Source organism: Bombina bombina, chromosome 3, assembly GCF_027579735.1.
Source record: "Bombina bombina isolate aBomBom1 chromosome 3, aBomBom1.pri, whole genome shotgun sequence".
NCBI lineage: Eukaryota > Metazoa > Chordata > Amphibia > Anura > Bombinatoridae > Bombina > Bombina bombina.
Window position 1 is genome coordinate 44,076,451 of NC_069501.1, and position 72,089 is coordinate 44,148,539.

A 72,089-nucleotide genomic window follows, 5' to 3' on the forward strand; every position below is an offset into this window, starting at 1 on the left:
TAACTCAAATTTAGAAGCTGGTTTTAAGTTTTCAATGCTGACAATTCTGTCTTTTCCTTGTTTTTCTTCTATAATCAAAGTCCTTAGGTTAATGACATGTTTTACCTTTGTAGGTTTCCATCTTGGCCATAAAGGTTTCGCTGCTTGAACTCTTTCCTGGACAAACTGACCAACCTGTGGTGTCCAAGCTCATAAAAGGTTAGGTGTAAAAGCAGGTTGTGCAAAACAATCACGTATTTCTTGTAAAATAGATAATTGCTCTAATCTCCCTGGTGCAGAAAGGTACTCAGTATTAAACATTGTATTCATAGGTATACCATATAACAATTTATAAGGTGTTTTCCCAGAAATAACAGAAGGTATATTGTTTAAACCTACTTGTACATAAGTTAACAGGGGATACCACTGTTCTTGGGCGGTTAGTTAGTAACTTGGTTAACAATCGTTTTACTTCAGTATTTTTCCTTTCAACAACCCCACTACTTTGGGGATAAGGTGCACTGATTTCCCATTTTATATCAAAAGACTTAGCCCACTCTTGTGCTTGAGTAGATGTTAAAGCTGATCCAGCATCTGAGTGTAGGGCTTTAGGTTTACCAATACTTACTAAGGAATTGAGACTATCAAGCGTGGTACTAGCCGTGGCACTTTTAACAGGGTAAAACCATATGAACCTTGTACAAGCATCAACATATACTAACACATATTTATACCCATGTGAAGTAGGTAAAGGCCCTATGTGATCTAAATAAATCAGATCAAATGGCTTATTATGAATTTCTTTAACAATGTATGGTTGTTTATAGTGATTTGGATTATTAACAAGGAGACATGCTTTACAACTCCCTATAACTCTTATGACCATTTCCTTCATATTAGGCCACCAATATTTTGACTTTAGGGTAAATAAGACTTTATCTAGCCCTAAATGAGGATGTCCAATACTAGAATGGGCCATCTCTGTTATGTTCCATCTGTCTATGACAGGGGGAATAATCAATTGTTAGTCTCCAATCTTAACCATACAATGTTTGTCTTTAAATTCATAAAGATATGTTTTAGGATAACCAGGTGGATTAGGTCTGGTTTTATCCAAGCAAGCATTTAACTCTGTGTTAAGATTACTGGTTGCTGTCATTCGAGTTTTAACTGCAATTACTGCATATTTTTGACTTACACTTTGTGCAAGCGTATCTGCAAATGTATTGCCTTCTGTATGCAAAGAAGAACCTAGCTTTCTATGAGCTGGTTCATGTACTACTTCAATATCAGGCTTTAGATCTAAATAAGCAGCAATTGCTTTCCATTTGACAATATGCTTTAATGGTTTTTCTTTGCAGTTAAAAAACCATTAGATTTCCAGATTCGTAAATCCTGGAATACAGATCTTGCCAGGTATGCAGAATCAGTTACAATCAACACTGGTCCTTTATCTAACAATGCTTCCTTCATAGCAAATGCTAATGCAGAAATTTCTGCAAATTAAGCTGAATGATCCCTTAAAGGGATTTGCCATGAACGCATCAAAGTCAGAGTGGGAGAATATTTTGCAATTCCTGCTCCAGCAGATTTATTTACTTTTTCTTTACTAGAAATTACTGCAGAACCATCAGTATAAAAAAATAGCAGAATAACGATTATTTGGATACGTTTATAAATTCCAACTTGAGGGTTGCTTTGGAGCTGGTAAATCATCTAGAGGTGTCAGATTCTTATCATGAATAAAATGTATCTGTGGGTCTTCCAAAATAGAAAACCATTTTATCCATCTACTCTTTAGTGCTTTCTTGTCTGGTATAGTCTGCTTTTGTAAGTTATCAAGTGAGGCTACTGATGTATGTACATATATATCTTTCCCCTGTGCAATCTGTCTTGACTTTAACAGTGTTATATTAACAGCTACCAAAAGCTTCTCTATCATAGTAAACTTTATCTCTGTTTTTGAAAATACATAAGATAGAAGTGCTATTGGAATTGTCTCATTTACGTTATATAACCTTATATAGCTTGCATTCGGCGATACATTTATGTAAACTAATAGATCCTTAGTACTATCTCTTTGAGCTAAATACTCTGTTCTATTTACTGCCTCTAATAATGCATTTAGTGCATCATCTTCCTGAGTCGTCCACTTAAAAAGTATCCTTGGACTTTTTGTTTTAGATGTGCAATTGCAGAGGTGCAATTAACACAATGAAATCAGGTATGAAAACATTGCATAAGTAAGTAAACCAATTATACTATTTAATTGTTTTAGAGAATGTGGATGCGTTAAAGCTGCTATTATGTCTTTATAATTATAAGATAATCCTCTCCCCCTTTCAGAAATTTCAAATCCCAAGAAAGTAACAGTATGTCCTGCAATTTGAGATTTCTTAAGAGATACTACATAACCTGCAGCATGTAATATAGTCAAAACCTGATCTAACACTGCTATGTGTTACTCCTCACTATCATGTGAAAAATATGTCATCCACATACACCTTCACTTCTGGAAATTTAGACAATAAATTTACTAGATCTGAAGTAAATAACGCACTTGAATCCAAAAATCCCTGAGGTAATCGGGTAAATACCAAAAGTTTGCCTCTCCAAGTAAAACCTGTTATCCAGTAACTATCTGGAGTAATAGGATGACTCCAAAATCCATTTGCCAAGTCTGACTTTGTCTTAAAGGTTTTCCTTTGCAAATTGTGTAAAATAAAAGGTGCATGTGTATTTTGTGTTGTCACCCTTGGTGTAACTCTGTTAGCTTTTCTATAGTCTAATACCATTAACCAAGAACCATCCGGTTTGGGAACAGGGTAGACTGCTGAGTTCATTTGACTGTACTGTTCTTTTAGTACTCCTTGTTTAAGTAAATCATCAATGACTTTCTGTATATAGGGAATGGCTACACTATTGATTTTATACTGTGCCTGTTTCTTAGGAACTACTATGCCTGTAGCAATATGATGACTGATACCTTTACGATGCCCAACCTGATTTTCCCACTTCTGAAATATTTTAACATTTTTCCTTAAGCAAAAAATCTAAGTTTCTAACATCAGATGCTGCAGTATTATCCAATTGCATTTTCATAAATGCTGCTACATCAACTCTAGTAGTGAAAGGAAGTTCATCTTCCAGCTGCAATGAAATAAAATGTGCTACATCCTTATAAGCTATAAGAAAATCAGAATCAAGCTTAGGATGCTGAACTAATTCTAAGTGCACTCTTTTACCATTTATTTTTACCTGTGTATTACATGAGGTATTAGTACCTTCACCTTTTAAAGTCTGTATAGTTATATTTGCTAATACATCTTCTTTTAACATATCTGATTGTACTAAAGATATTTATGCTTGTGTATCTAAATACCCCTCATAAGTCTCTCCCCCATATTCTACTGTTAATTTACTTCATTCACCTTCAGACTCTTCTGGGATGTCTGGTAGTGATTTCTCTATTTGCCCTACTTTTTTAGTATTAGCTGGGGCAACTGAAATTTCACCCCTTTCAGTAGAATGAATCTCACGCTCCTGATATCTATCCTGACCCCTGTACCTTTTCCTCTATATCTTACACTACCATCTCCAAATCCATACCGATCTGGAGCCTTTTTTTTTTTTTTAAATGGTCTCAATGTCCTGCGAGGAAATTCCTCATAAGGCAAATCTGAAGATTTGCTCTAAATAGTAATAAACTGATTTTCATTGGTGTAAGATGGAGGTGCTTGGGAGTAAGGTAGTGGAGGGTTAAATTTAGTTTGTTTCTGTGGATATTGTTCTCTTGCATTCTTTTTTTTTTTTTTTTACAAACTGAGCTCTGTTTTTCCTTTGCTGGAAAATCTTTTCTCCTTTCCTTTTCTCTGCTATTCGAAGTTACTAGTGCATCTCCAGTCAGGTCCTTACCTACAAGTGTATAAGTAAGTCTTAATATATATCAGGCATTTATTTAGGTCTCTCTGCTATAGGTACAGAGAGTATTTGTCTTTCTATATCCAAAATTAAGCCTTGTCCTTTAACATTTGGCTTTAAACAACCATGTCATGATTATTTTAATTGTAAATCTCAGCTCTAATAAATATGCTGCTACAATGCCACTATTTATATTCATCATTCCTAAAATATCAGCAAGTGAAGCCAAAGTATCTTTACCTTGTGTCATTACATGATATACATAAATCACTAAATTCCACTTCCTTGCCTCAAATATAAAAACACACAAACCATAGAATAAAATAGCATTAACTAATGTTCTATTTTGTGAAAGATAATGAGTTGGATAAACTCCAGCTAATGCATGAACTCTGTCATTTAACCACAAAGCTATGTCCTTCGGATTGCGTGGCATCACTCCAATCGTTGTTTTTATATTTCATTTAAGAATTCCTGCAGCTTCATAAAAAAAAACAAAAAAAAACTTGCTCCAGACATTTTCACTATTTAAAACCTGAGCTTACATATAACCTAAACATTGTATCACATTAAAAAGGTTTTCCCTCTCAGCTTGCTCATATTCTGCAGCTGGTATTATTTATTTTCCCTTTACTGGACTATACAAACTAGATCTAGGAGTACCCCACATCTCAATTCAGGCTAAAGCCTTTAGGGCAATGTCTTTGTATTCCTGTAGCAATAACAGGAGGTCTGCCTAAAATCTCTACTATACCATAATAAGAAACATTTGTATTTCTATTTGTTGCTCGATCAAAATCTGCATCTATAGTGTGATATATAGGTTGTTGCAAAACTACTCCAGCAGCATTAGCAAAGTTTAAATGAATTAAACCATAACTGTATCTCCAAAGCAATAACCTCATAATTTCCAATGACTCTACCATTCTGCATTTTAAACACATAATTGAGTTTCAAAAGATTCTGCAAATCCTGATTAGCCATGATACTTTAGCACCTTCCCTCACGTGTGAGGGGACCCAGGTAAAATTATAATAATTATTATAAAACATATATTACCTCTCAAAACACCCAGGGACGCCAATTGTAGTGGTTCACACCTAATTCACTTGTAAGGTCTTAAAGCACAGTTATATTGAAATATAAATTCCAAGCACTGAACTTTAAATGTTATATCAGTGAAACAGGTCTCATTTCTTACAAATAAAGTTTTGAGTACAATAAAGAAATGGTACTTGAGAAGATAACATTGTTTAAAAATAAATTTTTATTATACAGAAAAATCAGCTTACAGAAGTAATATAAAATTAAATTAATTTAAATCCAATATACACACAGAGTTAAAAGATTTTTAGTTTAAACTTGCTTTCAATAACAATTGTTACATACCACTCGAAATGACTTCTTTGCAACCAAATCTTATCCTTAGAGATGCTCTATAATATCCTGTCAGAGTCACCTGCCTCATGTTTACAACAAGGTGTTTTTATAGTTTTTTATTTGGATGACGTCATCATTTATTGTTTTCTTTTTATATGTATTTTTAGCATCATTTTAACATCAACAAAACTTGTCTAGCTTTTTCTATCTTCAACTATGTGGCCTTGATAATCTGTTATACAAGAGTTTAGACATACGCACTTTAAATTGCAAGGAGCATCCATTTTAGAGCTATAAATTCAAGGTTGAATCAACCTCCATTTTAAATCATATAACATCTTATGTTAAGACTAGTTAGTTGGTTAGTATGTTAGCAGACAGATAATAAAAACCTTTTATATTGTAAAAAACTTTTGTTTAAACATATAAAAGGATACAGTTATACATTGTACATATTGTACATCATTTAAACATATATTTGAATATAATCATACATATGTTGCAAAATAAGCATATTAAAGATTATATTTTTCACAATTTATGTGAACAGGCTCTTATAACAAGGTACAGTCTTTATGTATAGAAGCTGCACATGATAGATTTAAAAGAAATCTATCATTTATAGTAAGTTATAAGTGTCTTTCTGAAAGAATGTATTTCTTACTGTTGTCATATTTATCAAGTGAAAAGCAATATTAATTTGCAATCTAACATTACATAGCAGCTTTTATTGAGACAAGCATGCTATAAACAAAGTTTATTTGCAAAGTTATGCATTGTTAACTAAAAATTAAATTTACAAGCACAGGTATATCACAGAGTTAATGAAAGCCTGTTATACTTGTCACTGCCCTGTAAGCGCTGGATCACCTCCGCCAGCTCCCCCTAATGCATGCAAAGTCTCCGGACGTCCTCTATTTGGAGCACCCAGGGCTGCAGGCAGTTTACCCTAAATCCCAGCAAACACACAGCACGCCACACACTACAATACCCCGTGTGCACACAGCTAGGGCTATTAGATTATTGAACGAGTCAGAACGACTTATTTGCAGAGTTGCTACCTGCTGCTCAAATTATCTTTATAAAGCATGAGCGGCATGACTCAAGAAATACCCTATTTACTATTATATTATTTACATTTTCCCCAAGTGTACACATGTACTTTGCAGCACGTATCACATATTTAGATTGCTTATTTCTATTAAGATTATACGTTGAATAAATTAACCTCTGACTTGATGGCTATAAGTTTATACTTATAGCTATCAAGACAGAGGTTAATTTATTCAACGTATAATCTTAATAGAAATAAGCAATCTAAATATGTGATACGTGCTGCAAAGTACATGTGTACACTTGGGGAAAATGTAAATAATATAATAGTAAATAGGGTATTTCTTGAGTCATGCGAACAACCCCAGGCTGGATTGCTAAAGTGCACGGCCACTTTATAAGTTTTTTTACCTGAGTCTGACTCTGACAAGTGCTGCCTAAATTAAATCCAAATCCGTTACACTGTCTCTATCAGTCTGTATCCACAGAGCACTCTCGCCGGCGCCGCTCATAACCCCAGCCCTCCACAGACAGTACTGCACATTTGAGAGTGCACCTGCCCCGCCCATCAGAAAAGTTACCGGGCAAAAAAAAACGTTTTTTTAATGTAAAATAACTAATTGTCTTGTCAAAATTGTAAATTTTTTTTTTTAATAACCCCACATATTTAGTGCAGTAGGGGCCAAGTGCCACCCCACAAAACATGCCGCCCTAGGCACTGGCCTTGTCGGCCTATGCGTTAACACGCCCCTGGATCACACACAATTTTGGGGATTTTTGTTTTTTAGACCTTTATATCGTAATGTAGTATTCTCTGCTTTGCAATCAGAACCTGCACAGAAAGATAAACATCTCTCCAGCTAAACTTTGCCTCATAATATTATCTGAGGGACCTCGCCATATTAATGAGATTTCTTAGGTCATCTCACCTGAATGGAGAGCATTTGATCATTGGGCCCCATAGTATCGCCTGTTGTCTATCCACTAGTATATACTGTGTTCCCCTTTCTGTTATTGCTTTGTGTCTTGCCCCTTGGGCAGGGCAATACCTACAGCGGTATTGAGATCGGGCCCACATGTCTAGTACCCTTCAGTCACTTGTGGCATTCCTACGGGGGGCAGTGGTGCCTGTGCTCCAACTCTATCATGTCTGGTACCTCTATGTGCCCACAGCGCAAAAGAAAGCTCAAAGTATATAGAGAATAAATGAATTTTCCTTTATGTTGGCAGGGTTTTCAAGATGGCTGCCACAGTGGTGGTGTACAGAAAAACCTGTCACCATATTTATACAAGAAGATCCATACTGTGTTTACAAATTAACGTAAACTTGCTGTTGCTCTTTAGAAGGATATTACAACAGCCAACCTTATTATATTTAAAACATTCTGTTTATTATTTTAAAGAAGTAAAAGTATAGACTTTACAAGCAGCTGATCCACTGGCCCCTCAGCAGGGATGGACTGGGACCAACATATGTCTGGGCATTTTAAGTGTAATCTGCACTATCAGAGATAACACACAGACATCTACAGCACCCATAAATATCAACGGACAGGAAATGCTACTTTGTGGCTGTTTTCTGTTCCTCTTAGGACTAGATTACAAATGGCGCACAAGCAGTTGCGCACCAGCGGAAAGGGGTTTATTGCGGCTTTTTGCATGCATCGGAAGTAGCGCACATATTACAGGTTGAAAGTAAACACTTTTGCTCAAGCGCAATTGGATTCAACACGCATCAGGATAGCACAACTTCAGAGCTCTTGCTGTTACACTCAACTAAAAAGTTGCACAAAAACATTAAAAATACATTTAAAAGTAGTTACACTCATAACACTAATACAAAATATTAAAAAATAAAATTGCAATAAAAAGTTATAAGCTCATAGATATGAGGTCTCATGAGTTAGAAAAAAAAAGGTATGCAAAGGGATTTAATTTGTAGATACATACATATACATGTCTAAATATGTGTATGTATATGTTTGTACACATGCATATGTATATTTGTATATATGTATTTACATACATAAACACACAAAAATATATATATATATATGAAAAACTTTTATTCTATATTCAATATATTAATAAAGTGTTTAACTGTGTACTGTAAATATTTCACATTCCAATGTTCTTCACACTGTGGGGGGTATGGTCTAAGTATTTCTAAATAGATCTCCCTATATATAAATATATATAGATATACACACCTATATATAATTTTATTTGTTGTATATATGTGTATATATACAGTATATATATATATATATATATATATATATATATATATATATATATATATATATATAATTTTCAAAATGAGGGCATGCTCAGGAATTACATTTTAACAAAAAAATATTGAATTATCAAAAGTAATCTTCATGTAAACAAGTTGATGTTTCGGCTCTCTATGGAGCCTTTATCAAGACATTACATCCAAGATGAATCTGTTAAAAACACAAATATATACACACATTAACCCCTTTACCCTGTTATGCCGTTATAACAGTGCTGGGCTATGGAACGTACCATATACAACGTCAAGCTTCTCCCTTTGAAGTTGGAAAGGATTGGTCCGGGGGGTGTCTAGCAACGTAGGCAGTCCCCCATGATCCGATCCCAGCTTTGAAATCATGCAATCGATCGCATTTTTACTAATAGTGTTTACGTTGGAACTTTGTTCCGATGTGAACACTATTGCACCACCACAACGGAGTTTAACCTAACCTACACACCAAAAATGTAACCAATGTGCCTCTTCACCTCTGTAGTTTGCATATACCTGTCATAGTTTTCTGGATATTTCCTACAAAGTAAACAGAAAAACACAGAGAAAATCAGATTCTTATCACCAACCTAGGGCGTTTTTCTACTCCTTAGTTTACAGCCACCTATCTAGCAATGTGTGGGGTGAGAACTCTATTATTATCATACAGTATCTCACAAAAGTGAGTACACTCCTCACTTTTTGTAAATATTTTATTATATCTTTTCATGTTACAACACTGAAGAAACTACACTTTGTTACAATGTAAAGTAGTGAGTGTACAGCCTGTATAACGGTGTAAATTTGCTGTCCCCTCAAAATAACTCAACACACAACCATTAATGCAACAGAGAAGAAGGAGACAGCGCACATCCGATTCAAGGTAGAGGTATTTTATTGCAAATGGCACATACTAGTAATAAACTTACTAGAAAATAGAATAAAAACAACAAAAAGCAGCTATAGTATAAATCACTTCACCACAGGAAAGGAATAGCATCAGAATAAACAGGAAGGCGGCCACGTAAAAACAATTTCAAAAGTTCCCGGCAATGAAGACGATAGTATAGCCGTCAGGATACGTCATCAAATGACCTCCCACCTTGTTCTACGGATGCTCAGTACAGCCAAAAAGCCTCAACGCGTTTCCCCGGTGGCACCCCGGCTTTTTCAAGAAAAAGTAGGCAAAGAGCACCACAGCAGAGCTGTATATATAGCTCCTCCCTTCCCTCCAACCCCAGTCATTCTCTTTGCCTGTGTTAGTGATAGGAAGAGGTAAAGTGAGGTGTTAGTTTAGATTCTTCTATCAAGAAGTTTTTTGTTTTAAAATGGTGCCAGTGAGTACTATTTTTCTCAGGGAGAAATCGTCAGTCAATAACTTCCCAAGAGGAGTGGAGACATTTTATTTTCTGCCCTGATTGTTGATGATCTTAGCAAACATTCTTTAAGATCCTGCTGTTTCCCACAGATCGGTTGAAGGTAGTGTAAAGAACATCTTCAGTGTGGGGAACCGTGTCATGCTGCGCTCAGCATTGAGGTATGTTCATTAATTTGCTTCTGGGGAGACTAGATACATCAGAACAGGCTGACATTATCCCCTGTACTGGGGAGGGATAACGGTATGCACTATGTAAAATGAAATGGTGTGCCTGGAATTCCCTTTTTTTTATTAATTATCAAGTGTGTTTGTGCAGTGACTTTATTGTGTTCACTCATGCTGAGTATGCTGTGTGTGGGCTGATGCTGGGAGATGCGGATTGTTCCCCAAGGGCTGTCGTTATCTGTAGTAACTTATAACTGTCTAAGGGAATGTGTGTTTAAGTGGGGCACATTGGCGTTTTTCGTTATTTGGGTTATGTGAAAACCGACATGTTTTTCTTCCCATGCGGGTCTCAATTTGACTCGATTTATGCCCATGGTGGGCGGGGCCTAGTTTCGAGCGCTCAGCCGTGCAGTAGTCATCTGGATCTCCGATCAACAGCAGGTTCCTGGGCTCCGGTGTGGCCTAAGTCAGTTTGTGCATATAAGGGTACAAAGAGACTTGGGAGCGCCGCTCACGGAAGATCAGTGTTTGTCTGGGGGCAGGTAGGCGCCGCAGCAGGGCTGTAGCGAGGTGCAAGTGTCTAGAGTTTTATTAAGATTGATACATAGCTAAACTGAACAAATGGAGCAGTATTTGTTAAGTCTTGTATGGCACTTTTTATCGCTGCAAGATTATTATTACTGCAAGCAGAAAAATTGTTGCGCTTTTATTTTTTAAAGGCACATTAAGGCTTTTTCATTTCAAATATTTTACTATAAAATTTGACTTTCAAGGTTAAATATATCAAGTAAAGAACGACTAATATTGCTATTGCTAGTCTGTTTAACATGGCTGAACTTCAGGAAAGTATCTGTTCTATGTGTTTAGGTGCCAATGTGGAAACCCCTCTTACTTTTTGTCCCTCATGTACTGAAAGGGCCTTACAATGTAAAGAACAGATTTTCTTTAATGCATGTATGTCTAAGGATGCTTCTCAGACTGATGAGAATCAGGGTATGCCGTTACTTTCTCCCCAAGCATCACAACCTTTAACGCCCACCCAAGCGACGCCATGTTCCTCAACCGCGTCCCTTTCATTTACTCTGCAGGATATGGCTGCAGTTATGTCATCCACCCTTACAGAGGTTTTATCCAAGTTGCCAGTGTTGCAGGGCAAACGCAGCAGGACAGAAGCCACCTTGGTTCCTGCGACTTCTGATGCTTTGATGGCTATTTCCGATGTTCCCTCACAGGGATCTGATTTGGGGGGTAGGGAACTTCTATCTGAGGGGGAACTTTCCGACTCGGGAAGTGTGTTACCCCAGACAGACTCGGACGTCATGTCCTTCAGATTTAAGCTTGAACACCTCCGCCTGTTACTTTGGGAGGTTTTAGCGACTCTGGATGACTGTGACTCTATTGTGGTACCACCAGAGAAATTGTGTAAGATGGACAAATACTTAGAGGTTCCTGCTTACTCTGATATTTTTCCGGTTCCTAAGAGGATCTCGGAAATTATTACGCTGGAATGGGAAAGACCGGGTATCCCGTTCTCACCTTCCCCTAATTTTAAGAAAATGTATCCCATAGCTGACACTGTTCGGGATTCTTGGCAAACGGTCCCTAAGGTGGAGGGAGCTATATCTACCCTGGCTAAGCGTACAACTATTCCTATTGAGGACAGTTGTGCTTTGAAAGATCCTATGGATAAAAAGTTGGAGGGTCTTCTGAAAAAGTTATTTATTCATCAGGGTTTTCTCTTGCAACCGACGGCCTGTATTGTATCAGTTACAACTGTGGCGGCCTTTTGGTTTGACGCCTTAGAAGAGTCTATTAAGACTGAGACTCCTTTAGAGGAAATCTTAGAATTAAAGGGACATGAAACACAAATTTTTTATTTCATGATTTAGAAAGAGCATACAATTATAAACAACTTTCTAATTTACTTCTATTATCTATATTGCTTCATTCTCTTGATATTCTTTGCTGAAAAACATATCTAGATATGCTTAGTAGCTGCTGATTGGTAGCTGCACATAGATGCCTCCTGTGATTGGTTCACCTTGTGCATTACTATTTCTTCATTAAAGTATATCTAAAGAATGAAGCAAATTAGGTAATAGAAGTAAATTGGAATATTGTTTAAAGTTGTATTCTCTACCTTAATCATGAATGAAAATGTTTGGGTATAGTGTCCCTTTAAGGCTCTTAAGCTGGCTAATTCTTTTATTACGGATGCCACCTTTCAGATTGCCAAGCTGGCGGCTAAGAATGCGGGATTTGTCATTTTTAGCGCGTAGAGCGTTATGGTTAAAATCTTGGTCGGCTGATGTGTCCTCTAAATCAAAGCTTTTAGCTATTCCTTTCAAAGGAAAGACCCTATTCGGGCCTGACTTGAAAGAAATCATTTCTGACATTACGGGAGGTAAGGGTCATCTCCTACCTCAGGATAAAGCAGCTAAACTGAGGGGTAAACAGAATAATTTTCGTTCCTTTCGGAATTTCAAAAGAGTCCACTCTTCTTCTTCCGCTAAGCAGGAAGGGAATTTTCCACAAGCCAAGTCCCTCTGGAGACCCAACCAGGCTTGGAACAAGGGTAAACAACCCAAGAAGCCCGCTGCTGCTCCCAAATCAGCATGAAGGGGCGGCCCCCGATCCGGGACCGGATCGAGTAGGGGGCAGACTTACTTTCTTTACACAGGCTTGGATAAGAGATGTTCAGGACCCCTGGAAACTGGAAATCGTGTCCCAAGGGTATCAACTGGAATTCAAAAATTCTCTCCCAAGGGGGAGGTTTCTTCTTTCACGATTGTCTGTAGACCAGATGAAAAGAGAGGCGTTCTTACGTTGTGTAAAAGACCTCTCTACTATGGGTGTAATTCGTCCCATTCCAATACAGGAACAGGGGCAGGGGTTTTACTCAAATCTTTTCGTGGTCCCCAAAAAAGAGGGAACTTTTCGACCCATCTTAAATCTCAAAAGTCTAAACAAGTTTCGCAGAGTCCCATCCTTCAAGATGGAGACTATTCGGACAATTCTGACATTGATCCAGGAGGGTCAATATACGACTACCGTGGACTTGAAGGATGCATATCTTCATATTCCTATCCACAGAGATCATCACCAGTTCCTAAGGTTTGCCTTCCTGGACAAACATTTTCAGTTCGTGGCTCTTCCCTTCAGGTTGGCCAAAGCACCCAGGGATCTTCACAAAGGTTCTAGGGTCTCTTCTGGCGGTTCTCAGGCCACGGGGCATTGAAGTGGCGCCTTATCGGGACGATAATCTGATCCGGGCGTCGTCTTATCAACTGACAAAATCTCATACAGACATGGTTCTGTCCTTTCTGAGGACTCACGGGTGGAAGGTGAATCTAGAAGAGTTCAATAATTCCACAGACAAGGGTTCCTTTCTTGGGAACTCTAATAGATTCTATATCCATGAAAATTTTCTTGACGGAAGTCAGAAAGTTAAAGATTCTGAATACATGCCGAGCCCTTCAGTCCAATCCTCGACCATCAGTGGCTCAGTGCATGGAGGTGATTGGATTGATAGTGGCGGCAATGGACATCATTCCGTTTGCTCGCTTTCATCTCAGACCACTACAACTGTGCATGCTCAGGCAGTGGAATGGAGATTATGCAAATTTGTCTCCTCAGATAGATATGGATCAGGAGACAAGAGACTCTCTTCTTTGGTGGTTGTCGCCAGATTATCTGTCCCAAGGGACGTGCTTCCGCAGACCCTCTTGGGCGATAGTGACAACGGATGCCATTCTACTAGGCTGGGGTGCAGTCTGGAATTCCCTGAAGGCTCAGGGGGTGTGGACTCGGTCGGAGTCTCTACTTCCAATCAATATTCTGGAATTGAGAGCAATATTCAATGCGCTTCAGGCTTGGCCTCAGTTGGCTTTGGCCAAATTCATCCGATTTCAGTCGGACAACATCAAAACTGTGGCTTACATCAGTCATCAGGGAGGAACAAGGAGTTCCTTAGCGATGACAGAAGTATCCAAGATAATTCGGTGGGCGGAAGCTCACTCTTGTTATCTGTCGGCAATCTACATACCAGGAGTGGACAACTGGGAAGCTGACTTTTTGAGCAGACAGACGTTTCATCCGGGGGAATGGGAACTCCATCCAGAGGTCTTTGCCACTCTGATCCTCAAATGGGGCTGACAGGAGTTGGATCTTATGGCATCCCGTCAGAATGCCAAACTCCCGAGATACGGATCCAGGTCCAGGGATCCTCAGGCCGAACTGATAGATGCCTTGGGCAGTGCCTTGGTCATTCAATCTAGATTATGTGTTTCGACCGTTTGCTCTCCTTCCCTGGGTGATTGCTCGGATCAAACAGGAGAGGGTTTCAGTGATTCTCATCGCTCCTGCGTGCCCCCTAGATATGGCGTAAATATCTTTATTGGTGCGAATCCAAGGGCTACTCATGGAGTAGAGTTGGGATTCCCAGGATTTTATCTTTTCTCCAAGAAGGATTGGAGAAAGGGTTGTCAGCAAGTTCCTTAAAGGGACAAATTTCTGCTTTGTTGATTTTGCTACACAAGCGTCTGGCAGATATTCCAGATGTTCAGTCTTTTTGTCAGGCTCTGACTAGAATCAAGCCTGTGTTTAGACCAATTGCTCCACCCTGGAGTTTGAATTTAGTTCTTAATGTTCTTCAAGGGGTTCCGTTTGAACCCATGCATTCCATAGATATTAAGTTTTTATCTTGGAAGGTTTTATTTTTGGTTGCTATTTCTTCAGCTCGCAGAGTTTCTGAGCTTTCAGCTTTACAATGTGATTCTCCTTATCTTATTTTTCATTCTGATAAGGTGGTTTTACGTACCAAACCTGGTTTCCTTCCTAAGGTTGTTTCTAATAAGAATATTAATCAGGAAATTGTTGTTCCTTCCATGTGTCTTAATCCTTCATCTAAGAAGGAGCGTCTGTTGCATAACTTGGACGTAGTCCGTGCCCTGAAGTTTTACTTGCAGGCGACTAAAGAATCGTTAATCATCTTCATTATTTGTTGTTTTTTTCTGGAAAACGTAGGGGCCAGAAAGCTACGGCTACCTCTCTTTCTTTTTGGCTGAAGAGTATCATCCATCTGGCATATGAGACTGCTGGACAGCAGCCTCCTGAAAGAATTACAGCTCATTCCACTAGGGCTGTGGCTTCTTCATGGGCATTTAAAAATGATGCTTCTGTTGAACAGATTTGCAAGGCTGCAACTTAGTTGTCTCTTCACACTTTTTCCAAATTTTACAAATTTGATACTTTTGCCTCGTCTGAGGCTGTTTTTAGGAGAAAGGTTCTTCAAGCAGTGGTGCCTTCCGTTTAGGTTCCCGTCTTGTCCCTCCCTTTCATCCGTGTCCTATAGCTTTGGTATTATATCCCATAAGTAAGGATGAAATCCGTGGACTCGTCATATCTTGTAAAAGAAAAGGAAATTTATGCTTACCTGAGAAATGTATTTCTTTTACGATATGACGAGTCCACAGCCCACCCTGTCATTTCTAAGACAGGTATTTACTTATTTTTTGTTAAACTTCAGTCACCTCTGCACCTTTGGCTTTTCCTTTCTCTTCCTAACTTCGGTCAAATGACTGGAGTGGGAGGGAAGGGAGGAGCTATATATACAGCTCTGCTGTGGTGCTCTTTGTCTCTTCCTGCTGACCAGGAGGCGTAATCCCATAAGGATGAAATCCGTGGACTCGTCATATCGTAAAAGAAATAAATTTATCAGGTAAGCATAAATTTCCTTTTCCTGCAATCTATTAGCGATTACAATTAAAGCCCTTATGTGAAAATACATTGTTATAGTATTCTGGTACATATAGTAACCCCAATGAATAAAAAATAAGCTTGAAACAACTTTAAAAAATGAACGATATCCCAGGTAAAATTGATGTTAAAAATCACCAATAACACTGTGGTTGAACCAATGTATTGGTTCTTTTCCATTTTCTATCAACAGCTAGTAGTTTTGTCCACTATATTATATCTTTCATACATGACTACAGTTCCTGGGCATATTTCTATATATCTATGGGACCTACACTAATCTTTCCTAACTCCATTGCTATCACCTTGAACCCCTTAGCATGTAAGCCTATGAGCTCAGCTGTTTGTAGATTACCCTCATAAGAGCCGACTACAACAGTGCAACTCTTCACAGGGCCCTATAAATGTTTCTCTTGTATACCACCTATGTTTATAGCGCTGCAGAATGTGTTGAGGCTCTACAAATACCTGCTAATAATATGGGACTCTAGATAAAAATTAAATGTGATCCTATAGCTTGAGCAATACTTAACCCTTTTGTAGTGGAATAGTCGTGTTCACATCTTAACTAAGTTCTGATGTAAAAACAATTTGTAAAAATGAAATAACGTGATCTTCAATGTGATCACGTGATTTCAAGGCTGGGATCAGATCATGGGAGACTGCCTATGCTGCTAGGCACGCCCCCTAGCTGATCCTTGCCTACTCAAAAGGGGATTCTGAAGTATAGTATAATAGGATAGTATAGTAGGACGTTCCATGCCATCCTTACAGCGTTAAAGCCCATTGCTGTTAGGACGACATGGAATGTGCTAATGGCGTGAAAGAATATTCATTTTATAATCTATTGGGTTGTTATTTTTACTGTTTTTTTTAAGGGTTTTCCCATCTATTCCTGGGGATCTTATATATTCAATGTATTATAGCCTATCCTCAAAGAAGAGACATTTATAGGTGGGGTTTTTCACTAAAAACTTAATCAGTTTAACCTCTGCCATACGTTGGCTACAGTTGTTTATTTTATTGTTTACCTTGGGGAGGATACATTACTTACTCTATATGTATTACTTGTATGTAGGCAAATGTTAGCTTCAATGAACATAGTTTGACAATTATTAAGTAGACACTATGTATTTATGGGCAAAATATATAGCTGGTGTCAACAACTATTATTAATTGACCAACATTACCTGTGCTTATGTTCACATCTGCTCTATGTTTGATGTATACTGGCAAATGTATATCCTATAGACCTAATATAACACTATATGGTGAAGTTTCTGCAATGGCTTCAAAAGATGGCAACCAGGTGCCTGTATGTAGAAAACCAATGGGAGAACCCAAAGTAAAATAATGAAATGTCCAACTGGACATTAAGTCCTTTTGGTGTCAAGGTATCCAATCTGTGAATTCACATGGCTTCCCTCTTCAATAGATCCAAGTTTCTATCCCCACCTCTTCTCGGGGGGGGGGGGGGGGGATGCTATCAACATTGTCCTAATGACCATAGAGTGCTATTCGGGCTGCTCTAAAAGATGGACATGCAAACCAGCCTGTTGCAAGACCGATGTTAATGGAAGGAGAGACCCCTTGTTTAAAGTTGCTGACATTTTTGTGTTGAGATGTTTATGAATATTAATAAATAATAGTTATAAAACGTATTATTAAAGATTAATATTTAATCCCAATTAATAACTAAGTTCTGACAGGTGAAGAATTATGAACAAAGCAAATGATATTTATGCAGTAATGATGACTGTTATGATAAAATATATACAGATTTATTAAACCATTAACAAAATACCAATAAGCAATATGTTATTCATTTATATACAAGAACACTAAAAGTTCCATACCAATAAGCAATGTTATTCATTTATATACAAGAACACTAAAAGTTCCATACCAATAAGCAATATGTTATTCATTTATATACAAGAACACTAAAAGTTCCATACCAATAAGCAATATGTTATTCATTTATATACAAGAACACTAAAAGTTCCATACCAATAAGCAATGTTATTCATTTATATACAAGAACACTAAAAGTTCCATACCAATAAGCAATATGTTATTCATTTATATACAAGAACACTAAAAGTTCCATACCAATAAGCAATGTTATTCATTTATATACAAGAACACTAAAAGTTCCATACCAATAAGCAATATGTTATTCATTTATATACAAGAACACTAAAAGTTCCATACCAATAAGCAATATGTTATTCATTTATATACAAGAACACTAAAAGTTCCATACCAATAAGCAATATGTTATTCATTTATATACAAGAACACTAAAAGTTCCATACCAATAAGCAATATGTTATTCATTTATATACAAGAACACTAAAAGTTCCATACCAATAAGCAATATGTTATTCATTTATATACAAGAACACTAAAAGTTCCATACCAATAAGCAATATTTCTTTCATGTAATTAACAAGAGTCCATGAGCTAGTGACGTATGGGATATACATTCCTACCAGGAGGGGCAAAGTTTCCCAAACCTTAAAATGCCTATAAATACACCCCTCACCACACCCACAAATCAGTTTTACAAACTTTGCCTCCAAGGGAGGTGGTGAAGTAAGTTTGTGCTAGATTCTACGTTGATATGCGCTCCGCAGCAAGTTGGAGCCCGGTTTTCCTCTCAGCGTGCAGTGAATGTCAGAGGGATGTGAGGAGAGTATTGCCTATTGAATGCAGTGATCTCCTTCTACGGGGTCTATTTCATAAGGTTCTCTGTTATCGGTCGTAGAGATTCATCTCTTACCTCCCTTTTCAGATCGACGATATACTCTTATATTTACCATTTCCTCTACTGATTCTCGTTTCAGTACTGGTTTGGCTTTCTACAAACATGTAGATGAGTGTCCTGGGGTAAGTAAGTCTTATTTTCTGTGACACTCTAAGCTATGGTTGGGCACTTTATTTATAAAGTTCTAAATATATGTATTCAAACATTTATTTGCCTTGACTCAGAATGTTCAACTTTCCTTATTTCCAGACAGTCAGTTTCATATTTGGGATTATGCTTTAAATTATCATATTTTTTCTTACCTCAAAAAATTTGACTTTTTTCCCTGTGGGCTGTTAGGCTCGCGGGGGCTGAAAATGCTTCATTTTATTGCGTCATTCTTGGCGCGGACTTTTTTGGCGCAAAAATTCTTTTCCGTTTCCGGCGTCATACGTGTCGCCGGAAGTTGCGTCATTTTTTGACGTTATTTTGCGCCAAAAATGTCGGCGTTCCGGATGTGGCGTCATTTTTGGCGCCAAAAGCATTTAGGCGCCAAATAATGTGGGCGTCTTATTTGGCGCCAAAAAATATGGGCGTCGCTTTTGTCTCCACATTATTTAAGTCTCATTTTTCATTTGCTTCTGGTTGCTAGAAGCTTGATGTTTGGCATTTTTTTCCCATTCCTGAAACTGTCTTATAAGGAATTTGATCTATTTTGCTTTATATGTTGTTTTTTCTCTTACATATTGCAAGATGTCTCACGTTGCATCTGAGCCAGAAGATACTACAGGAAAACCACTGCCTGCTGGATCTACCAAAGCTAAGTGTATCTGCTGTAAACTTTTGGTAGCTATTCCTCCAGCTGTTGTTTGTAATAATTGTCATGACAAACTTGTTAAAGCAGATAATATTTCCTTTAGTGATGTACCATTGCCTGTTGCAGTTCCCTCAACATCTAAGGTGCAGAATGTTCCTGATAACATAAGAGATTTTGTTTCTGAATCCATAAGAAGGCTTTGTCTGTTATTTCTCCTTCTAGTAAACGTAAAAAGTCTTTTAAATCTTCTCTCTCCACAGATGAATTTTTAAATGAACACCATCATTCTGATTCCTTGGACTCTTCTGGTTCAGAGGATTCTATCTCAGAGATTGATGCTGATAAATCTTCATATTTATTTAAGATGGAATTTATTCGCTCTTTACTTAAAGAAGTACTAATTGCTTTAGAAATAGAGGATTCTAGTCCTCTTGATACTAATTCTATACGTTTGGATAAGGTTTTTAAAGCTCCTGCGGTTATTCCAGAAGTCTTTCCTGTTCCTAATGCTATTTCTGCAGTAATTGCTAAGGAATGGGATAAATTGGGTAATTCATTTACTCCTTCTAAACGTTTTAAGCAATTATATCCTGTTCCGCCTGACAGGTTAGAATTTTGGGACAAAATCCCTAAAGTTGATGGGGCTATTTCTACCCTTGCTAAACGTACTACCATTCCTACGTCAGATGGTACCTCGTTTAAGGATCCTTTAGATAGAAAAATTGAATCTTTTCTAAGAAAAGCTTATCTATGTTCAGGTAATCTTCTTAGACCTGCTATATCATTGGCTGATGTTGCTGCAGCTTCAACTTTTTGGTTGGAAACTCTAGCGCAACAAGTATCAAATCGTGATTCTCATGATATTATTATTCTTCTCCAGCATGCTAATAATTTCATCTGTGATGCCATTTTTGATATTATTAGAGTTGATGTTAGATTTATGTCTCTGGCTATCTTAGCCAGAAGAGCTTTATGGCTTAAGACCTGGAATGCTGATATGGCTTCTAAATCAACTCTACTTTCCATTTCTTTCCAGGGAAACAAATTATTTGGTTCTCAGTTGGATTCTATTATTTCAACTGTTACTGGTGGGAAAGGAACTTTTTTACCACAGGATAAAAAGTCTAAAGGTAAAAACAGGGCTAACAATCGTTTTCGTTCCTTTCGTTTCAACAAAGAACAAAAGCCTGATCCTTCGTCCTCAGGAGCAGTTTCAGTTTGGAAACCATCTCCAGTCTGGAATAAATCCAAGCCTGCTAGAAAAGCAAAGCCTGCTTCTAAGTTCACATGAAGGTACGGCCCTCATTCCAGTTCAACTGGTAGGGGGCAGGTTACGTTTTTTCAAAGAAATTTGGATCAATTCTGTTCACAATCTTTGGATTCAGAACATTGTTTCAGAAGGGTACAGAATTGGTTTCAAGATGAGACCTCCTGCAAAGAGATTTTTTCTTTCCCATGTCCCAGTAAATCCAGTAAAAGCTCAAGCATTTCTGAATTGTGTTTCAGATCTAGAGTTGGCTGGAGTAATTATGCCAGTTCCAGTTCCGGAACAGGGGATGGGGTTTTATTCAAATCTCTTCATTGTACCAAAGAAGGAGAATTCCTTCAGACCAGTTCTGGATCTAAAATTATTGAATCGTTATGTAAGGATACCAACGTTCAAGATGGTAACTGTAAGGACTATATTGCCTTTTGTTCAGCAAGGGAATTATATGTCCACAATAGATTTACAGGATGCATATCTGCATATTCCGATTCATCCAGATCATTATCAGTTCCTGAGATTCTCTTTTCTAGACAAGCATTACCAATTTGTGGCTCTACCGTTTGGCCTTGCTACAGCTCCAAGAATTTTCACAAAGATTCTCGGTGCCCTTCTGTCTGTAATCAGAGAACAGGGTATTGTGGTATTTCCTTATTTGGACGATATCTTGGTACTTGCTCCGTCTTTACATTTAGCAGAGTCTCATACGAATCGACTTGTGTTGTTTCTTCAAGATCATGGTTGGAGGATCAATTTACCAAAAAGTTCTTTGATTCCTCAAACAAGGGTAATCTTTCTGGGTTTCCAGATAGATTCAGTGTCCATGACTTTGTCTTTAACAGACAAGAGACGTCTAAAATTGATTACAGCCTGTCGAAACCTTCAGTCTCAATCATTCCTTTCGGTAGCCTTATGCATGGAAATTCTAGGTCTTATGACTGCTGCATCGGACGCGATCCCCTTTGCTCGTTTTCACATGCGACCTCTTCAGCTCTGTATGCTGAACCAATGGTGCAGGGATTACACGAAGATATATCAATTAATATCTTTAAAACCGATTGTTCGGCACTCTCTAACGTGGTGGACAGATCACCATCGTTTAATTCAGGGGGCTTCTTTTGTTCTTCCGACCTGGACTGTAATTTCAACAGATGCAAGTCTCACAGGTTGGGGAGCTGTGTGGGGATCTCTGACGGCACAAGGAGTTTGGGAATCTCAGGAGGTGAGATTACCGATCAATATCTTGGAACTCCGTGCAGTTTTCAGAGCTCTTCAGTTTTGGCCTCTTCTGAAGAGAGAATCGTTCATTTGTTTTCAGACAGACAATGTCACAACTGTGGCATACATCAATCATCAAGGAGGGACTCACAGTCCTCTGGCTATGAAAGAAGTATCTCGAATTTTGGTTTGGGCGGAATCCAGCTCCTGTCTAATCTCTGCGGTTCATATCCCAGGTGTAGACAATTGGGAAGCGGATTATCTCAGTCGCCAAACGTTGCATCCGGGCGAATGGTCTCTTCACCCAGAGGTATTTCTTCAGATTGTTCAATTGTGGGGGCTTCCAGAGATAGATCTGATGGCCTCTCATCTAAACAAGAAACTTCCCAGGTATCTGTCCAGATCCCGGGATCCTCAGGCGGAGGCAGTGGATGCATTATCACTTCCTTGGAAGTATCATCCTGCCTATATCTTTCCGCCTCTAGTTCTTCTTCCAAGAGTAATCTCCAAGATTCTGAGGGAATGCTCGTTTGTTCTGCTAATAGCTCCGGCATGGCCTCACAGGTTTTGGTATGCGGATCTTGTCCGGATGGCATCTTGCCAGCCATGGACTCTTCCGTTAAGACCAGACCTTCTGTCACAAGGTCCTTTTTTCCATCCGGATCTGAAATCCTTAAATTTAAAGGTATGGAGATTGAACGCTTGATTCTTGGTCATAGAGGTTTCTCTGACTCCGTGATTAATACTATGTTACAGGCTCGTAAATCTGTATCTCGAGAGATATATTATAGAGTCTGGAAGACTTATATTTCTTGGTGTCTTTCTCATCATTTTTCTTGGCATTCTTTTAGAATACCGAGAATTTTACAGTTTCTTCAGGATGGTTTAGATAAGGGTTTGTCCGCAAGTTCTTTGAAAGGACAAATCTCCGCTCTTTCTGTTCTTTTTCACAGAAAGATTGCTATTCTTCCTGATATTCATTGTTTTGTACAAGCTTTGGTTCGTATAAAACCTGTCATTAAGTCAATTTCTCCTCCTTGGAGTTTGAATTTGGTTCTGGGAGCTCTTCAAGCTCCTCCGTTTGAACCTATGCATTCATTGGACATTAAATTACTTTCTTGGAAAGTTTTGTTCCTTTTGGCCATCTCTTCTGCTAGAAGAGTTTCTGAATTATCTGCTCTTTCGTGTGAGTCTCCTTTTCTGATTTTTCATCAGGATAAGGCGGTGTTGCGAACTTCTTTTGAATTTTTACCTAAAGTTGTGAATTCCAACAACATTAGTAGAGAAATTGTGGTTCCTTCATTATGTCCTAATCCTAAGAATTCTAAGGAGAAATCATTGCATTCTTTGGATGTTGTTAGAGCTTTGAAATATTATGTTGAAGCTACGAAATCTTTCCGTAAGACTTCTAGTCTATTTGTTATCTTTTCCGGTTCTAGGAAAGGCCAGAAAGCTTCTGCCATTTCTTTGGCATCTTGGTTGAAATCTTTAATTCATCTTGCCTATGTTGAGTCGGGTAAAATTCCGCCTCAAAGAATTACAGCTCATTCTACTAGGTCAGTATCTACTTCCTGGGCGTTTAGGAATGAAGCTTCGGTTGACCAGATCTGCAAAGCAGCAACTTGGTCCTCTTTGCATACTTTTACTAAATTCTACCATTTTGATGTATTTTCTTCTTCTGAAGCAGTTTTTGGTAGAAAAGTTCTTCAGGCAGCGGTTTCAGTTTGAATCTTCTGCTTATGTTTTTTGTTAAACTTTATTTTGGGTGTGGATTATTTTCAGCAGGAATTGGCTGTCTTTATTTTATCCCTCCCTCTCTAGTGACTCTTGTGTGGAAAGATCCACATCTTGGGTAGTCATTATCCCATACGTCACTAGCTCATGGACTCTTGTTAATTACATGAAAGAAAACATAATTTATGTAAGAACTTACCTGATAAATTCATTTCTTTCATATTAACAAGAGTCCATGAGGCCCACCCTTTTTTGTGGTGGTTATGATTTTTTTGTATAAAGCACAATTATTCCAATTCCTTATTTTATATGCTTCGCACTTTTTTTCTTATCACCCCACTTCTTGGCTATTCGTTAAACTGATTTGTGGGTGTGGTGAGGGGTGTATTTATAGGCATTTTAAGGTTTGGGAAACTTTGCCCCTCCTGGTAGGAATGTATATCCCATACGTCACTAGCTCATGGACTCTTGTTAATATGAAAGAAATGAATTTATCAGGTAAGTTCTTACATAAATTATGTTGTTATTCATTTATATATAAGAACACTAAAAGTTCCATACCAATAAGCAATATGTTATTCATTTATATACAAGAACACTAAAAGTTCCATACCAATAAGCAATATGTTATTCATTTATATACAAGAACACTAAAAGTTCCAATTAGATTGCAAAATGTTTACTAAGTGTTTTTACTTTCGAACCGATTCTCTGATACACCGGAAGCTTAAAGTGAAGGTAAACTTTGGTGAATGAAAGCCCGCTTTGTAAAAATACTATTAAAAACAGGGGCACTTTCATTCATCAAAGTTTACAAATCAGTCGTTTTGATTAAAAACGTACCTTTGTTTCTTTTCACAGCTACAGCAGCTTACCCCTCCTGGAAATCCTGTCTTCACACGTCAGCAATGACTAATCCTGCTTCCTCCAATCACAGCTTTCCCCCCCAGGGTGGTTATTGCCTGAGGCCATGCTTTGATTGGAGGAAGCCGGATTAGTCATTGCTGAGGTGTGAAGAGAAGATTTCCAGGAGGGGTAAACTGCTGTAGCTGTGAAAAGAAACAAAGGTAAATTTTTAATCAAAACGGCTGCTTTGTAAACTTTGATGAATGAAAGTGCCCCTGTTTTTAATAATATTTCTTTCATGTAATTGGCAAGAGTCCATGAGCTAGTGACGTATGGGATATACATTCCTACCCGGAGGGGCAAAGTTTCCCAAACCTCAAAATGCCTATAAATACACCCCTCACCACACCCACAATTCAGTTTTTACAAACTTTGCCTCCCGTGGAGGTGGTGAAGTAAGTTTGTGCTAGATTCTATGTTGATATGCGCTTCGCAGCAGGCTGGAGCCCGGTTTTCCTCTCAGAGTGCAGTTAATGTCAGAGGGATGTGAAGAGAGTATTGCCTATTTGAATACCATGGTCTTCCTCTAGGGGATCTATTTCATAGGTTCTCTGTTATCGGTCGTAGAGATTTCTTCTACCTCCCTTTTCAGATCGACGATATACTCTTATATACCATTACCTCTACTGATTCTCGTTTCAGTACTGGTTTGGCTGTCTACTATATGTAGATGAGTGTCTTAGGGTAAGTAAATCTTATTTCTATTTATGACACTCTAAAACTTAAACTTATATTTGCCATGATTCAGGATAATCAGTATTCCTTCTTTCAGACTGTCAGTTTAATTTTTTTGGAAAAATGCATATGAACTAAATATTTTTTTTCTTACCTTTAAAATTTTCACTTTTTTTCTAAATTGCGGGCTGTTAGGCTCGTGGGTGCAGAAAATGCTACAATTTATTGCGTCATTTTTGGCCCAAGACTTTTTTGGCGCGAGAATATCGTCATTTCCGGCGTCATAGTTGGCGCCGGATGTTTTCACGTAGTTGCATCATTTTTGACGCATGTTTGTTGCAGACGTTTTTTTGGCGCCAAAAAATGTGGGCGTCATTCTTGGCGCCAGTTTTTTTCACATTATTTCAGTCTCACTTTTTAGTTGCTTCTGGTTTCTAGAGGCTTGTTTTGCATTTTTTCCCATTCCTGAAACTGTCATTTAAGGAATTTGATAATTTTGCTTTATATGTTGTTTTTTCTATTACATATTGCAAGATGTCACTACCTGACCCTGGATCAGAATCTACTTCTGGAAAGACGCTGCCTGATGTTGGTTCTACCAAAGCTAAGTGCATTTGTTGTAAACTTTTGGTAACTGTTCCTCCAGCTGTAGTTTGTGTTAGTTGTCATGATAAACTATCTAACGCGGATAATATTTCCATTAGTAATAATCCATTACCTGTTGTTGTTCCTTCAACATCTAATGTTCAGGATGTTCCTGTTAATTTTAAAGAATTTGTTTCTAATTCTATTCGGAAGGCTCTGTCTGTTATTCCTCCTTCTTGTAAACGTAAAAGGTCTTTTAAAACTTCTCATATTTCAGATGAAATTTTAAATGACCGCCATCATTCTGACTTATCTATCTCTGATGAGGATCTATCTGGTTCAGAAGATTCTGCCTCAGATATTGACACTGATAAATCTTCATATTTGTTTAAGATGGAGTTTATTCGTTCTTTACTTAAAGAAGTGTTGATTGCATTAGATATGGAGGAGTCTAGTCCTCTTGATATTAAAACTAATAAGCGTTTAAATTCAGTTTTTAAACCTCATGTAGTTATTCCAGAAGTTTTTCCAGTTCCTGATGAAGTAATTTCTAGGGAATGGAATAGTCTGGGTACTTCATTACTCCTTCTTCAAGGTTTAAGAAATTGTACCCTTTGCCATCTGATAGATTAGAGTTTTGGGAAAAAATCCCCAAAGTTGATGGGGCTATTTCTACTCTTGCTAAACAAACTACTATTCCTACGGCAGATAGTACTTCTTTTAAGGATCCTTTAGTTAGGAATCTTGAATCCTTTCTAAGGAAGGCTTATTTATGTTCAGGTAATCTTCTTAGACCTGCTATTTCTTTGGCTGATGTTGCTGCAGCTTCCACCTTCTGGTTGGAGGCTTTAGCGCAACAAGTGTCAGACCATAATGCTTATAGCATTGTTAAACTTCTTCAACATGCTAATAACTTTGTTTGTGATGCCATTTTTGATATCATTAGGATTGATGTCAGGTATATGTCTTTAGCTATTTTAGCTAGAAGAGCTTTATGGCTTAAATCTTGGAATGCAGATATGACTTCTAAGTCAACGTTGCTTTCTCTTTCTTTCCAAGGTAATAAATTATTTGGTTCTCAGTTGGATTCAATAATTTCAACTGTTACTGGGGGGAAGGGAGCTTTTTTGCCTCAGGACAAAAAAAATCTAAAAGGTAAATATAGGGCTGCTAATCATTTTCGCTCCTTTCGTCAGAATAAGGAACAGAAGCCTGACCCTTCCCCTAAAGGAACAGTTTCCGTTTGGAAACCTTCTCCAGTCTGGAATAAATCCAAGCCTTTTAGAAAATCAAAACCAGCTCCCAAATCCGCATGAAGTTGCGGCCCTCATTCCAGTACAGCTGGTAGGGGGCAGGTTACGATTTTTCAAAGATGTTTGGATCAATTCGACTCAAAATCTTTGGATTCAGAACATTGTTTCTCAAGGGTACAGAATAGGTTTCAAGGTAAGACTGCCTGTGAGAAGATTTTTCCTCTCACGCATTCCAGTAAACCCAGTAAAGGCTCAGGCGTTTCTGAAATGTGTTTCAGACCTGGAGTCGGCTGGGGTAATTGTGCCAGTTCCAGATCTGGAACGGGGTCTGGGGTTTTATTCAAATCTGTTCATTGTACCAAAGAAGGAGAATTCTTTCAGACCAGTTCTGGATCTAAAAATATTGAATTGTTATGTAAGGATTACCAACATTCAAAATGGTGACTATAAGGACTATTCTTCCTTTTGTTCAGCAAGGGCATTATATGTCTACAATAGATTTACAGGATGCATATCTTCATATTCCAATTCAACCAGACCACTATCAGTTCCTGAGATTCTCTTTTCTAGACAAGCATTACCAGTTTGTTGCTCTTCCTTTTGGCCTAGCAACAGCTCCAAGGATCTTTTCAAAGGTTCTCGGTGCCCTTCTCTCTGTAATCAGAGAACAGGATATTGCAGTATTTCCTTATTTGGACAATATCTTGGTACTTGCTCAGTCTTTACATTCTGCAGAATCTCATACGAATCAACTTGTGTTGTTTCTTCAAAGACATGGTTGGAGGATAAATTTACCAAAGAGTTCCTTGATTCCTCAGACAAGGGTAACCTTTTTGGGTTTCCAACAGTCTTAATTTCGTCGTCTAAAACTTGACTAAAATGAGCATAAAACTAAAGAAATTCTGATGACTAAAATACGAATAAAACTAAAATGGCATTTTAGTCAAAAAACTATGACTAAAACTAAATCAAAATGGCATTTTAGTCAAAAGACTATGACTAAAACTAAATCAAAATTTGCTGTCAAAATTAACAGTTTCTAAATCTGTGTCTATACTGCATGTTTAAACCTTAATACAATTAATAATAATAGGTGTTATGTTTACTCCTGGAGTATATAATGAGTTTGAAAATTATAGAGAAATGCTTAAATAATACATTACTAAACCCCTTAGATTTTAGTGAACTAAAATCTACTGGAGATTTAGTCGACTAATATCAACTGAAGAGTTAGTCGACTAAAACTAGACTAAAACTAAAACAATTCAGATAACTAAAATACGACTAAAACGGCATTTTAGTCAAAAGACTAAAACTAAGACTAAATTGAAATTTGCCATCAAAATTAACACTGGTTTCCAAATAGATTCAGTGTCCATGACTTTGTCTCTAACAGAAAAGAGACGTCTGAAATTGATTTCAGCCTGTCGAAACCTTCAGTCTCAATCATTCCCTTCGGTAGCTTTGTGCATAGAAATTCTAGGTCTCATAACTGCTGCATCGGACGCGATCCCCTTTGCTCATTTTCACATGAGACCTCTCCAGCTTTGTATGCTGAACCAATGGTGCAGGGATTATACAAAGATATCAGAATTAATATCCTTAAATCCCAATGTTCGATCTTCTCTGACTTGGTGGTTGGATCACCATTGTTTAATTCATGGGGCCTCTTTTGTTCGTCCAACCTGGACTGTGATCTCAACAGATGCGAGTCTTTCAGGTTGGGGAGCTGTATGGGGATCTCTGACAGTGCAGGGGTTTTGGGAATCTCAGGAGGCGAGATTACCAATCAACATTTTGGAATTCCGTGCGATTTTCTGGCCTCTTCTGAAGAGAGAATCGTTCATTTGTTTTCAGAGAGACAATGTCACAACCGTGGCGTATGTCAATCATCAAGGTGGAACTCACAGTCCTCAGGCTATGAAAGAAGTATCTCGGATACTTGTATGAGCGGAATCCAGCTCCTGTCTAATCTCTGCGGTTCACATCCCAGGTATAGACAATTGGGAAGTGGATTATCTCAGTCGCCAGACGTTACGTCCGGGCGAATGGTCTCTTCACCCAGAGGTATTTTTTCAGATTGTTCAAGTCTGGGGACTTCCAGAAATAGATCTGATGGCTTCTCATCTAAACAAGAAACTTCCCAGGTATCTGTCCAGATCCAGGGATCCTCAGGCGGAAGCGGTGGACGCGTTGTCACTTCCCTGGAATTATCAACCTGCTTATATCTTTCCGCCTCTAGTTCTTCTTCCAAAAGTGATTTCCAAAATCCTAATGGAGCGTTCGTTTGTACTGCTGGTGGCTCCAGCATGGCCACACAGGTTTTTGTTATGCGGATCTCGTTCGGATGGCCAGTTGCCAACCTTGGACACTTCCGTTAAGGCCAGACCTTCTATCTATAGGCCCATTTTTTCCATCAGGATCTCAAATCATTAAATTTGAAGGTATGGAGATTGAACGCTTGATACTTAGTCATAGAGGTTTCTCTGACTCGGTGATTAATACTATGTTACAGGCTCGTAAATCTGTGTCTAGAAAGATTTATTACCGAGTTTGGAAGACTTACATTTCTTGGTGTTCTTCTCATAAATTCTCTTGGCATTCTTTTAGAATTCCTAGAATTTTACAGTTTCTTCAGGATGGTTTGGATAAGGGTTTTTCTGCAAGTTCCTTGAAAGGACAAATCTCTGCTCTTTCTGTTCTGTTTCACAGAAAAATTGCTAATCTTCCTGACATTCGTTGTTTTGTACAGGCTTTGGTTCATATCAAGCCTGTCATTAAGTCAATCTCTCCTCCTTGGAGTCTTAATTTGGTTTTGAGAGCTTTACAGGCTCCTCCGTTTGAGCCTATGCATTCTCTGGATATTAAGTTACTTTCTTGGAAAGTATTGTTTCTTTTGGCTATCTCTTCTGCTAGAAGAGTTTCTGAATTATCTGCTCTTTCTTGTGAGTCTCCTTTTCTGATTTTTCATCAGGATAAGGCGGTTTTGCGGACTACATTTGTATTTTTACCTAAGGTTGTGAATTCCAACAACATTAGTTAGAGAAATTGTTGTCCCTTCGTTGTGTCCTAATCCTAAGAATTCTTTGGAAAAATCTTTGCATTCTTTGGATGTGGTTAGAGCTTTGAAATATTATGTTGAAACTACTAAAGATTTCAGAAAGACTTCTAGTCTATTTGTTATCGTTTCTGGTCCTAAGAAAGGTCAGAAAGCTTCTACTATTTCTTTGGCTTCTTGGTTAAAACGTTTGATTCATCATGCTTATGTAGAGTCGGGTAAATCCCCGCCTCAGAGGATTATGGCTCATTCTACTAGGTCGGTATCTACTTCCTGGGCTTTTAGGAATGAAGCTTCTGTTGATCAGATTTGCAAAGCAACAACTTGCTCTTCTTTGCATACTTTTACTAAATTCTACCATTTTGATGTTTTTTCTCCTTCAGAAGCAGTTTTTGGTAGAAAAGTACTTCAGGCAGCTGTTTCAGTTTGATTCTTCTGCTTATAGTTTCAGTTTTTTTCATTATAAGATTAAAACTTTGATTTGGGTTGTGGATTATTTTTTTCAGCGGAATTGGCTGTCTTTATTTTATCCCTCCCTCTCTAGTGACTCTTGCGTGGAAGTTCCACATCTTGGGTATCTGCTATCCCATACGTCACTAGCTCATGGACTCTTGCCAATTACATGAAAGAAAACATAATTTATATAAGAACTTACCTGATAAATTCATTTCTTTCATATTGGCAAGAGTCCATGAGGCCCACCCTTTTTGTATAAAGCACAATTATTCCAATTCCTTATTTTTGTTTTTGTTTGAATTTTGGGTGTGGTGAGGGGTGTATTTATAGGCATTTTGAGGTTTGGGAGACTTTGCCCCTCTTGGTAGGAATGTATATCCCATACGTCACTAGCTCATGGACTCTTGCCAATATGAAAGAAATTAATTTATCAGGTAAGTTCTTACATAAATTATGTTTTTTTAAAACGGCTTTCATTCACCCAAGTTTACCTTCACTTTAAATTATTATATTACCCTTGAAAACAAAGCTTTAACCCAATGGATAGAAATCTAATCTCTCAATTTAGGGGTACTGGAACAATACAAAATAAACCATCATTAACCAATTATGCAATATGCCTTACTTAGCAAAGTTTAGCTAGTATATATAGCAGATAAAAGCTTTATAACAATTCAACAAATCCCAGCAATAATTAAAGAATGCAATATAACTAAAATGAAATATGACACCCAAAAATAGTTTTATAATAAATTAAAATTAATTCAACAGTATTTATGAAATAACACACTATATCTCACTAGATGAATCAAGTTTCTAAATAATATATTAAATAACACAGATATTAGAGCAGCCACATATAATGTATATCACTCTTTAAAACACATTTTTAAGCAGAAACCTTAGAACACTTAAGGAAAATTAAATTCTCTCCCAGTACACAAATACTTATATTAAATTTAAAGGGACACTGAACCCACATTTTTTCTTTCATGATTCAGATAGAGCATGTAATTTTAAGCAATTTCTAATTTACTTTTATTATCAATTTTTCTTATTTCTCTTGCTATTTTTATTTGAAAAAAAGGCATCTCAGCTAACCCAGGTTGTTCACCAAAAATGGGCCACTATCTAAACTTTCTTGATTTTCAAATAAACATACCAAGAAAATGAAGACAATTTGATAATAGGAGTAAATTAGAAAGTTGCTTAAAACTGCATGCTCTATCTGAATCATGAAATATTTTTTTTTGGTTCAGTGTCCCTTTAAGATTCTCCAGTACACATATAACTAAAATACAGGATTGGCTAGTTTATAGAATCCTATTCTAAGGGATAAAGATTAAAGTAGCAGGAATCCAGTGCTATAGTTTAAAGGTCCATATGCTTTATTAATCCTGTAAGGAATTTCGTTTTCCTCACACTGTGCCTTTAAGCAGACTGTCTGACAGAGCAGGAGCGAGCTGCACTTAAGTGTTATGGCGCGGTCAGGCCGGGCTGTGACTATACAGCTGGCCTGATGCGCTGTGTGAAAAAAACAGACCCGCTCAGAAGAGCACAGAGAGCAAGTCTGTAAAACAGCCGTTTTTTAAAAAAATTAAAAGGGAATATTATGTTTTACAAAGTTTGGCTAATATAATGTTATATAATTCTGCACTATGTGCAGAATTATAGAACATTATTTTTGAGGTTTACTGTCCCTTTAAATTGATTCTCACCTATAAACAAACATTTAATGTCTTCTACAAAAGGAATTAAGAAGTTACCAGGTCTCCCCATTAGGCCTTGCAAGTAATACCTTTTCTTTAGCCGATTAAATAGCTTTTATACTGAACAGTAAATCGTTGCTTCCAGCCCTTAAGTATCCGTCTGTGTTTCTGTGTGAGTGATCTGTGTTCCTGGTCTCTCTCTCTGGAGTGTGAGTGATCTCAGGAAGTGTCTTTCAGCAGAGAGTTCTTTCCTTTATACGTGTTAGCCAAAAGACTCCTTAGTATGTGTGTGAGTGATCTTTTGTGATGAAGTTTAACCCCCACCCTATTGTCCACCATCCACTCAGACTGTGGTTCGAGGGTGTGGTATACCTTCCATTGGGTGACTATTAATTAGCTAGTAATTAGTCATTTCTTTCATGTAAGTGGCAAGAGTCCATGAGCTAGTGACGTATGGGATATACATTCCTACCAGGAGGGGGCAAAGTTTCCCAAACCTCAAAATGCCTATAAATACACCTCCCACCTCACTTTCATACCTTAGTTTTACAAACTTTGCCTCCTTGTGGAGGTGGTGAAGCAAGCTCAGTGTTCCACTCAATGCAGTAGGATTGCATAATTAACAAGTACATAATAAAAAGACAATGATTTAACACCTACTCCTACTTTCAAATAAGCAGATTTGTTTCTGACAAATTTATTTTTCTCATTTTCCGGCCTCCTGTATCACGTGACAGACATTAACCAATCATAGACTAGTATACATATAACCTGCTATCTTGGGCACATGCTCAGGATTTTGTTCTCTAGAAAGTGTGTATATAAAAAGACTGTGCAAAATTTGATTATAGAAGTAATTTGGAAAGCTTCTTAAAACTGCTGCTCTATCTGAATCATAAATGTTTATTTCTTTCATGTAATTAGCAAGAGTCCATGAGCTAGTGACGTATGGGATATACATTCCTACCAGGAGGGGCAAAGTTTCCCAAACCTTAAAATGCCTATAAATACACCCCTCACCACACCCACAATTCAGTTTTACAAACTTTGCCTCCGATGGAGGTGGTGAAGTAAGTTTGTGCTAGATTCTACGTTGATATGCGCTCCGCAGCAAGTTGGAGCCCGGTTTTCCTCTCAGCGTGCAGTGAATGTCAGAGGGATGTGAGAAGAGTATTGCCTATTTGAATGCAGTGATCTCCTTCTAAGGGGTCTATTTCATAGGTTCTCTGTTATCGGTCGTAGAGATTCATCTCTTACCTCCCTTTTCAGATCGACGATATACTCTTATATATACCATTACCTCTGCTGATTCTCGTTTCAGTACTGGTTTGGCTATCTGCTATATGTAGATGAGTGTCCTGGGGTAAGTAAGTCTTATTTTCTGTGACACTCCTAGCTATGGTTGGGCACTTTGTTTATAAAGTTCTAAATATATGCATTCAAACATTTATTTGCCTTGACTCAGAATGTTCAACTTTCCTTATTTTTCAGACAGTCAGTTTCATATTTGGGATAATGCATTTTAATTTAACATTTTTTACCTTAAAATTTGACTTTTTCCCTGTGGGCTGTTAGGCTCGCGGGGGCTGAAAATGCTTCATTTTATTGCGTCATTCTTGGCGCGGACTTTTTTGGCGCAAAAATTCTATTTCCGTTTCCGGCGTCATACGTGTCGCCGGAAGTTGCGTCATTCTTTGACGTTATTTTGCGCCAAAAATGTCGGCGTTCCGGATGTGGCGTCATTTTTGGCGCCAAAAAGCATTTAGGCGCCAAATAATGTGGGCGTCTTATTTGGCGCGAAAAAATATGGGCGTCACTTTTGTCTCCACATTATTTAAGTCTCATTTTTTATTGCTTCTGGTTGCTAGAAGCTTGTTCTTTGGCATTTTTTCCCATTCCTGAAACTGTCATTTAAGGAATTTGATCAATTTTGCTTTATATGTTGTTTTTTTCTTTTACATATTGCAAGATGTTCCACGTTGCAACTGAGTCAGAAGATACTTCAGGAAAATCACTGCACAATGCTGGAGCTACCAAGCTAAGTGTATCTGCTATAAACTTTTGGTATCTGTTTCTCCAGCTCTTATTTGTATTGCATGTCATGTCAAACTTATTAATGCAGATAAAATTTCCTTTAGTACTGTTACATTACCTGTTGCTGTTCCGTCAACATCTAATTTTCAGAGTGTTCCTGATAACATAAGAGATTTTATTTTTTAAATCCATTAAGAAGGCTATGTCTGTTATTTTTCCTTCTAGTATACATAAAAGTCTTTTAAAACTTCTCTTTTTTTCAGATGAATTTTTAAATGAACATCATCATTCTGATACTGATAATGGTTCTTCTGGTTCTGAGGTTTCTGTCTCAGAGGTTGATGCTGATAAATCTTTGTATTTGTTCAAGATGGAATTTATTCGTTCTTTACTTAAAGAAGTGTTATTTGCATTAGAAATAGAGGATTCTGGTCCTCTTGATACTAAATGTAAACGTTTAAATAAGGTTTTTAAATCTCCTGTAGTTATTCCAGAAGTGTTTTATCTCCCTGATGCTATTTCTGAAGTAATTTCCAGGGAATGGAATAATTTGGGTAATTTATTTACTCCTTCTAGACGTTTAAGCAAATTATATCCTGTGCCATCTGACAGATTAGAGTTTTTTGGGACAAAAATCCCTAAGGTTATGGGGCTGTCTCTACTCCTGCTAATGTACTACTATTCCTACGGCAGATAGTACTTCATTTAAGGATCCTTTAGATAGGAAAATTGATTCCTTTCTAAGAAAAGCTTACTTATGTTCAGGTAATTTTCTTAGACCTGCTATATTTTTAGCGGATGTTGCTGCAGCTTCAACTTTTTGGTTAGAAGCTTTAGCGCAACAAGTAACAGATCATAATTTTATAGCATTATTTTTATTCTATAACATGCTAATAATTTTATTGGTGATACCATCTTTTGATATCATTAGAGTTGATGTCAGGTATATGTCTCTAGCTATTTTAGCTAGAATAGCTTTATGGATTAAACTTGGAATGCTGACATGTCTTCTAAGTCAACTTTGCTTTCCCTTTCTTTCCAGGGTAAATAATCATTTTCGTTCCTTTCCTCACAAGGAACAAAAGCCTGATCCTTCATCCTCAGGAGCGGTATCAGTTTGGAAACTATTTCCAGTTTGGAATATATCCAAGCCTTATAGAAACCTATAGCCAGCTCCTAAGTACCTATGAAGGTGCGGCCCTTATTCCAGCTCAGCTGGTATGGGGCAGATTACGTTTTCTTCAAAGAAATTTGGATCAATTCCGTTCTTAATCTCTGGTTTCAGAAACATTGTTTCAGAAAGGTACAGAATTGGCTTCAAGTTAAGGCCTCCTGCTAAGAGATTCTTTTCTTTCCCGTGTCCCAGTTAACACAGCAAAGGCTCAGCATTTCTGAAATGTGTTTCAGATCTAGAGTTGGCTGGAGTATTTATGCCAGTTCCAGTTCTGGAACAGGGGCTGGGGTCTTATTTTATCTCTTCATTGTACCAAAGAAGGTCAATTCCTTCAGACCAGTTCCGGATCTATCATTATTGAATCATTATGTTAGGATACCAACATTCAAGATGGTTACTGTAGGACTATCCTGCCTTTTGTTTAGCAAGGGCATTATATGTCTACAATAGATTTACAGGATGTGTATCTGCATATTCCGATTCATCCAGATCACTTTTAGTGTCTGAGATTCTCTTTTTAGACAAGCATTACCAGTTTTGTGGCTCTACCGTTTGGCTTAGCCTCAGTTCCAAGAATTTTTTTCAAAGGTTCTCGGTGCCCTTCTTTCTGTAATCAGAGAATATGGTTTTGGTATTTCCTTATTTGGACGATATCTTGGTATTTGCTCAGTCTTCTCATTTTCGAAGAATCTCATATGAATCGACTTGTGTTGTTTCTTCAAGTTCATGGTTGGAGGATCAATTTACCAATCAGTTCATTGATTCCTCAGACAAGGGTAACCTTTTTAGGTTTCTAGATAAATTCAGTGTCTATGACTCTGTCCTTGTCAGACAAGAGAAGTTTAACATTGATATCAGCTTGTCAAAACCTTCAGTCACAATCATTCCCTTTGGTAGCCTTATGCATGGAAATGTTGGGTCTTAGGACTGCCGCATCAGATGCGATCTCCTTTGCTCGTTTTCACATGCGACCTCTTCAGCTCTGTATGCTGAACCAATGGTGCAGGGATTACTCAAAGATATCTCAATTAATATCTTTAAACCGATTTTACAACACTCTCTGACATGGTGGACAGATCACCATCGTTTAGTTCAGGGGGCTTCTTTGTTCTTCCGACCTGGACTATAATCTCAACAGATGCAAGTCTTACAGGTTGGGGAGCTGTGTGGGGGTATCTGACGGCACAAGGGGTTTGGGAATCTCAGGAGGTGAGATTTCCGATCAATATTTTGGAACTCCGTGCAATTTTCAGAGCTCTTCAGTCTTGGCCTCTTCTGAAGAGAGAGTTGTTCATTTGTTTTCAGATAGACAATGTCACAACTGTGGCATACATCAATCATCAAGGAGGGACTCACAGTCCTCTGGCTATGAAAGAAGTATCTCGAATTTTGGTTTGGGCGGAATCCAGCTCCTGTCTAATCTCTGCGGTTCATATCCCAGGTATGGACAATTGGAAAGCGGATTATCTCAGTCGTCAAACGTTGCATCCGGGCGAATGGTCTCTTCACCCAGAGGTATTTCTTCAGATTGTTCAAATGTAGGAACTTCCAGAAATAGATCTGATGGCTTCTCATCTAAACAAGAAACTTCCCAGGTATCTGTCCAGATCCCGGGATCCTCAGGCGGAGGCAGTGGATGCATTATCACTTCCTTGGAAGTATCATCCTCCCTATATCTTTCCGCCTCTAGTTCTTCTTCCAAGAGTAACCTCCAAGATTCTGAAGGAATGCTCGTTTGTTCTGCTGGTAGCTCCGGCATGGCCTTACAGGTTTTGGTATGCGGATCTTGTCCGGATGGCCTCTTGCCAACCGTGGACTCTTCCGTTAAGACCAGACCTTTTGTCTCAAGGTCCTTTTTTTCCATCAGGATCTGAAATCCTTAAATTTAAAGGTATGGCGATTGAACGCTTGATTCTTGGTCAAAGAGGTTTCTCTGACTCTGTGATTAATACTATGTTACAGGCTCGTACATCTGTATCCAGAGAGATATATTATAGAGTCTGGAAGACTTATATTTCTTGGTGTCTTTCTCATCATTTTTCTTGGCATTCTTTTAGAATACCGAGAATATTACAGTATTCTTCAGGATGGTTTAGATAAGGGTTTGTCCGCAAGTTCCTTGAAAGGTCAAATCTCTGCTCTTTCTGTTCTTTTTCACAGAAAGATTGCTATTCTTCCTGATATTCATTGTTTTGTACAAGCTTTGGTTCGTATAAAGCCTGTCATTAAGTCAATTTCTCCTCCTTGGAGTTTGAATTTGGTTCTGGGGGCTCTTCAAGCTCCTCCATTTGAACCTATGCATTCATTGGATATTAAATTACTTTCTTGGAAAGTTTTTTGTTCCTTTTGGCCATCTCTTCTGCCAGAAGAGTTTCTGAATTATCTGCTCTTTCTTGTGAGTCTCCTTTTCTGATTTTTCATCAGGATAAGGCGGTGTTGCGAACTTCTTTTGAATTTTTACCTATAGTTGTGAATTCCAACAACATTAGTAGAGAAATTGTGGTTCCTTCATTATGTCCTAATCCTAAGAATTCTAAGGAGAAATCGTTGCATTCTTTGGATGTTGTTAGAGCTTTGAAATATTATGTTGAAGCTACGAAATCTTTTCGTAAGACTTCTAGTCTATTTGTTATTTTTTCCGGTTCTAGAAAAGGCCAGAAAGCTTCTGCCATTTCTTTGGCATCTTGGTTGAAATCTTTAATTCATCTTGCCTATGTTGAGTCGGGTAAAACTCCGCCTCAGAGAATTACAGCTCATTCTACTAGGTCAGTTTCTACTTCCTGGGCGTTTAGGAATGAAGCTTCGGTTGACCAGATCTGCAAAGCAGCGACTTGGTCCTCTTTGCATACTTTTACTAAATTCTACCATTTTGATGTATTTTCTTCTTCTGAAGCAGTTTTTGGTAGAAAAGTACTTCAGGCAGCGGTTTCAGTTTGAATCTTCTGCTTATGTTTTTCATTAAACTTTATTTTGGGTGTGGATTATTTTCAGCAGGAATTGGCTGTCTTTATTTTATCCCTCCCTCTCTAGTGACTCTTGTGTGGAAAGATCCACTTCTTGGGTAGTCATTATCCCATACGTCACTAGCTCATGGACTCTTGCTAATTACATGAAAGAAAACATAATTTATGTAAGAACTTACCTGATAAATTCATTTCTTTCATATTAGCAAGAGTCCATGAGGCCCGCCCTTTTTTTGTGGTGGTTATGATTTTGTATAAAGCACAATTATTCCTTATTTTATATGCTGTCGCACTTTTTTCTTATCACCCCTCTTCTTGGCTATTCGTTAAACTGAATTGTGGGTGTGGTGAGGGGTGTATTTATAGGCATTTTAAGGTTTGGGAAACTTTGCCCCTCCTGGTAGGAATGTATATCCCATACGTCACTAGCTCATGGACTCTTGCTAATATGAAAGAAATGAATTTATCAGGTAAGTTCTTACATAAATTATGTTTTCTTTCATGTAATTAGCAAGAGTCCATGAGCTAGTGACGTATGGGATATACATTCCTACCAGGAGGGGCAAAGTTTCCCAAACCTTAAAATGCCTATAAATACACCCCTCACCACACCCACAAATCAGTTTTACAAACTTTGCCTCCTATGGAGGTGGTGAAGTAAGTTTGTGCTAGATTCTACGTTGATATGCGCTCCGCAGCAAGTTGGAGCCCGGTTTTCCTCTCAGCGTGCAGTGAATGTCAGAGGGATGTGAGGAGAGTATTGCCTATTTGAATGCAGTGATCTCCTTCTACGGGGTCTATTTCATAGGTTCTCTGTTATCGGTCGTAGAGATTCATCTCTTACCTCCCTTTTCAGATCGACGATATACTCTTATATATACCATTACCTCTGCTGATTCTCGTTTCAGTACTGGTTTGGCTTTCTACAAACATGTAGATGAGTGTCCTGGGGTAAGTAAATCTTATTTTCTGTGACACTCTAAGCTATGGTTGGGCACTTTGTTTATAAAGTTCTAAATATATGTATTCAAACATTTATTTTCCTTGACTCAGAATGTTCAACTTTCCTTATTTTCAGACAGTCAGTTTCATATTTGGGATAATGCATTTGAATTAATCATTTTTTTCTTACCTTCAAAAATTTGACTCTGTTTTTCCTGTGGGCTGTTAGGCTCGCGGGGGCTGAAAATGCTTCATTTTATTGCGTCATTCTTGGCGCGGACTTTTTTGGCGCAAAAATTCTTTTCCGTTTCCGGCGTCATACGTGTCGCCGGAAGTTGCGTCATTTTTTGACGTTATTTTGCGCCAAAAATGTCGGCGTTCCGGATGTGGCGTCATTTTTGGCGCCAAAAGCATTTAGGCGCCAAATAATGTGGGCGTCTTATTTGGCGCTAAAAAATAAGGGCGTCGCTTTTGTCTCCACATTATTTAAGTCTTATTTTTTCAGTGCTTCTGGTTGCTAGAAGCTTGTTCTTTGGCATTTTTTCCCATTCCTGAAACTGTCATTTAAGGAATTTGATCAATTTTTCTTTATATGTTGTTTTTTCTCTTACATATTGCAAGATGACTCTCTGAGTCAGAAGATACTACAGGAAAATCGCTGTCTACTGCTGGAGCTACCAAGCTAAGTGTATCTGCTATAATTTTTGGTATCTGTTTCTCCAGCTGTTGTTTGTATTGCATGTCATGACAAACTTATTAATGCAGATAAAATTTCCTTTAGTACTGTTACATTACCTGTTACCTGTTGCTGTTCCGTCAACATCTAATTTTCAGAGTGTTCTTGATAAACATAAGAGATTTTATTTTTTAAATCCATTAAGAAGGCTATGTCTGTTATTTCTCCTTCTAGTTTACATAAAAGTCTTTTAAAACTTCTCTTTTTTCAGATGAATTTTTAAATGAACATCATCATTCTGATACTGATAATGGTTCTTCTGGTTCAGAGGTTTCTGTCTCAGAGGTTGATGCTGATAAATCTTTGTATTTGTTCAAGATGGAATTTATTCGTTCTTTATTTAAAGAATTATTAATTGCATTAGAAATAGAGGATTCTGGTCCTCTTGATTCTAAATCTAAACGTTTAAATAAGGTTTTTAAATCTCCTGTAGTTATTCCAGAAGTGTTTAATCTCCCTGATGCTATTTCTGAAGTAATTTCCAGGGAATGGAATAATTTGGGTAATTCTTTAACTCCTTCTAAACGTTTAAGCAATTATATCCTGTGCCATCTGACAGATTAGAGTTTTTTTTGGGACAAAATCCCTAAGGTTATGGGGCTGTCTCTACTCCTGCTAAATGTGCTACAATTCCTACGGCAGATAGTAATTCATTTAGGGATCCTTTAGATAGGAAAAATTGAATCCTTTCTAAGAAAAGCTTACTTATGTTCAGGTAATCTTCTTAGACTTGCTATATTTTTAGCGGATGTTGCTGCAGCTTCAACTTTTTGGTTAGAAGCTTTAGCGCAACAAGTAACAGATCATAATTTTATAGCATTATTATTATTCTATAACATGCTAATAATTTTATTGGTGATACCATCTTTTGATATCATTAGAGTTGATGTCAGGTATATGTCTCTAGCTATTTTAGCTAGAACAGCTTTATGGATTAAACTTGGAATACTGATATGTCTTCTAAGTCAACTTTGCTTTCCCTTTCTTTTCAGGGTAATAAATTATTATTTCAACTGTTTCTGGAAGGAAGGGAACTTTTTTACCAAAGGATAAAAAATCTAAGGTAAATTTAGGTCTAATGATCATTTCGTTCCTTTCCTCACAATAAGGAACAATAGCCTGATCCTTCATTCGCAGGAGCGGTATCAGTTTGGAAACTATTTCCAGTTTGGAATATATCCAAGCCTTTTAGAAAACCTATAGCCAGCTCCTAAGTACCCATGAAGGTGCGGACCTTATTCCAGCTCAGCTGGTATGAGGCAGATTACGTTTTCTTCAAAGAAATTTTGATCAATTCCGTTCTCAATTTCTGGTTTCAGAACATTGTTTCAGAAAGGTACAGAATTGGCTTCAGTTAAGGCCTCCTGCTAAGAGATTTTTTTCTTTCCCGTGTCCCAGTTAACACAGCAAAGGCTCAGCATTTCTGAAATATGTTTCAGATTTAGAGTTGGCTGGAGTAATTATGCCAGTTCCAGTTCTGGAACAGGGTCTGGGGTTTTATTTTATCTCTTCATTGTACTAAAGAAGGTCAATTCCTTCAGACCAGTTTCGGATCTATCATTATTGAATCGTTATGTAAGGATACCAACATTCAAGAAGGTTACTGTAGGACTGTCCTGCCTTTTGTTTAGCAAGGGCATTATATGTCTACAATAGATTTACAGGATGTGTATCTACATATTCCGATTCATCCAGATCACTTTTTGTGTCTGAGATTCTCTTTTTAGACAAGCATTACCAGTTTTGTGGCTCTACCGTTTGGCCTAGCCTCAGTTCCAAGAATTTCTTTCAAAGGTTCTCGGTGCCCTTCTTTCTGTAATCAGAGAACAGGGTTTTTTGGTATTTCCTTATTGGACAATATCTGGGTACTTGCTCAGTCTTCTCATTTTCGAAGAATCTCATACGAATCGACTTGTGTTGTTTCTTCAAGTTCATGGTTGGAGGATCAATTTACCAATCAGTTCATTGATTCCTCAGACAAGTGTAACCTTTTTAGGTTTCTAGAATAGATTCAGTGTCTATGACTCTGTCCTTGTCAGACAAGAGAAGTTTAACATTGATATCAGCTTGTCAAAACCTTCAGTCACAATCATTCCCTTTGGTAGCCTTATGCATGGAAATTTTAGGTCTTAGGACTGCCGCATCAAATGCGATCTCCTTTGCTCGTTTTCACATGCGACCTCTTCAGCTCTGTATGCTGAACCAATGGTGCAGGGATTACTCAAAGATATCTCAATTAATATCTTTAAACCGATTATACGACACTCTCTGACATGGTGGGCAGATCACCATCGTTTAGTTCAGGGGGCTTCTTTGTTCTTCCGACCTGGACTATAATCTCAACAGATGCAAGTCTTACAGGTTGGGGAGCTGTGTGGGGGTATCTGACGGCACAAGGGGTTTGGGAATCTCAGGAGGTGAGATTTCCGATCTATATTTGGAACTCCGTGCAATTTCAGAGCTCTTCAGTCTTGGCCTCTTCTGAAGAGAGAGTTGTTCATTTGTTTTCAGATAAGACAATGTCACAACTGTGGCATACATCAATCATCAAGGAGGGACTCACAGTCCTCTGGCTATGAAAGAAGTATCTCGAATTTTGGTTTGGGCGGAATCCAGCTCCTGTCTAATCTCTGCGGTTCATATCCCAGGTATGGACAATTTGAAAGCGGATTATCTCAGTCGCCAAACGTTGCACCTGGGCGAATGGTCTTCACCCAGAGGTATTTCCTCAGATTGTTCAAATGTGGGAACTCTCAGAAATAGATCTGATGGTTTCTCATCTAAACAAGAAACTTCCCTGGTATCTGTCCGGATCCAGGGATCCTCGGGCGGAGGCAGTGGATGCATTATCTCTTCCTTACAAGTGTCATCCTGCCTATATCTTTCCGCCTCTAGTTCTTCTTCCAAGGGTATTCTTAATATTCTAAAGGAATGCTCGTTTGTCCTGCTGGTAGCTCCAGCATGGCCTCACAGGTTTTGGTATGCGGATCTTGTCCGGATGGCCTCTTGCCAGCTGTGGACTCTTCCGTTAAGATCAGTCTTTCTGTCTCAAGGTTCTTTTTTCCATCAGGATCTCAAAACCTTAATTTTAAGGTGTGGAGTTTGAACGCTTGATTCTTGGTCAAAGAGGTTTCTCTGACTCTGTGATTGATACTATGTGACAGGCTCGTAAATCTGTATCTAGAGAGATATATTATAGAGTCTGGAAGACTTATATTTCTTCAGGATGGTTTAGATAAAGGTTTGTCCGCAAGTTTTTTGAAAGACAAATCTCTGCTCTTTCTGTTCTTTTTCATAGAAGGATTGCTAATCTTCCTGATATTCATTGTTTTGTACAAGCTTTGGTTTGTATAAAACCTGTCATTAAGTCAATTTCTCCTCTTTGGAGTTTGAATTTGGTTCTGGGGGCTCTTCAAGCTTCTCCTTTTGAACCCATGCATTCTTTGGTCGTTATATTACTTTCTTGGAAAGTTTTGTTTCTTTTGGCCATCTCTTCTGCCAGAAGAATCTCTGAATTATCTACTCTTTTTTGTGAGTCTCCTTTTCTGATTTTGCATCAGGATAAGGCGGTGCTGCGAACTTCTTTTGAATTTTTTACCTAAGGTTGTGAATTCTAACAACATTAGTAGAGAAATTGTGGTTCCTTCATTATGTCCTAATCCTATGAATTCTAAGGAGAAATCATTGCATTCTTTGGATGCTGTTAGAGCTTTGTATTATTATGTTGAAGCTACTAAGTCTTTCCGAAAGACTTCTAGTCTATTTGTCATCTTTTCCGGTTCTAGAAAAGACCAGAAAGCTTCTGCCATTTCTTTGGCATCTTGGTTGAAATCTTTATTTCATCATGCCTATGTTGAGTCGGGTAACACTCCGCCTCAAAGGATTACAGCTCATTCTACTAGGTCAGTTTCTACTTCCTGGGCGTTTAAGAATGAACCTTCGGTTGATCAGATTTGCAAAACAGCAACTTGGTCCTCTTTGCATACTTTTACTAAATTCTACCATTTTGATGTGTTTTCTTCTTCTGAAGCAGTTTTTGGTAGAAACGTACTTCAGGCAGTGGTTTCAGTTTGAATCTTCTGCTTATGTTTTTTCATTAAAATTTTATTCTGGGTGTGGATTATTTTCAGCAGGAATTGGCTGTCTTTATTTTATCCCTCCCTCTCTAATGACTCTTGTGTGGAAAGATCCACATCTTGGGTAATCATTATTCCATACGTCACTAGCTCATGGACTCTTGCTAATTACATGAAAGAAAACATAATTTATGTAAGAACTTACCTGATAAATTCATTTCTTTCATATTAGCAAGAGTCCATGAGGCCCGCCCTTTTTTGTGGTGGTTTTGATTTTTTTGTATAAAGCACAATTATTCCAATTCCTTATTTTATATGCTTTCGCACTTTTTTCTTATCACCCCACTTCTTGGCTATTTGTTAAACTGAATTGTGGGTGTGGTGAGGGGTGTATTTATAGGCATTTTAAGGTTTGGGAAACTTTGCCCCTCCTGGTAGGAATGTATATCCCATACGTCACTAGCTCATGGACTCTTGCTAATATGAAAGAAATGAATTTATCAGGTAAGTTCTTACATAAATTATGTTTTTGAGTTGAGTGTCCCTTTAAAGGGACACTGAATCCAAATTTTTTATTTCGTGATTCAGATAGAGCTGGCAATTTTAAACAACTTTCTAATTTACTCCTATTATCAATTTTTCTTCGTTCTCTTGCTTTCTTTATTTGAAAAAGAAGGCATCTAAGCTATTTTTGGTTCAGACCATGGAAAGCACTTGTTTATTGGTAGGTGAATTTAACAACCAATCAGCAAGAACAACACAGTGTGTTCACCAAAAATGGGCTGGCATCTAAACTTACATTTTTGCATTTCAAATAAAAATACCAAGAGAAGGAAAAGAATTTGATAATAGGAGTAAATTAGAAAGTTGCTTAAAGGGACAGTACACTGTAAAATTGTTTTTCCATAAATGTATTTTAAATGACTTGTTATACCAACTGCAGAGTATAAAATATTTGAGAAATTGCATTTTCGGGTTTATTTGTGTATCTGAAGTAGCTGGTTTTGTGCTTTGAAACCACAGCCTATTACAATGGGTTGAGCTTCAGGTAATATCAGATCTCATTATGTTATCACTTTCATGTACACAGATTTGCTTCCTTATCTTATATTTGTCTGGAACACCAAAGCTCAATACATTGAGACAATGGAAAATTATCATTTTAGTACTTAACTATCATGCCCCCCACTGAGGGTGTAATCTCTTCTGCTGGCTGTGTTTACTTAGGCTTGTCAATAGCGTATACACCAGTATCAAAACTTTCAGTATAGGTTGGGAAACCACAAGCTAAATCAGCTATTTCAAATGCTGAAATAGGAGTAAAGGAGCCACTTGCAACCAATTTAATACACTCTAGCAGGTAAAAGGGATCATTGGGAACAATTTAAAGGGGAGAAAGTTTTTGGGTGAACTGTCCCTTTAAAATTGCATGCTCTATCTGAATCACGATAGAATTTTTTTTGGGTTCAGTGTCCCTTTAAGTATATCTGGTTGTATTCTGTTAAGTGACCACAAGATGGTGAGCCTGAGTTTCAGGATAGTGCATTTATATATATATATATATATATATATATATATATATATATATATATATATATATATATATATAATTTGTAGAAGCGGGCCATGATTAGTAATTTCCATGCGATTCATTTGATACATAGAAGTATATCTTTGTTTAGATATGGTTAGGTACTCAAATAGATATTCATATCTTAAGGGGTTATTATTCAGGTAATAGGTTGGACATATAGTCACCCCTATGACCATATTTAAAATAGCTATACATAGACATTACATTCATATCTAATTATATACCTAAATCTTCATATACTTTCCTATTTATGTTGTATCCAGCATTATGGTGCTTATGGGGTACATTACATTAATGGCTGGTATTTATGGAACTAATCATGGAAAGGTTATATAAAATTAATAGTATTAACCAGGAAATTTTAATGTTATTTGAATGTTGCAAAACATTTACCCATCCCTTATTCTCTGCAATATGAGTACTGTCATTTTGCTGCCCTTATTTCTTTAACCAGCGAAGGTCTACTCTGTCACTTTAATGCATAGTAGAGATGAGTACAGCAAGAGTATTTGAAACAGATATGGGATAAAAAGCGTGGAGACGGGGGGCATTTCCGAGCAGTGTTCTGGATTGGACACAGTTTCTGTAGGCTCCAGCTGAATCTTTAGTAATCCGCTGGTTATTATCTCTTAACAGCAAGAATAGGAACACATAATACAAAAATCCCACAGTCTCTTTTTCTGGCTGTTTTTATGACACTGGGGGCTCAGATCGGAGCATAAAGGCCTAAGGCGGTGGCCTACTACCTCTAGGCAATCACCTCCCCCCTGGAAAGAGCCGGGTTATCAGTGCTGTCAGAGCAACCTGACTTACTGAGCCTCTTCAACTCACATCACTAAATGGATAAAGAGCTGATAAACTATCTAGCACCACTTTACAGCAACATGCCCTCTGGAAGGTAGAAGGAACAACTTATGGTGGGAGAGGACTTCCCTGCAAAACTTGCATCCCTCATGTACAGGCTTATAGAGACCGCTCCATATGATTATCCGCTAAATCGATTTCAACTGCCTAGTACAGAATACACACTTGAATTCTTTGTCACAATTCATTTTATGCAACATTGTTGGGTCACATTCAAAACTGTCCTGGGCCGCTGGTTGGACAAGCTTGGTCTACAGAATACTATAACACAGGTGCCCAGGGGACCCTGTACATTTAGTTTTAAAACTCAAGTAAACCATTTATAGCCATTCCTATTTGGCTTCAGCAGAAAAAGTAACCTAAGTTACAATATGGCGGCGCCCACTGCTTTATGGACATTGAAGGGGATATGAAACTCAATTCTTCAAATTTTAAGAAACTTTATAATTTACTCCAATTATCATTTTTTCTTTGTTCTCTTGGTATCTTTATTTGAAAAAGCAGGAATGTAAACTTAGGAGCTGGGCCATTTTTGGTTCAGACACTGGGTAGCACTTGCTGATTGGTGGCTATATTTAGCTTAATGAAAAATGGGCTGGCTCCTAAGGTTACAGTCCTGCTTTTCAAATAAAGAGTCCAAGAGAAAGAAGAAACATTAATAATATGAGTGTCATGAGATGCAGGACATATGCAGGACACAGCAATGATGGTACAACTCTATTTTATTACAGAGCATGGAAACATACATCAAGTCAGGTTGATTTCACTAACTAACTGCCACACAGACTACCGGACCTAAGCCCCGCCCCCAAACTAGTGACATCACTTCCTGCTCTCATCACATCTTCCCCCTTTTCAATGAGCGAAGCATACATTTAAATATAAAATAACAGGGTATACCAAGAGCATACAACAACATTTTTAAACAGTATATAGCAAACTGATAACAGAAAAATAGACAACATTAATTACATCCTGACTTGGACATCGGGGTAGACTACCCTAGTCCACAGTGACCATGGGATTATTCTGCCCATACTTCCGGTCACTGTCCTAGCTAAAGTCAGTCCCTATATCGGGCTGGAAGTTTCACCACTCTTCCGCTTGATGTAACTTTGCATGAACTGTCCTCTGATACAGAAGGAGGTGAATAAGAGTCCTCTGGAGGCAAAGACATATCCCCGCTGTGATCTTGCTGAGGGGAAGGCACCTCTCTTAGAACAGGGGATCCCACCGGCGGTGGTACTGAGGCATCCAGTTCGAGACTCTCTGGTACAGGCTGAAGATGTCTTCGGTTACGGCGTGTAACCGTCCCTCCATCAGTAAGGACTGCATAAGACCTTGGTTCTGGAGAGCGTCCAATTACCGTAGCAGGCGTCTTCCATTTCTTCTCATCATCCAGTTTAATTCTGACACTTTGCCCCGCATTTAGTTCCTGTAAGGGCCTGACAGAATGTCTCCTGTCGTAGAAGAAACAATAGCCCTTTTTGGCCTCTTCATCCCTCCTAAGGACTTCGTCCCGAGGAACAGAGCCAGTCAGCTTGAAGACACCCACTGAAGGTAAAGTGGTGTGAATCTGGGGTCCTAGCATCAGCTGCGCTGGGCTAAACCCAGTGGCTATATGACAAGAGGGCTAGGTACGGCTCAGATTGCTTTAAAATGAACTTTGTTGTTTGAACTGCCCTTTCAGCCATTCTGTTGGCCTGCGGGTAATGTGGACTTGACGTGGAATGTACAAAGTCATATTCTCTGCTGAAAGCACTGAACTCTGTAGAAGCGAACTGCATGCCATTATCACTCACCAGCTCCATCGGAATGCCCCACCGGGCGAACAAGCTCTTCAGACAAATGATAATGGCTTGACTTGTGATATCATTCAAGGGTGCAATTTCCAAATACCTGGAATAGTAGTCGATCACAACAAGGAACTTTCTTTCATGTAATTAGCAAGAGTCCATGAGCTAGTGACGTATGGGATATACATTCCTACCAGGAGGGGCAAAGTTTCCCAAACCTTAAAATGCCTATAAATACACCCCTCACCACACCCACAATTCAGTTTTACAAACTTTGCCTCCGATGGAGGTGGTGAAGTAAGTTTGTGCTAGATTCTACGTTGATATGCGCTCCGCAGCAAGTTGGAGCCCGGTTTTCCTCTCAGCGTGCAGTGAATGTCAGAGGGATGTGAGGAGAGTATTGCCTATTTAAATGCAGTGATCTCCTTCTACGGGGTCTATTTCATAGGTTCTCTGTTATCGGTCGTAGAGATTCATCTCTTACCTCCCTTTTCAGATCGACGATATACTCTTATATATACCATTACCTCTGCTGATTCTCGTTTCAGTACTGGTTTGGCTTTCTACAAACATGTAGATGAGTGTCCTGGGGTAAGTAAATCTTATTTTCTGTGACACTCTAAGCTATGGTTGGGCACTTTGTTTATAAAGTTCTAAATATATGTATTCAAACATTTATTTGCCTTGACTCAGAATGTTCAACTTTCCTTATTTTCAGACAGTCAGTTTCATATTTGGGATAATGCATTTGAATTAATCATTTTTTCTTACCTTTCAAAAATTTGACTCTTTTTTCCCTGTGGGCTGTTAGGCTCGCGGAGGCTGAAAATGCTTCATTTTATTGCGTCATTCTTGGCGCTGATTTTTTTGGCGCAAAAATTCTTTTCCGTTTCCGGCGTCATACGTGTCGCCGGAAGTTGCGTCATTTTTTTGACGTTATTTTGCGCCAGAAATGTCGGCGTTCTGGATGTGGCGTCATTTTTGGCGCCAAAAGCATTTAGGCGCCAAATAATGTGGGCGTCTTGTTTGGCGCTAAAAAATATGGGCGTCGCTTTTGTCTCCACATTATTTAAGTCTCATTATTTATTGCTTCTGGTTGCTAGAAGCTTGTTCACTGGCATTTTTTTCCCATTCCTGAAACTGTCATTTAAGGATTTTGTTCAATTTTGCTTTATATGTTGTTTTTTCTATTACATATTGCAAGATGTTCCACGTTGCAACTGAGTCAGAAGATACTTTAGGAAAATCACTGCCGGGGCTGGAGCTACCAAGCTAAGTGTATCTGCTATAAATTTTTGGTATCTGTTTCTCCAGCTGTTGTTTGTATTGCATGTCATGACAAACTTATTAATGCAGATAAAATTTCCTTTAGTACTGTTATATTAACTGTTGCTGTTCCGTCAACATCTAAATTTCAGAGTGTTCCTGATAAACATAAGAGATTTTATTTTTTAAATCCATTTAGAAGGCTGTGTCTGTTATTTCTCCTTCTAGTTTACATAAAAGTCCTTTAAAACTTCTCTTTTTTTCAGATGAATTTTTAAATGAACATCATCATTCTGATACTGATAATGGTTCTTCTGGTTCAGAGGTTTCTGTTTCAGAGGTTGATGCTGATAAATCTTTATATTTGTTCAAGATGGAATTTATTCGTTCTTTATTTTAAAGAAGTATTAATTGCTTTAGATATAGAGGATTCTGGTCCTCTTGATACTGAATCCAAACGTTTAAATAGGGTTTTTAAATCTCCTGTAGTTATTCCAGAAGTGTTTAATCTCCCTGTTTTTTCTGAAGTAATTTCCAGGGAATGGAATAATTTGGGTAATTCTTTTACTCCTTCTAAACGTTTAAGCAATTATATCCTGTGCCATCTGACAGATTAGAGTTTTTTGGGACAAAATCCCTAAGGTTTGGGGCTGTCTCTATTCCTGCTAAAATGTACTACTATTTCTACGGCAGATAGTACTAAATTTAAGGATCCTTTAGATAAGAAAATTGAATCCTTTCTAAGAAAAGTTTACTTATGTTCAGGTAATCTTCTTAGACCTGCTATATTTTTACCGGATGTTGCTGCAGCTTCAACTTTTTGGTTAGAAGTTTTAGCACAACAAGTAACAGATCATAATTTTATAGCATTATTATTATTCTATAACATGCTAATAATTTTATTGGTGATACCATCTTTTGATATCATTAGTGTTGATGTCAGGTATATGTCTCTAGCTATTTTAACTAGAAAAGCTTTATGGATTAAACTTGGAATGCTGATATGTCTTCTAAGTCAACTTTGTTTTCCCTTTCTGTCCAGGGTAATAATCATTTTTTCGTTCTTTTTTTCATAATAAGGAACAAAAGCCTGATCCTTCATCCTCAGGAGCGGTATCAGTTTGGAAACGTTTTCCAGTTTGGAATATATCCAAGCCTTATAGAAACCTATAGTCAGCTCCTAAGTACCCATGAAGGTGCGGCCCTTTTTTCCAGTTCAGCTGGTATGGGGCAGATTACGTTTTCTTCAAAGGAATTTGGATCAATTCCGTTCTCAATCTCTGGTTTCAGAACATTGTTTCAGAAAGGTACAGAATTGGCTTCAAGTTAAGGCCTCCTGCTAAGAGATTTTTTTCTTTCCCGTGTCCCAGTTAACACAGCAAGGCTCAGCATTTCTGAAATGTGTTTCAGATCTAGAGTTGGCTGGAGTAATTATGCCAGTTCCAGTTCTGGAACAGGGACTAGGGTTTTATTTTATCTCTTCATTGTACCAAAGAAGGTCAATTCCTTCAGACCAGTTTCGGATCTATCAATATTGAATCGTTATGTAAGGATACCAACATTCAAGATGGTTACTGTAGGACTATTCTGCCTTTTGTTTAGTAAGGGCATTATATGTCTACAGTAGATTTACAGGATGTGTATCTGCATATTCCGATTCATCCAGATCATTTTTAGTGTCTGAGATTCTCTTTTTAGACAAGCATTACCAGTTTTGTGGCTCTACCGTTTGGCCTAGCCTCAGTTCCAAGAATTTTTTTCAAAGATTCTCGGTGCCCTTCTTTCTGTATTCAGAGAACGGGGTTTTGGTATTTCCTTATTTGGACGATTATCTTGGTATTTGCTCAGTCTTCTCATTCGAAGAGATTTGTGTTGTTTCTTCAAGATCATGGTTGGAGGATCAATTTACCAAAAAGTTAATTGATTCCTCAGTCAAGGGTAACCTTCTGGGTTTCCAGATAGATTCAGTGTCCATGACTCTGTCTTTAACAGACAAAAGACGTCTAAAATTGATTTCAGCTTGTCGAAACCTTCAGTCACAATCATTCCCTTCAGTTACCTTATGCATGGAAATTCTAGGTCTTATGACTGCTGCAATCGGACGCGATCCCCTTTGCTCGTTTTCACATGCAACCTCTTCAGCTCTGTATGCTGAATCACTGGTGCAAGGATTACACAAAGATATCTCAATTTATATCTTTAAAAACCGATTGTTCGACACTCTCTAACGTGGTGGACAGATCACCATCGTTTAATTTAGGGGGCTTCTTTTTGTGCTTCTGACCTGGACTGTAATTTCAACAGATACAAGTCTCACAGGTTGGGGAGCTGTGTGGGGATCTCTGACGGCACAAGGAGTTTGGGAATCTCAGGAGGTGAGATTACCGATCAATATTTTGGAACTCCGTGCAATTTTCAGAGCTCTTCAGTTTTGGCCTCTTCTGTAGAGAGAATCGTTCATTTGTTTTCAGACAGACAATGTCACAACTGTGGCATACATCAATCATCAAGGAGGGACTCACAGTCCTCTGGCTATGAAAGAAGTATCTCGAATTTTTTTGGTTTGGGTGGAATCCAGCTCCTGTCTAATCTCTGCGGTTTATATCCCAGGTGTAGACAATTGGGAAGCGGATTATCTCAGCCGCCAAATGTTCCATCCGGGCGAATGGTCTCTTCACCCAGAGGTATTTCTTCAGATTGTTCAAATGTGGGAACTTCCAGAAATAGATCTGATGGCGTCTCATCTAAACAAGAAACTTCCCAGATATCTGTCCAGATCCCGGGATCCTCAGGCGGAGGCAGTGGATGCATTTTCACTTCCTTGGAAGTATCATCCTGCCTATATCTTTCCGCCTCTAGTTCTTCTTCCAAGAGTAATCTCCAAGATACTGAAGGAATGCTCGTTTGTTCTGCTGGTAGCTCCGGCATGGCCTCACAGGTTTGGTATGCGGATCTTGTCCGGATGGCCTCTTGCCAACCATGGACTCTTCCGTTAGACCAGACTTTCTGTCGCAAGGTCCTTTTTTCCATCAGGATCTGAAATCCTTAAATTTATAGGTATGGAGATTGAACGCTTGATTTTTGGTCAAAGAGATTTCTCTGACTCTGTGATTAATACTATGTTACAGGCTCGTAAATCTGTATCTAGAGAGATATATTATAGAGTCTGGAAGACTTATATTTTTTGGTGTCTTTCTCATCATTTTTCTTGGCATTCTTTTAGAATGCCGAGAATTTGTTTCAGTTTCTTCAGGATGGTTTAGATAAGGGTTTGTCTGCAAGTTCCTTGAAAGGACAAATCTCTGCTCTTTCTGTTCTTTTTCACAGAAAGATTGCTATTCTTCCTGATATTCATTGTTTTGTACAAGCTTTGGTTCGTATAAAACCTGTCATTAAGTCAATTTCTCCTCCTTGGAGTTTGATTTTGGTTCTGGGAGCTCTTCAAGCTCCTCCCTTTGAACCTATGCATTCATTGGTCATTAAATTACTTTCTTGGGAAGTTTTGTTCCTTTTGGCCATCTCTTCTGCCAGAAGAGTTTCTGAATTATCTGCTCTTTTCTTGTGAGTCTCCTTTTCTGATTTTTCATCAGGATAAGGCGGTGTTGCGAACTTCTTTTGAATTTTTACCTAAAGTTGTGATTTCCAACAACATTAGTAGAGAAATTGTGGTTCCTTCATTATGTCCTAATCTTAAGAATTCTAAGGAGAAAGCATTGCATTCTTTGCATGTTGTTAGAGCTTTGAAATATTTTGTTGAAGCTACTAAGTCTTTCCGAAAGACTTCTAGTCTATTTGTTATCTTTTCCGGTTCTAGAAAAGGCCAGAAAGCTTCTGCCATTTCTTTGGCATCTTGGTTGAAATCTTTAATTCATCTTGCCTATGTTGAGTCGGGTAAAACTCCGCCTCAGAGGATTACAGCTCATTCTACCAGGTCAGTTTCTACTTCCTGGGCGTTTAGGAATGAAGCTTCGGTTGATCAGATTTGCAAAGCAGCAACTTGGTCCTCTTTGCATACTTTTTCAATTCTACCTTTTTGATGTATTTTCTTCTTCTGAAGCAATTTTTGGTAGAAAAGTACTTCAGGCAGCGGTTTCAGTCTGAATCTTCTGCTTATGTTTTTTATTAAACTTTATTTTGGGTGTGGATTATTTTCAGCAGGAATTGGCTGTCTTTATTTTATCCCTCCCTCTCTAGTGACTCTTGTGTGGAAAGATCCACATCTTGGGTAATCATTATCCCATACGTCACTAGCTCATGGACTCTTGCTAATTACATGAAAGAAAACATAATTTATGTAAGAACTTACCTGATAAATTCATTTCTTTCATATTAGCAAGAGTCCATGAGGCCCACCCTTTTTGTGGTGGTTATGATTTTTTTGTATAAAGCACAATTATTCCAATTCCTTATTTTATATGCTTTCGCACTTTTTTTTATCACCCCACTTCTTGGCTATTCGTTAAACTGAATTGTGGGTGTGGTGAGGGGTGTATTTATAGGCATTTTAAGGTTTGGGAAACTTTGCCCCTCCTGGTAGGAATGTATATCCCATACGTCACTAGCTCATGGACTCTTGCTAATATGAAAGAAATGAATTTATCAGGTAAGTTCTTACATAAATTATGTTTTTTCCCGTGCAGTTCACACAAATCAGCAGCTATTTTCTGCCACGGCCCCACAGGCAGCGGAGTAGAAATCAAGGGCTCCCTTCTCTGAGTAGGCTGGCATTCCCGGCAAAAGGCACATTTAGACACGTGATCTGCAACGTCTGAGCTGATCCCAGGCCACCACACAGCTGTAGCTGCCCTTTCTCTGCACTTTGTAATGCCTAAGTGGCCATCGTGAATCCTGTTTAACATCTCCTTCCTCATGCTGACAGGAATAACGATGCGGTCTTGGAACAGCACCAACCCCTCCAGCTCTGTGAGCTGCGACCTCTCTGACTGGTAAGAACTTAGACATCCAGGCTGCCCGGCTCTCGGGCCAGCCTTCTTTTATGTACTTTATAACCTCTTGCAGATCTGTGTCCAAATATGTCTCTTTCTTTATTTCTTCCAGTTTCCTTGAAGAAATGGACTTTGAGGCCAGAACCGAATCAACATACACTTTCACATCAGATTTGGTTGAGGATTCTTCAGCAGCAGGCAGCGGGAGCCTGGATAGTGTATCTGCCACAACCAGTTGTTTCCCCGGCACATGCACTGCCTGAACATTGAACCTGAGTAGTCTCATTAAAAGTCTCTGGCATCTTAAGGGTGTTTTGTCGATATCATAAGAGTTGATTAGAGGGACTAGCGGTTTATGGTCAGTCTCCAGACTAAATTTCTCTAAACCCACTAGATAACGCTGAAAGTGCTCACAGGCCCAAACTGCAGCCAGGCACTCTTTCTCAATTTGAGCGTATTTTGACTCAGCAGCCGTCAGTGTGCGGGAACAGTAGGCGATGGGCTGTAGTTTATTTCCATTTAACTGCAGGAGAGCAGCCCCCAACCCATAACTGCTTGCATCAGCACTAACCACAGTCTTTTTAGAAGGGTCGTAGAACCCCACAGGGACTTGGCCTGCATAAAAGATTTTTCTTGTGAAGGTCCCCAAACCCAGGCAATGTCTTTCTTTAGCAACTCTGTGATATGGTGTAGAACTGTTGATAAATCTGGAAGAAACTTGCCCACATAATTTACAAGGCCCAATATCTGTCTCAGCTCATGTACATCAGAAGGACTTTTCATCTGTTCAATAGCACAAATTTTCTCGGGGTCTGGTTTGATGCCATCCCCGTTGATGATATGCCCAAAGTAACAAAATTCAGTTACTAAAATTACATTTTTCTTTATTTAACTTCAGCCCAGACTCTTTGATAGCCTGCAGCACACAACTTAAACGCTGATCATGCTCCTCCACTGTAGACCCATACACTAGAATGTCGTCCATGACGACTGCCGTGCCCACGTGGTCACTCAGGAGAGAACTCATTTCCCTTTGAAAGATTTCAGGAGCAGAGGATATCCCAAAGGGGAGTCTGCAGAAGCAAAACCGACCTACTGGTGTGATAAAGGTAGTCAGTTTGCGGCACTTTGGATCTAAGGGGATCTGCCAAAAGGCGCTAGAAGCTTCCAATGTAGAAAAGAACTTCACCCAGCCAACTTTGGAGCTATATCTTCTAATGTCGGCAGCACAAATCTCTCTCTCTTCACTGCCTCATTCAACCTTTTCAGGTCCACACAGATGCGCACCTTTCCGTTTTTCTTTGCAACAGGAACAATGGGGGCACACCAATCAGTCGCTTCAACAACCTCTTCAATAACCCCCATAGACTTCATGCGCATAAGCTCCTTCTCCACTTGAGGCATGAGCGGGAACGGAATTCTACGGGGAGTAGAAATATTGTATGGGACTGCGTCACTTTTAAGTGCTATACGGACTGGCTTGCAATTCAGTAGGCCCAATTCGCCAAACATATCTTCGGAGATCTCATTCACTCTGGCCATGAGGTCCAAGTCACAGGCTGCTTTTCTGCTCAATAAATTGCTAACACACTGACCTCGAATCACATTCACCCACATGGTGAATTTCCTTTGCTTGCTGGCAAGAAATTTCCCCGCATAATCAATGCGGCCACCAGGACTATGGACATTTGTAGTAACCTTCGCCAGCTGGGGCTGTCGAGGCAGTTTCATAAATGCAGCGAGAGACATTACAGTGATATCTGCTCCTGTGTCAATCTTAAAATCAACTTTGGCTCCCATTACAGTAAAAGTAACCTTCCAATCTTCCTCTGAGCTTGGCCGTTCCAAAACAGACCCCACAAAAGACACTTCGTGACCCTCCTGGTCACTGTCCACCTGCATCTCCTTAATGTATTCAGTTTTACACACCACTTCAAAATGGCCCATTCTGTTACATTTTCTGCATCTTTTATCTCTGGCCGGGCATATAACACTCTGATCATGAGCCCGGTAGCACCGTGTGCATCGGGCATGCTGCGCCCATCCACTTCTAGGTCTATCCATTATTTTAGATCTACCGCTCACACTGTGCCTTTCACTAGCAGTTTTCCTAGACTGTTGCACTTCATCTACAATACTCTCAGACCTCAGATCAGCACTCTGCTTTTTCACCAGTTCATTCTGGCGGGCCATCCTAATAGCCCCATCTAAAGTTAAATCAAGCTCTAACTGCAGCTTCAGTGAGACTTCAGCATCTGCAATCCCAATAACTATTCTGTCTCTGATTAGCTCTTCTTTAGCAACACCAAACTCACAGAATTCAGCTAGTTCATACAGGCTGCGCACAAATGACTCCACAGATTCTCCCACACGCTGATTACGTTTGTGAAAACAAGCTCTCTCATGAATCACATTTCTTTTGGGCACAAAGTGGGCACTGAGTTTATCCATAACTATATCAAAGTTAACTTCTTCCCCTTCTTGGAAAGTAAAAGCATTGAACACTGGCTCCACATCTTTCCCCATAGAGTATAAAAGAGAATTAACTTGTACTTCACCACTCTCAGCTACAGGCTGAGAAAAGTCAAAAGGCTCAGGTGGGGTAAACTTTGACATCGTCATCGATCAGGAACAGAAGCGCAGGCAAGAACTTCTGACACCATGTCATGAGATGCAGGACACAGCAATGATGGTACAACTCTATTTCTTTCATGTAATTAGCAAGAGTCCATGAGCTAGTGACGTATGGGATATACATTCCTACCAGGAGGGGCAAAGTTTCCCAAACCTCAAAATGCCTACAAATACACCCCTCACCACACCCACAAATCAGTTTTACAAACTTTGTCTCCTATGGAGGTGGTGAAGTAAGTTTGTGCTAGATTCTACGTTGATATGCGCTCCGCAGCAGGTTGGAGCCCGGTTTTCCTCTCAGCGTGCAGTGAATGTCAGAGGGATGAGAGGAGAGTATTGCCTGTTTGAATTCAATGATCTCCTTCTACGGGGTCTATTTCATAGGTTCTCTGTTATCGGTCGTAGAGATTCATCTCTTACCTCCCTTTTCAGATCGACAATATACTCTTATATATATATACCATTTCCTCTGCTGATTTTCGTTTCAGTACTGGTTTGGCTTTCTACAAACATGTAGATGAGTGTCCTGGGGTAAGTAAGTCTTATTTTCTGTGACACTCTAAGCTATGGTTGGGCACTTTATTTATAAAGTTCTAAATATATGTATTCAAACATTTATTTGCCTTGACTCAGAATGTTCAACATTCCTTATTTTCAGACAGTCAGTTTCATATTTGGGATAATGCATTTGAATCAATCATTTTTCTTACCTTAAAAATTTGACTTTTTTTCCCTGTGGGCTGTTAGGCTCACGGGGGCTGAAAATGCTTCATTTTATTGCGTCATTCTTGGCGCGGACTTTTTTGGCGCAAAATTTTTTTTCTGTTTCCGGCGTCATACGTGTCGCCGGAAGTTGCGTCATTTTTTACGTTCTTTTGTGCCAAAAATGTCGGCGTTCCGGACGTGGCGTCATTTTTGGCGCCAAATAATGTGGGCGTCTTATTTGGCGCTAAAAAAATATGGGCGTCGCTTTTGTCTCCACATTATTTAAGTCTCATTTTTCTTTGCTTCTGGTTGCTAGAAGCTTGTTCCTTGGCATTTTTTCCCATTCCTGAAACTGTCATTTAAGGAATTTGATCAATTTTGCTTTATATGTTGTTTTTTCTCTTACATATTGCAAGATGTCTCACGTTGCATCTGAGTCAGAAGATACTTCAGGAAAATCGCTGTCTGGTGCTGGAACTACCAAAGCTAAGTGTATCTGCTGTAAACTTTTGGTAGCTGTTCCTCCAGCTGTTGTTTGTATTAATTGTCATGACAAACTTGTTAATGCAGATAATATTTCCTTTAGTAATGTACCATTACCTGTTGCAGTTCCATCAACATCTAATGTTCAGAGTGTTCCTGATAACATAAGAGATTTTGTTTCTGAATCCATCAAGAAGGCTATGTCTGTTATTCCTCCTTCTAGTAAACATAAAAAATCTTTTAAAACTTCCCTTTATACAGATGAATTTTTAAATGAACATCATCATTCTGATTCTAATGACTCTTCTGGTTCAGAGGATTCTGTCTCAGAGGTTGATGCTGATAAATCTTCATATTTATTTAAAATTGAATTTATTCGTTCTTTACTTAAAGAAGTACTAATTGCTTTAGAAATTGAGGATTCTGGTCCTCTTGATACTAAATCTAAACGTTTAGATAAGGTCTTTAAATCTCCTGTGGTTATTCCAGAAGTTTTTCCTGTTCCTGGTGCTATTTCTGAAGTAATTTCCAGAGAATGGAATAATTTGGGTAATTAATTTACTCCTTCTAAACGTTTTAAGCAATTATATCCTGTGCCGTCTGACAGATTAGAATTTTGGGACAAAATCCCTAAAGTTGATGGGGCTATTTCTACCCTTGCTAAACGTACTACTATTCCTACGTCAGATGGTACTTCGTTTAAGGATCCTTTAGATAGGAAAATTGAGTCCTTTCTAAGAAAAGCTTATCTGTGTTCAGGTAATCTTCTTAGACCTGCTATATCATTGGCTGATGTTGCTGCAGCTTCAACTTTTTGGTTGGAAACTTTAGCGCAACAAGTAACAGATCATGATTCTCATAATATTATTATTCTTCTTCAACATGCTAATAATTTTATCTGTGATGCCATTTTTGATATTATCAGAGTTGATGTCAGGTTTATGTCTCTAGCTATTTTAGCTAGAAGAGCTTTATGGCTTAAAACTTGGAATGCTGATATGTCTTCTAAATAGACTCTACTTTCCATTTCTTTCCAGGGTAACAAATTATTTGGTTCTCAGTTGGATTCTATTATCTCAACTGTTACTGGTGGGAAAGGAACTTTTTTACCACAGGATAAAAAATCTAAGGGTAAAAACAGGGCTAATAATCGTTTTCGTTCCTTTCGTTTCAACAAAGAACAAAAGCCTGATCCTTCATCCTCAGGAGCAGTTTCAGTTTGGAAACCATCTCCAGTCTGGAATAAATCCAAGCCTTCTAGAAAAGCAAAGCCAGCTTCTAAGTCCACATGAAGGTACGGCCCTCATTCCAGCTCAGCTGGTAGGGGACAGGTTATGTTTTTTCAAAGAAATTTGGATCAATTCTGTTCACAATCTTTGGATTCAGAACATTGTTTCAGAAGGGTACAGAATTGGTTTCAAGATAAGACCTCCTGCAAAGAGATTTTTTCTTTCCCGTGTCCCAGTAAATCCAGTGAAAGCTCAAGCATTTCTGAAATGTGTTTCAGATCTAGAGTTGGCTGGAGTAATTATGCCAGTTCCAGTTCTGGAACAGGGGCTGGGGTTTTATTCGAATCTCTTCATTGTACCAAAGAAGGAGAATTCCTTCAGACCAGTTCTGGATCTAAAAATATTGAATCGTTATGTAAGGATACCAACGTTCAAAATGGTAACTGTAAGGACTATCTTGCCTTTTGTTCAGCAAGGGCATTATATGTCCACAATAGATTTACAGGATGCATATCTGCATATTCCGATTCATCCAGATCATTATCAGTTCCTGAGATTCTCTTTCCTGGACAAGCATTACCAGTTTGTGGCTCTGCCGTTTGGCCTAGCTACAGCTCCAAGAATTTTTACAAAGGTTCTCGGTGCCCTTCTGTCTGTAATCAGAGAACAGGGTATTGTGGTATTTCCTTATTTGGACGATATCTTGGTACTTGCTCAGTCTTCACATTTAGCAGAATCTCATACAAATCGACTTGTGTTGTTTCTTCAAGATCATGGTTGGAGGATCAATTCACTAAAAAGTTCATTGATTCCTCAGACAAGGGTAACCTTTCTGGGTTTCCAGATAGATTCAGTGTCCATGACTCTGTCTTTGACAGACAAGAGACGTCTAAAATTGATTTCAGCTTGTCGAAACCTTCAGTCACAATCATTCCCTTCTGTAGCCTTATGCATGGAAATTCTAGGTCTTATGACTGCTGCATCGGACGCGATCCCCTTTGCTCGTTTTCACATGCGACCTCTTCATCTCTGTATGCTGAATCAATGGTGCAGGGATTACACAAAGATATCTCAATTAATATCTTTAAAACCGATTGTACGACACTCTCTAACGTGGTGGACAGATCACCATCGTTTAATTCAGGGGGCTTCTTTTGTTCTTCTGACCTGGACTGTAATTTCAACAGATGCAAGTCTTACAGGTTGGGGAGCTGTGTGGGGATCTCTGACGGCACAAGGAGTTTAAGAATCTCAGGAGGTGAGATTACTGATCAATATTTTGGAACTCCGTGCAATTTTCAGAGCTCTTCAGTCTTGGCCTCTTCTGAAGAGAGAATCATTCATTTGTTTTCAGACAGACAATGTCACAACTGTGGCATACATCAATCATCAAGGAGGGACTCACAGTCCTCTGGCTATGAAAGAATTATCTCAAATTCTGGTTTGGGCGGAATCCAGCTCCTGTCTAATCTCTGCGGTTCATATCCCAGGTATAGACAATTAGGAAGCGGATTATCTCAGTCGCCAAACGTTGCATCCGGGCGAATGGTCTCTTCACCCAGAGGTATTTCTTCAGATTGTTCAAATGTGGGAACTTCCAGAAATAGATCTGATGGCGTCTCATCTAAACAAGAAACTTCCCAGGTATCTGTCCAGATCCCGGGATCCTCAGGCGGAGGCAGTGGATGCATTATCACTTCCTTGGAGGAATGCTCGTTTGTTCTGCTGGTAGCTCCGGCATGGCCTCTCAGGTTTTGGTATGCGGATCTTGTCCGGATGGCCTCTTGCCATCCGTGGACTCTTCCGTTAAGACCAGACCTTCTGTCGCAAGGTCCTTTTTTCCATCAGGATCTCAAATCCTTAAATTTAAAGGTATGGAGATTGAACGCTTGATTCTTGGTCAAAGAGGTTTCTCTGACTCTGTGATTAATACTATGTTACAGGCTCGTAAATCTGTATCTAGAGAGATATATTATAGAGTCTGGAAGACTTATATTTCTTGGTGTCTTTCTCATCATTTTTCTTGGCATTCTTTTAGAATTCCGAGAATTTTACAGTTTCTTCAGGATGGTTTAGATAAAGGTTTGTCCGCAAGTTCTTTGAAAGGACAAATCTCTGCTCTTTCTGTTCTTTTTCACAGAAAGATTGCTAATCTTCCTGATATTCATTGTTTTGTACAAGCTTTGGTTCGTATAAAACCTGTCATTAAGTCAATTTCTCCTCCTTGGAGTTTGAATTTGGTTCTGGGGGCTCTTCAAGCTCCTCCTTTTGAACCCATGCATTCATTGGACATTAAATTACTTTCTTGGAAAGTTTTGTTCCTTTTGGCGATCTCTTCTGCCAGAAGAGTCTCTGAATTATCTGCTCTTTCTTGTGAGCCTCCTTTTCTGATTTTTCATCAGGATAAGTGTTGCAAACTTCTTTTGAATTTTTACCTAAGGTTGTGAATTCCAACAACATTAGTAGAGAAATTGTGGTTCCCTCATTATGTCCTAATTCTAAGGAGAAATCGTTGCATTCTTTGGATGTTGTTAGAGCTTTGAAATATTATGTTGAAGCTACTAAGTCTTTCCGAAAGACTTCTAGTCTATTTGTTATCTTTTCCGGTTCTAGAAAAGGCCAGAGAGCTTCTGCCATTTCTTTGGCATCTTGGTTGAAATCTTTAATTCATCTTGCCTATGTCGATTCGGGTAAAACTCTGCCTCAAAGGATTACAGCTCATTCTACTAGGTCAGTTTCTACTTCCTGGGCGTTTAGGAATGAAGCTTCGGTTGATCAGATTTGCAAAGCAGCAACTTGGTCCTCTTTGCATACTTTTACTAAATTCTACCATTTTGATGTATTTTCTTCTTCTGAAGCAGTTTTTGGTAGAAAAGTACTTCAGGCAGCGGTTTCAGTTTGAATCTTCTGTTTATGTTTTTCATTAAACTTTATTTTGGGTGTGCATTATTTTCAGCAGGAATTGGCTGTCTTTATTTTATCCCTCCCTCTCTAGTGACTCTTGCGTGGAAGATCCACATCTTGGGTAGTCATTATCCCATACGTCACTAGCTCATGGACTCTTGCTAATTACATGAAAGAAAACATAATTTATGCAAGAACTTACCTGATAAATTCATTTCTTTCATATTAGCAAGAGTCCATGAGGCCCACCCTTTTTTGTGGTGGTTATGATTTTTTTGTATAAAGCACAATTATTCCAATTCCTTATTTTATATGCTTTCGCACTTTTTTCTTATCACCCCACTTCTTGGCTATTCGTTAAACTGATTTGTGGGTGTGGTGAGGGGTGTATTTGTAGGCATTTTGAGGTTTGGGAAACTTTGCCCCTCCTGGTAGGAATGTATATCCCATACGTCACTAGCTCATGGACTCTTGCTAATATGAAAGAAATGAATTTATCAGGTAAGTTCTTACATAAATTATGTTTTTATTACAGAGCATGGAAACATACATCTAGTCAGGTTGATTTCACTAACTAACTGCCACACAGACTACCGGACCTAAGCCCCGCCCCCAAACTAGTGACATCACTTCCTGCTCTCATCACAATGAGTAAATTAGAAAGTTGTTTAAAATTGCTGCTCTATCTGAATCATGAAAGAAAAGAATTGGGTTTCATATCCCTTTAACTTTACTTTTATATTTTCAATATTTAAACAACTAATATCATTTTTAAAAATACATGTACAAATTATTCTCAGGCTAATCTTTGCTCTGAATACATCATTCAAGATTTATTTAGTATTTAATGTCCCTTTATGGGGGAGAAAATTGTACAATGTATCCTTAAAGGGACATTAAACACTAAACAAAAGCTAGATAGAAGAAAAGATTAGTCTGAGAATAACATGTAGATGTATTTTTAAAGTTTCATTAGCTGTTTAAATATTTACAAAATAAGTGTAAAGCTTAGTGTCTGTAAAACAATGGGAGCTGCTATGTTGTAACTTAGGTTACCTTATCTGCTGTGGCCAATTAGGGAAAGTTATAAATAGGTCACTAGAATGTAGCCAATGGCTGTGTGCTCTGAACTTCCATCTCTAACAGGAACTGAAAAGATCACTATTTCAGAATGGGATTACAGGAAAAAGGGACAAAATAAATAATGAAAGTATATTGCAGACTTGTATGTATGTATATATATATATATATATATATATATATATGTATATGTGTGTGTGTGATTTATCATTTTATATTACCATTTTAAAGTGTTTAATGTCCCTTTTAGAATGAAGATACATCACACAACTCGTGCTCACTTCAGATACTTACACAAGGATCCTAGTTGTCTCATGGGAACTATTCTTGAACACATCAAACAAAAACATAGAGGAGGAGATATATTATTACATTTAAGAAAAAGAGTGGTCTTCACATGCTTAGAAATGAGCATATGAGCCTACCTAGGTTTAGCCTTCAACAAAGAATATCAAGAGAACAAAGGACATTTTATGATAAAAGTAAATTGGAAAGTTGTTTAAAATTGCATTCCCTATCTGAATCATGAAAGTTTAATGTTGACTAGACTGTCCCTTTAAGTGTAGCTGAGCTTCACTTGGATATATTCTCTGAAACGTCACCCTAATAAACTACTTATGATTTTCAGAATTTGTGTAGAGATGTGTGTGTACCACTAGATGGCGGCAGTAGTATTCTATAGAAGTGAAGGACCAAGGTGAACAAATAATGAATGTGGTTTATATATTGCTATCTCTGTGATGTTGTGTGGTTCATAACGATGGTTTAAAGCAAAGGAAAACACAGCAAGTAATTATATATAATTATATAAATATTGCACACAAGTCTGCAGCAATAGAAATGAACACTCAGTCTACACCAAAATTGTTACTGTTTTAAAAAGATAGATAATGCATTTACTGCCCATTCCCCAGCTTTGCACAACCAACATTGTTATATTAATATACTTTATAACCTTTAACCCTCTAAATGTATTCCTGTTTCTAAGCCATTAAAGACGGCCTCTTATCACATGCTTTTTTAATATACTTTTCACAACAGGAGACTGCTAGTTCATGTGAGCTATATAGATAACATTGTGCTATCTCCTGTGGAGTTGTGGCTAACACTGCAGTAATTTGCTAAAATGCAAGTCAATAGATAATAAATAAAAAGTCATGTGATCAAGGGGCTGTCAGAAGAGGCTTAGACACAAGGTAATCACAGAGGTAAAAAGTATATTAATATAATGGTATTGGTTATGGAAAACTGGGAAATGGGTAATAAAGGGATTATCTGTCTTTTTAAACATTAACATTAATATTTTTGAAACTGACTGTTTTCAAAAAGTTGCATTTCCAGTGACGTGTTATACCAGCTGCAGAGTATTCAATGCAAGGGAAATTGCTAAATTAGGTTTATTTTTGAGGTCTATTTATTTAGCCACCAATCAGCAGGTGCTACCCAGGTTCTGAATCAAAACTAGGCCGGCTCTTAAGCTTACATTCCTGCTTTTTCAAATAAAGATAGCAAGAGAACGAAGAAAAAATGATAATAGAAGTAAATTAGAAAGTTGCTTAAAATCGCATGCTCTATCTCAATCATGAAAGAAAAAAAATGTGGGTTTAGTATCCCTTTAACTATGCTTTATAAAGGGCCAAACCCAGTGAGTATCTCCTGCAAGAAGTGGTGAGTTAGCCCTGCACAAACTATAGTTAATGCTGTGTATAATTCACCTAAAGCAGAAGAATCACAGGTGAATTGTATGCAGCATTAACTATGCAACCGTGAATTGCTAACTCAACTCTTCTTGCAGAAGATACTCACTGGGTTTACCTCTGATAATGCATAGTTAATGAAAGATTTGAAATTACCTGCAAGTTGAAACCACAACACAATTAAATGGGCTGAGCTTGCAGGGAAAGGATTTTTTTATATTTGTAAATTTACACAATATCTTATGTTACCTATCACTATATAAATCTGTGATGGTCTATTCTAACAAACTACTGTTGTGTGTGATGTCAGCAAGAAATATGACATTATTAAAGAATGTGTCAAGATAGCTCAGAAGATAGAACACCGCATCCCTGTGTTGGTATTCACAGTTTAACACTCCAGGAAATATTTTATTTTCTCCATTTTTTTTTTTTAAATCCATAAGGAAATACAGACAACCATTCTCTACTTCACTGAGCTGTACCGGCCTTGCTATTGAGCAAATAGAGTATGCGCTTCAGTGTCCAAGTGCAAAGAAGATGGATTTTTTTTTTCAAACGGAGAAATATTTTTTTTTTTTATAGCTTTATTGAAGATCATATAAAAGTTACAAACTGTTTAATGTTTTATGCTTACATGTGATTTTCAGGATGTTGGCACCCAGTGCCGTATACAATAAACTTTTCTTTAAAACTACAAATTGTCCAAGCATGGTTATTCCGGATTAACGTCGGAAGTCAGTGTCCATATTAGTAGACCGGACCATTCAACGCTATAAACAAAAGTGAAATAAATAAGTGCAAGGAGATATGAAGAAAATACAAATTCAAAAGTGATTCTTGTTACATTTTAAGATAGTATAGTCCTCTCAACCTGTTGTGTATTCCATAAGAAGATCTATGGCACTTAGCCTCTACCCTATTAAGCTGGTTAGTCCCCCCAATACTCCCTGTCCTGAGTGGGATTTGCATTCAGCCCATTGTTCTAGCATCAGTTTGTGTATGTCTGTTGTTCCTTGCTGTATGCGGTTGTACCTTTCTAGTGGCTAGATTACGAGTTTTGCATTATGAGTCTAACGCTGCTTTTTCCCTACCGCCGGTATTACGAGTCTTGTAGGTACAGCTGTACCGCACACTTTTTTGGCCATCACGCAACGTAACTACCGCACTTTTTAAAAAGTCCTTTTTCAATGGGACTTCCATATCGCCGGTATTATGAGTTTGCCTGGCAGGCCAAAACGTGAGCGGTACAGCCCATAACTACAGGATCTGTACCATCAACTGAAAGTCAGTAGTTATGAGTTTTACGTTACAAAGCTGTACCATAAAACTCATAACTAAAGTGTTAAAAAGTACAGTAACACCCATAAACTACTTATTAACCCCTAAACTGAGGCACTCCCGCATCACAAACACTAAAATAAAATTATTAACCGCTAATCTGCTGCTCCAGACATCGCCGCCACTATAATAAACATATTAACCCCTAAACCGCTGCACTCCCGCATCGTAAACACTAGTTAAATATTAACCCCTAATCTGCTGCCCCCAATGTCGTCGCCACCTACATACACTTATTAACCCCTAATCTGCTGTCCCTAACATCGCCGCAACCTACATTACTGTTATTAACCCGTGATCTCCTGCCCCCAAAATCGCTGCCACCTAACTACACTTATTAACCCATAATCTCCTGCCCCCAATAACGCCGCCACTATACTAAAGTTATTAACCCTTAAACCTAACCTTAAGTCTAACCCTAACCCTAACACCCACTAACTTTAACATAATTAAAATAATTCCAAATAAAAATTACAATTAATACCTAAATTATTCCTTTTTAAAACAAAATAAATACTTACCTGTAAAATAAAATCTAAGCTAGCTACAATATAACTAAGTTATATTGTATCTTGCTTATGTTTTATTTTTATTTCACAGGTAAGTTTGTATTTATTTTATCTAGGTAGACTAGTTAGTAAATAGTTATTAACTATTTACTAACTACCTAGTTAAAATAAATACAAAGTTACCTGTAAAATAAAACCTAACCTGTCTTACACTAAAACCTACCATTACACTAAAATTAAATAAATAAAAAAAAAAACATTTATCTAAATTACAGAAAATAATAAACACTAAATTACACAAAATAAAAATGAAATTATCAAATATTTAAACTAATTACACCTATTCTAATAGCCCTATCAAAATAAAAATGCCTCCCCAAAATAAAAAAACCCTAGCCTACACTAAACTTCCAATCAGCCAATAGAATGCGAGCTCAATCCTATTGGATCAGCCAATAGGATTGAAGATCAATTCTACTGGCTAATTGCATCAGCCAATAGGATTTTTTACCCTTTAATTCCGATTGGCTGATAGAATTCTATCAGCCAATCGGAATTCAAGAGGCGCCATCTTGGATGAAGTCATTTAAAAAAACTTCATTCTTCAATATCCTGCGAAAGAAGACGATGCTCCGCGCCGGATGTCTTGAAGATGGAGCCGCTCCGCGTCGTAAGAATGAAGATAGAAGATGCGGTCTGGATGAAAACTTCTGCCCGCCTGGAGGACGACTTCTTGCCGCTTGGATGAAGACTTCTCCCGGCTGGATGAGGATGGATGTCCGGTCTTCAAAAACTGTAATTGATTCTTCGGGGGTTAGTGTTAGGTTTTTTTAAGGGTTTATTGGGTGGGTTTTATTTTTAGATTAGGGATTTAGGGCACCGTAAAAGAGCTAAATGCCCTTTTAAGGGCAATGCCCATCCAAATGCCCGTTTCAGGACAATGGGGAGCTTAGCTTTTTTAGGTAGGTTTTTATTTGGGGGGGTTGGTTGGGTGGGTGGTGGGTGTTACTGTTGGGGGTTGTTTGTATTTTTTTTTACAGGTAAAAGAGCTGATTTCTTTGGGGCAATACCCCGCAAAGGCCCTTTTAAGGGCCATTGGCAGTTTAGTTTAGGCTAGATTTTTGTTTATTTTGGTGGGCTTTTTTATTTTGATAGAGCTATTAGATAAGGTGTAATTAGTTTAAATATTTGATAATTTCTTTTTTATTTTGTGTAATTTAGTGTTTATTATTTTTTGTAATTTAGATAAATGTTTTTTTGTAATTTAATTTATTTTATTTTATTTGTAATGTTAGGTTTTAGTGTAACTTTGTATTTATTTTAACTAGGTAGCTAATAAATAGTTAATAACTATTTATTAGCTAGTCTACCTAGTTAAAATAAATACAAACTTAGCTGTGAAATAAAAATAAAACCTAAGATAGATACAATGTAACTATTAGTTATATTGTAGCTAGCTTAGGGTTTATTTTACAGGTATTTAGTCTTAAATAGGAATTAGTTAGGTAATAATAGTATTTGTATTTAGATTTATTTTAATTATATTAAAGTTAGGAGGGTTAGGGTTAGACTTAGGTTTAGGGGGTTAATATATTTATTTAGTGTTAGTGATGTGGGAGTCCAGAGGTTTAGGGGTTTCTAACTTCAGTATAGTGCCGGCGGCGAGGTTGGGGGCGGAAGATTAGGGGTTAATAAGTGAAGGTAGGTGGCGGTGACATTGGGGGCGCCAGATTAGGGGTTAATAAGTGTAGGTAGGTGGCGGCGACATTGGGGGTGGCAGATTAGGGGTTAATAAGTGTGATGTTGGGGGCGGAAGATTAGGGGTGTTTAGACTCGGGGTTTATGTTAGGGTGTTAGGTTTAAACATACATTTTCTCCATAGGAATCAATGGGGCTGCGTTACGGAGCTTTACGCTCCATTATCCTAGGTGTTAGGCTTTTTTTTAACCGGCTCTTCTCATTGATGTCTATGGGGAAATCGTGCACAAGCATGTAAAAGCAGCTCAAAGCAGCGCTGGTATTTGTGTGCGGTATGGAGCTCAACGCTGCCATATTGCCCACAAATGCCGGTTTTTGGAAAACCTGTAATAGCAGCGCTATTAAAGGTGAGCGGTGGAAATAACTTGCAAGTTAGTACCGAGCCAGCCATAACGCAAAACTCGTAATCTGGCCGTAGATGTATTAGAGTATCTACCTGACGTTGCCATTCCCCAACTGTTGGGATATCCTGGGATTTCCAGTGTTTCGGGATTAGCATCTTGGCACTGTTTAACATGATCAGCCTCAAGGCTCTACTTGCTTTGCTCTCGAGCTTAGGCAGTAAAAGGTTTAAGAGTGTCTTGGGGCTGTTCTATAGTGGTTTCCCTGTTGCTGTTTCAATAGGTTTCAAAATCTTCATTCAATATGTGTCCAGTCTAGGGCAGTCCCACCAAATGTGTATGGGAGTATGCAATCTCTCCAGCACTTCCACAAGGTTGTTTTTATATATGCGTTGCAGCCTACTAGGGGTAAGATACCACCTGGAAAAAAATTGTAACTGGACTCCTGCACTCTAGTTGAAATTGATGATTGTTTTGTGATCTGGAATGCTATCTGCCAGTCTTGAAAATCAATGTCTATTTGTAATTCCTTTTCCCAGGCTTTTGTGTACGAGGGGAGCAGATGTGTGTCCTCTACTAGTAGGAGTCTATACAGGAGTGATATCACGTGTGCTGTTTCACGTAGACAGGCACTTTCAAACTGAGTCATTTGTCTCATGAGATTGTGTTTATGTTTGTGTGTCACTAAGAAATGGTTAAGCTGGGAGTGTGAAAGCCAATTCATGTTGATTTCGGGCATAGCATCTTTAATTTCTGTAATGGGTTTAAGCTTGTTCCCTGCCGTCAATGCTGAAATTTTCCACTCTCTAAAGGATGTGTTTTGATCTGGTCTTTTCTCTTTGTGGTTCCATGAAACTACAGGTTTGATAGATAGGTGTCAGTGGAGAGGAACGCAAGGCTATGTTTGTTGAGGTATTTAGGATCCTGTCCCAATTGGTGTAAAAGTCTGAAAGGAGTGGATGTTACTGTTGGTCTGTCTTTCCCTGACAGCCAAGCCGTTATGCCAGCGTTTCTTGTGCCTAGAATCTCAGTCCCGCTGCACCCATTCTTTGTTGTAATCGTTATAGCACCAATTTAAGAGTCTGTGTAAAGTAATTGCCTGTTTTATAGATATGTATATTTAGACCCCCCTTGAGTTTAAGCTCTTTTTATTGAAATTTAAATGGAAGGAAAGGTCACAATTGAAATATGCTTGGGTGTATTTCTCTTAAATAGAAGCCTTTTTGCAATAAAAATGCTTCTAGTAAAAGTTGTCACTGTTTTCTTTCATGTAATTAACAAGAGTCCATGAGCTAGTGACGTATGGGATATACATTCCTACCAGGAGGGGCAAAGTTTCCCAAACCTTAAAATGCCTATAAATACACCCCTCACCACACCCACAAATCAGTTTTACAAACTTTGCCTCCAAGGGAGGTGGTGAAGTAAGTTTGTGCTAGATTCTACGTTGATATGCGCTCCGCAGCAAGTTGGAGCCCGGTTTTCCTCTCAGCGTGCAGTGAATGTCAGAGGGATGTGAGGAGAGTATTGCCTATTGAATGCAGTGATCTCCTTCTACGGGGTCTATTTCATAAGGTTCTCTGTTATCGGTCGTAGAGATTCATCTCTTACCTCCCTTTTCAGATCGACGATATACTCTTATATTTACCATTTCCTCTACTGATTCTCGTTTCAGTACTGGTTTGGCTTTCTACAAACATGTAGATGAGTGTCCTGGGGTAAGTAAGTCTTATTTTCTGTGACACTCTAAGCTATGGTTGGGCACTTTATTTATAAAGTTCTAAATATATGTATTCAAACATTTATTTGCCTTGACTCAGAATGTTCAACTTTCCTTATTTCCAGACAGTCAGTTTCATATTTGGGATTATGCATTGAATTATCATATTTTTTCTTACCTCAAAAATTTGACTTTTTTCCCTGTGGGCTGTTAGGCTCGCGGGGGCTGAAAATGCTTCATTTTATTGCGTCATTCTTGGCGCGGACTTTTTTGGCGCAAAAATTATTTTCCGTTTCCGGCGTCATACGTGTCGCCGGAAGTTGCGTCATTTTTTGACGTTATTTTGCGCCAAAAATGTCGGCGTTCGGATGTGGCGTCATTTTTGGCGCCAAAAGCATTTAGGCACCAAATAATGTGGGCGTCTTATTTGGCGCTAAAAAATATGGGCGTCGCTTTTGTCTCCACATTATTTCAGTCTCATTTTTCATTTGCTTCTGGTTGCTAGAAGCTTGATGTTTGGCATTTTTCCCATTCCTGAAACTGTCTTATAAGGAATTTGATCTATTTTGCTTTATATGTTGTTTTTTCTCTTACATATTGCAAGATGTCTCACGTTGCATCTGAGCCAGAAGATACTACAGGAAAACCACTGCCTGCTGGATCTACCAAAGCTAAGTGTATCTGCTGTAAACTTTTGGTAGCTATTCCTCCAGCTGTTGTTTGTAATAATTGTCATGACAAACTTGTTAAAGCAGATAATTGTTCCTTTAGTGATGTACCATTGCCTGTTGCAGTTCCCTCAACATCTAAGGTGCAGAATGTTCCTGATAACATAAGAGATTTTGTTTCTGAATCCATAAAGAAGGCTTTGTCTGTTATTTCTCCTTCTAGTAAACGTAAAAAGTCTTTTAAATCTTCTCTCTCTACAGATGAATTTTTAAATGAACACCATCATTCTGATTCTTTGGACTCTT